At 31.4% G+C, this 53,284-nt stretch overlaps 2 protein-coding genes and 1 pseudogene across 2 annotated transcripts; all 3 read right to left on the reverse strand.

Moving 5' to 3' along the window:
• Nucleotides 1–29,839: 29,839 nt before the first annotated feature.
• On the reverse strand, nt 29,840–31,302 carry LOC145008667 (zinc finger CCCH domain-containing protein 64-like; annotated as a pseudogene).
• A 5,661-nt stretch (nt 31,303–36,963) lies between these two features.
• Nucleotides 36,964–37,401, reverse strand: LOC145008675 (uncharacterized). Its single transcript, XM_078967280.1, has one exon. It carries the CDS (start codon nt 37,399–37,401, stop codon nt 36,964–36,966), a length of 438 nt encoding a protein of 145 aa, XP_078823406.1.
• Nucleotides 37,402–37,425: 24 nt separating this feature from the next.
• LOC145008686 (uncharacterized) lies at nt 37,426–40,867 on the reverse strand. Its single transcript, XM_078967286.1, has 8 exons — nt 40,686–40,867; nt 40,471–40,570; nt 40,164–40,428; nt 39,643–40,050; nt 38,313–39,530; nt 37,983–38,180; nt 37,714–37,871; nt 37,426–37,623 (listed from the first exon to the last, which is right to left on the reverse strand). The coding sequence occupies exons 1-8, from the start codon at nt 40,865–40,867 to the stop codon at nt 37,426–37,428; spliced, it is 2,727 nt and encodes a 908-aa protein (XP_078823412.1).
• Nucleotides 40,868–53,284: the final 12,417 nt, after the last annotated feature.

A 53,284-nucleotide genomic window follows, 5' to 3' on the forward strand; every position in this document is an offset into this window, starting at 1 on the left:
CCTATTTTCATATTTGCAGCCAACATCGTCTTGTTGGAGTGTGTTCTTGTGAGGTTTCCTTTCCTATTCTTCAAGTGTGGTTCAAGAGGATTGTGAAGCATTTTTGAAGACTTTTATTGTGGTGTATTGGTGATTTCTTTCCTTCATCTTGATACTAGTATTAATCACGTGTTCTAGGATGTAAGAGAAATTATTCAACTCATATTTATGTTTAGAATAATTAGAAACATGAATCGTTGAGTTTATGCACAAATGTGGCGATTTTGATAAAATATTGAAATTTTGCACAACATTTCCCCATCTTGCAAGGGTTGTAGTGACGAATATGTGCAGATTTAGATAATGCACCAGAGAGACAATGTTGGAGGAAATTGATTCTAGTTTCCAGGGACTCTAATATCAACTTAATTGGAGTGGTAAATTTCAAGATAGTCTCAATATACTGAAAATTAGTCGAATTGGGAAATGAAAGTTATCTTGTACTAAAGTGATGTATATGGAATGTTGTCTTGCTCTTTGGGTTGTTCATGACTTTTAGGATGCAGGTAATCAATCTATAACCTATTTTTGTTTACTAAGGTCATAAGAATTAGCAGGAACGAGTATTGGTTTATTAAAGCACAAACTGTAATGTTATATATATATATATATATATATATATATATATATATATATATATATATATATATATATATATATATATATATATATATATAGGGTTAGGTTCATGTGAGACAAGACAGTTTTGTGAGATAAAAGGACAAGATCTGAACCATTCATCTATTGTTATCAAATCAAATAACTTGGAGGCAGTGGTGTTTTTGTAAATAGATGGAACTTTGGGATTAATTCTTAGACACGGAGGGTTAATATTGTAACTTTTTAATTAACATTTTTAAATCATGATTCAAACAGAAATGCTTCTCATTCTTCTCCACACCAAAAACCTCTCATTCATGTAAAATCCTATCTCAACTCGTTCCATATTTCTACGCGATTGCATAGATATTTCTTTCATTCTAAACCCTAGAAAACATATTCATCATGCTCAATTTTCATCTATTTCTACTTTGGCATCTTGTTTCCAATTTTCATTTGTTTCAGATTTCATCACGAAAAACCACTAGAATAATCACAAAAATGACTCATTCTACACAATCAAAATCCGATTAAACACCCAGTCAATCTCCACTTCGCATTTTTCTACTTATCAAAAGGTGTAATTAGATGCAATAATCTAGAAAACCCATCAATAAAACCCTAGCTTCTTGTTCAATAGGAAGGCATCAAAAACCCTAAAAATCGCAATAGTCAAAGAGATTTCAAGCTCGAGTACAACAATTTGAAGGTTTTTTTCTTCTAATCGAACATCAATCATGGCTCACTCTACTAAAATCGACTCAAATTCAGGCTCTCATTTGTGTGTGATTTGCTAAAAGTAGTTGATTCTCAATTAAAGGCTTTGAATCGTTTTCAAACATAAAACTTCCCCTGATGGCTTAAAAGATCCATAACCTAAGGAAATTACATCTATTGCAGGTATTTTAGGTTTCAATAATTGATAAATCATTTTTTATTTTGGGTAATGTCTTAATAATATTTGATTTGCTTATTTGGTGAATTATAGATTTAATTTTAAAAGTTGATTTGGTGATTAATGACATGATCTAATAGTAAATTAGCATAATATGGGTTGATATGTTAGTATCGTATGTATGTTTATATGATTTTGATTTATATAAATCTATGGATTATAAGTTTAATTTCTTGATTTGGTATTCAATCAAATCTCTTGTATGTTGAAAGCTTTAGAATGTTACTAATATTTGACATTTGTCGTTAATGTAAGGTAGTTTGTTTCATACTCATCACAATAAAACACTAAAATGGTCACAAAAAAGGCTCATTTACACAATCAAATTATGATTATATACATCATCAATCTCCACTTTGCAAAACATGAACTTGATTAAACCACTAAAGTCTACATATTCTAGAATGTTTTATACGATCTTCTAATTATCCTATGACATATAATGTATGTTTTAGTATAATTTTTGATATATTCTGAATTGCAATGTATGTTTTAGTTGAATACTCTGTATATTTTGGATTGATATTTATTTTATATACCATTTTTTGTTCCCGTGCGATATTTTAAGTATTCTAATTATTATAATGTATCTTCTAGTAGAAATTTCTATATATTCTGAAATGTTATTACATGATATTCTTGTTATTCTATGAATTGAAATATGTGTTTTAATATAAAATTCTATATATTGTGCTTGTTCTTATGTGTTATTGTGAAAAATCAAAACATTAGAAAACAAAATCATCAAGCTCGATTTTCATCTATTTCTGAATCAACATGATTTTCGTGATTATAATTTGTTTAAGATACTATCACAATAAAACACTAAAAGGTCACAGAAATACCTCATTATATAGATTCATATTAGTATTATACACCTGATCATTCTCCACATCACAAAATAGTTATCGATTTTGTCCATATTTCATCTATAACTTGGTAATTAAATTATTCTAATTTATGTAGTTAGAGTTTATGATATAGTTATTGTGATGTATAAATCAACAACAATTCAAGAAGTTTTATAATCCATGCTCTTTAATTATACTTGATTTTGATTCTAGTTATTCAAAGATTATGATTTATGAAACATTTTTTGTGAAATAGTGTAATGTAGCTAGGTGTTGCAATGAATTTATTGTTTGATTAGTGTCTAAGTCCATAACTATTTTGGTATGTACTTGACCCGATGGTGCATGGTCCTTTTGGGTTGCCTTCACCAAAGCAACTTGATAGGATGAATTATGGAGAGAAAAGATTAAATATGATTTATTAATATACTATGAGAATAATATATTAAAGGAGAAATCATATTGTTTAATTAATATTAGTCAATAATTAATTGGTAATTAGTTTTGTAACTAAAAGAGATTAATTAAACTTAAGGGATTGGAATTGTTATTATAAGATAATTGCAATTTGGGCTATGGATTGTCTTAAATTAAGGAGTGGATGAATTCTACGGGGAAGCCCATAAGGAAATCGTCCAAAGCCTTAATTAAAGGATTCTATTGGTTGCTTAGGGCTTAACCATCCAAATTAGGGTTTCCTTGTTAGATAACCCTAATAGCCTCACTATATATAGATCCCTTAAGGACCAAAAACGTGGCTAAGCCTTCTTCTAGGGTTAGAACACGTTTTGGGCAGCCTCCATCCTCTGTCCTCTTCATCCTCTTGCTTCTGGTGTTTGTGAACCCTTAGAGGAGTGACATTTGTGACTTTAAGCTTTCTAAAGTCAATAGAAGGAGGAATTGAGATTGTTATTGCTACATAACAATCAAGGTATGATCTAAACCCTAATTATATGTTATATTGATTATCATATGTTAGATCTAGGGTTTATAGTTTTGGATAACTTGCATGTACAATAGAGAAACCTAGATCCAAGCATTAGGATTTGTATGAGCACATAGGATGTTCTTATGACCAAAACCTATTAGTGGTATTAGACCCTAGATTGGTTTCTATTGTATTGATGCCTTGTGTGTTGAAAAAATTCGTTTTTTGTGGTTCTGCATGATGGACTCGGCGAGTCCCACTGTGGACTCGGCGAGTTGCCCCCTACTCGGCGAGTCCATGGGGGTACTCGGCGAGTTCGAGCGTTAGATGGAGCTATTTTCAGGCTTTCTTGCTGTTTATCTTTGAGGTACTTGCCTTTATCATATTAGATCAATATAAATCCGATTTTATGATATATATGAGTATATTCTTGATCTAATTGAAGATATTTATCAATTAATAAAATATTTGTTTCCTCATGTGATAATTGATTAATTATTTTGATTAAATTGGTAAATTGTTTTGCAAGAAATCGTTAAATAAATCAAATATGGATAATTATGTGATTAAATGTTAATTTTGATTATTTGTTGTTTGATCCTTGTTGTTATGAAAAGTTTCATATTTTCCCCTTTAGGTTTTATAGTTTCAATTTGAACCCAAAAGTTTTGTTGTTTTGAAATTTAAATAGTTGAAACCCTAATGTTTTGAAAAAGGTTTAATAACTAGCCCTCAAGTTTTGAAATTTAAATTTTGATTAATAATTTAATTTTGATTATATTTAAATTCTAAACCCTAATGTTTTGAAATGTTTCAAAACTTGCCCTCAAGTTTTGGAATTTAAAAGTTGTTTAAAAGTTTAATTAGGAATGTTAAATTCTAAAACCCTAGTAATGTTTTGAAAAGTTCAATTCACACCCTTATGGTTTTATTAATTAATTAAGGTGTATAATTAAAAGAGGTTTAATAAATCCATAAAAGTTTTGGTTTGCAATTTAATTGAATTAAAAGTATAATTATAAAATTTGACCACCTAGTATTTTAAAAGTGTAAAATACACCCTATACTATATATAACATTAAAAGTCTAACTATATATATGCATGAGTAAAAGTCAGTCTTACCGTTAGTAGGCCTCATTCACGAAGCTGGTCTATAAGGGGTGTTTAAGGAAATTGCCTATAAAATGGCGATTGAATGGGTATCCACTCTTACCCACCGCACTCTTGACTAGTGGAGGGTCGTTAGCCGAACGGGTAGGATAGGACGATACCTTCCATTAGAAGTATAATGAAATACGAAGTAACTAAATGTTTTTCAAATTCTCAATCTTAGTTACTTAGGCAAAAGTGAATTGATGCAATTCCATGAAATTACACTTTGTGCCCTTGCGAAGACGTTAGTGGAGCGTGTGTGGTTTACCGGCACACTAAATGGTTCTAAGCAAAGGTAGCAAAGGGTGACTCAATGTTTGTCATAGTTCGGTGGAGCGTGTGTGGTTTACCGACACATCGAGTAGGTGACTGTAACATGTGAGGGCACCATGTAAGTTTGCATGGTTATTCACACCCGCTTTGTGATCCTTGGCATCCCAGTCACAAACTAGAGGGGCATATCGAGATTTAAACATGCCATTGAAATGTTCAATGAATCTTAAAGGATCTAGGAGTTTTCATAGATTTAAAACTTAAAATTTCTTTTTCGTTTTTCATGGTGGAAATTAGTGAATCATCATTCACTTACCTTCAAATATTCTGCAACTAGATTACAGCATCCCTTTTCTAGGTTGTAGCATATTGTGTTGGGTCCTAGCCTTAGTATCTCATTTGGGTGATTTACTAAGGACTCAATCAATCAACTAACTTGAATTTGTTTCTCCCGTTTTGTAGATGTCAAAGTTCGAAAACTATGGTCTTCCCAAATCCCGTGGAACAAGCATTCCACATGAAGATGGTATTCCACGATTCGATCGAGGAACAACAAATCATGCTTCACTTCCACCACCTCCTCCGATTGTTCTCCCTAACCCACAAGATCGAAGAATTGAAAGGTTCAATATCACTAAGGCCCTATTGGAAATGAAACATGAAGATGGTAAATCCGTGTGTGCCCACATTCTAGGAATGAAATCACACATTAATAGGTTGATAATGTTGGGTGTGTCATTCCCGGATGAGTTGGCTGTAAATTGGGTTTTGCAGTCACTTTCTGAATCATATAATGAGTTCAAAAGAAAGTATTATATGATGGATCATGACGATAACCTCATTGACCTAACTTACATGCTCATTGCTGCTGAATCAGAAATGATTTGGCGAAGCAATGGAGCGTATTTGTTGGGAAAGTCAACTGACCATGCTTCCGAGGACGTTCTAAGAGAAGCGACCTGCGTTTGCTACCAAGAGAAAGGGCGTTGGATAGAAGTTTTCCCGAAGAGCCTAAAAAATTCCAAAGATGGGAGAGTCAAAGAGTATGACTGCGCTTCAGGTAAAATCCACTATCTAACTTCGTTAAGTTCCTATTCATTGATTCAAAATACATGATGTGATAAGATTGCATTTGAATGTTTTTGTAGGATCGGTGAAAAGAAAGGCAGCTTGGTAAAAGAGCAAGATGAATCTAATCACAAGAAATGGATCTTGATCGCATGGACTTGAAGATTAGATAGTTATGATAGAGTTGTTAGAAGTTTTCTTTTTGAAATACATAGTTTTCAATGGATTTTGCATTGTAAGGACAAATGTTTTCTGCTACTTTTATAAATAAAATAAATTTTCGTTTGACTTATTTATTTATTTTTTTTATTTCCTTGCAATCAAATCGTTATGAAAATTGGTGTGTGAATATTTCTACAACAAATGGATATGATTCTTATTTATGGTGTTTATGGAAAAAGTCGAGAATTTACCAAATAGGGAGAGTTTCTCATCGCCCAAGTTTCAATTGAACAGAAATTTGGAATCACGCAACTTGGTTGCATGATGAATGAGAAATTTCATATTTGGAAATTAGACTAATTCATTGACAAAGTGTCAAGTGAAGGACTAGGAGATCGAGCACACAAAGTTGTGTGTTGATCAAGGTCACCATAAGAGTAACAAAGATATTCGTCATGATTTACTAACGGTTTAGTAAATATGATTATACTTATAAGATTAAGTGTAATTCGGAATTGATTAAAAATGTTTAAATCAATAGCAAAACGAATAAGAAGAATCAAGTAGGCAGAAAGATAAAAAGTTTCTCCATTCTAAGAAGAAGGGAGAGTACCTTTTATGTTTTATGATAGGTCTTAATGATTAGAACCATATCTCAAATGATCCTCTAAGTGAGTCTTAGTACAATTGTATGTTTAAGAAGAGGAATCAAGAATTGAAGAAATGGTTAAATCAAAAAGTCAATCATACTTCGTTCCAATAACAAGTCTTAAAGTTAAGATTGTGACATTGAGTGAAAAAGTATTAAGATGGTTTATAACATTCATCAAATGTGGAAAGTTGTGATGTCTTGGATAAGACAAAGACCAACTAGGACCAATTTATGAAGTGTTTTGATAAAAGCTACACTAACTCTTGAATATTTGTTTGTCAAGAAATGGTTATTGATAAGAGAATCTTATATGTCAAGGAGTCAGTGGGAGTCTTAATGGTCTTGAAAGGTTTCAAGAACAAATCAAATAAGCCTTATCGATCATCACTAGCACACGAGTTGAGGTTTACAACCTATCGTGTTGACACTATTTTGTTTTCTATGCCATTCCAATTGAGTTAATTGTGCATATGAGTCCTATGAGCTCTCATTTGAATGCATAAAAGGCAAGGACCTTGATCAATGGAAATTACTTTGATAAGCAAAGGTGAACTGCTTAACTACTTATAAGACATGGTGGGCAGCTATGCTACCATAAGGCAAGAAATCAAGATTAAGAAAGTTCGGTCCATATGAGTTTGAATTTGTCGTAAACTTTGGTTTTAACAAATTCACTTGGATAGGAACACATACACCATTTAAATCTAAGTGTCATAAGATTTCCTCCTTCATAAAAATGATTGTGAGGAATTGCTTTCACTAAGAAAGATTTTAAAAGGATAGTGATTGTAAAATTGCATTCTCGAATTCGATTATGGTTACGGTATCCCTTTCCATAATTTGAATTGTGAGGTTTGACAATTAGTCTTAATTGTTTACACACACATATGAACTATCTAAGGCAAAGGTGTATAAGTTCAAGAAGCATTGATAAAATATTATCAAAGCACTAAGTATTAGAAACATGAACTTAAGAAATTCAATAAGTATTGTTTTTCTGAAAGTTAAGCTGTTTCTGAATACATGTCAAAGCTAGTGGGAGCATAAGTGTTATGTTTCATAATAATCATTATGATAGTGGTAGCATAAATGTTATGATTGTATGATTATTAAGGCACGTATTGCAAGTTGGCAATATTAATTATAGAAAACAAGAGTTATACCTTGCAAAGTCGTAAGGGTTGTAAAGTTGTTTTGCTATAATTAAGGGAGAGAATATTATGCTTCATTTCAATTCTAAAGGCTTAGGTTGAGAAATGTTAATAAATTTAGTCAAAGGTACATAGTCTGTTCTTAAAATTTCGATTATGATTACGGCATTCCTATTCACAATTCGAATTTTGAGAACATAGCAAATAAAACATTATGCATCGTGTCCCATACGCTTTGGGTATAGTGTCGATTGCAAATGCTTTAATATTTGACCATTCTAAAATTTTCCAAATGTCTAGCGCATTTAGAGGGAAAAGGGACTAGAATCGGTTTCGACTAAACTAATTAAACAACTATCAAAGGACAATCCAAAGTTCGACGAGGATTGGTTGCTTGTGGGTAGTTGGAAGCTTGGTATTGGATGGACCATATCGACATTATTATGAATAGAAAAGATTCTATTAAGAATGAGTTGTCATAGGGAAAATATGGAAATGTTTCCATATTGGATGGACCATATCGACATTATTATGAATAGATAAGATTCTATTAAGAATAAGTTGTCATATGGAAAATATGGAAGCGTGTCCATATTGGGAATCGAATATTGAAAATCTATGTCGAGATTAGAAACGTTTATGCAAAAGGATGTTCAAAGGAATGTACTTTGAATAAGAGACATCATATCTAAGGAATTGTCTTGGAACAATCTCCGATAGAGGACATTGTAATATCATTGGCAATAGTCTTTGTGACTTTGGTGCAGTGACATTACGAAAGGATCATTGCATAAAATGTTAGAATCTAGCATATTCAATAAGTGGCAAGAATTTGATATTCTTTCACTTATGAAAAAGGATTTGGAGTTGTGAAAAGAGAGTGATTGGAAATGTGTTCAATTTGATCTATTTCACAAAGTAAGAACCATAGGTAAACATTGTGTGCATACTAAGAGCATGGGACAAGTGTAGTAATAATTCAAGTAAGAAGTTGATTACCCGAAATGACAAATAATGAGTAATCGATATGGTGATAAATAAAAGGTGTTTTATTTATACTCAAAGGTTTGAGGCCATATGGGATTAGTATTATTCTTGTGTTTCACTTTGCATGTTTTGACTTCCTGAATAATTTAATTGGTTTAAAACAGTCAAATTATTCGAACGGGCCACAGTCGTTCATATGTTGGAAGTAGGTATGAATGAAGACTGTCGTGAATTGGTGTGTGGATTGTCTAAAAGAGTATTAGACATAAGAAAATGTTTGCTGCAACGTTCATGAGTGCTTATGAATATGAATTTGAGCATTGGATTAAACCCGCACTCACTTGGATCACTCCATGAATTGTATCACGAGTGATTGGTGAGACGATAACATCTTATATTCTTGAAACCGAGATGTGTGAGTTGTATCTTGCGAATCGGGTGTACATTGATAATATGTAAATGCACTACTAACTTGGGGTTATAAAACATATTATTGTGTGTGATTCGGTGAGTGAGTGCAAGCAAGCATTGTATCAAAGTTTATCCGTTCCTTTTATCCAAAGTAGGATAAAAGCGATATCTTTGGGCCCCTCGATGATTTAGTGATGACAAACGTAAATGCTCGGCCGGGCTAGGGCTAATTTGACTTGTTCAATTAGTCAGTCGTCATAAATTGGAGATCGAGAAATAGTACAAAGAGAATGATTAGAAATCATGTCTTACGATATCTAGAATGGAGGAATAAATGATCCCTTATCTAAAGGACACGCGTATCTCATAAGATCAGAGTTGATAGCAGCTTTGGAAAGCTACGATTGCAGATCAGGATCTGAAGTCATACGCGGAATAGTTATTAGACTTATCCAAGTGGGAGACTGTTGGATTAGTGTCTACGTCCATAACTATTTTGGTATGTACTTGACCCGATGGTGCATGGTCCTTTTGGGTTGCCTTCACCAAAGCAACTTGATAGGATGAATTATGGAGAGAAAGGATTAAATATGATTTATTAATATATTATGAGAATAATATATTAAAGAAGAAATCATATTGTTTAATTAATATTAGTCAATAATTAATTGGTAATTAGTTTTGTGACTAAAAGAGATTAATTAAACTTAAGGGATTGGAATTGTAATTATAAGATAATTGCAATTTGGGCTATGGATTGTCTTAAATTAAGGAGTGGACGAATTCTATGGGGAAGCCCATAAGGAAATCATCCAAGGCCTTAATTAAAGGAGTCTATGGGTTGCTTAGGGCTTAAGCATCCAGATTAGGGTTTCCTTGTTAGATAACCCTAATAGCCTCACTATATATAGATCCCTTAAGGACCAAAAACGTGGCTAAGACTTCTTCTAGGGTTAGAACACGTTTTGGGCAGCCTCCATCCTTTCTCCTCTTCATCCTCTTGCTTATGGTGTTTGTGAACCATTAGAGGAGTGACATTTGTGACTCTAAGCTTTCTAAAGTCAATACAAGGAGGAATTGTGATTGTTATTGCTACATAACAATCAAGGTATGATCTAAACCCTAATTATATGTTATATTGGTTATCATATGTTAGATCTAGGGTTTATAGTTTTGGATAACTTGCATGTACAATAGAGAAACCTAGATCCAAGCCTTAGGATTTGTATGAGCACATATGATGTTCTTATGACCAAAACCCATCATTTATAATATCATATCAAAAAAAATTTCTAGATTTTTTAAGATGTTACAGGTGTTTAAACTAAAATTAAATCTCATATTTTAATGTTTTTTGGCTTATTAGTGGAATATTCTATAAAATGTTTAATAAATTGACGTTTCAAGAGTTGATATTCTACGTATTTTGATATGATTTCATATGTTAGTTCGCAACTTTATTTTATTATATGATGTAGTGTTTTATAACATTTAAGTCTAATTGTTTATGATTTCTTTAGAGTTTATTATATAGATTTATTGTATGTAGGTTTAGCTATGAATTTTAGAATTTTCTAAGATGTTACATGTATTTGAACTATAATATTATCTTAGATGTTATTGATATTATCTTAGATGTTATATGATGTAGTTTTTTATAACATTTAAGTCTAATTGTTTATGATTTCTTTAGAGTTTATTATATAGATTTATTGTATGTAGGTTTAGCTATGAATTTTAGAATTATCTAAGATGTTACATGTATTTGAACTATAATATTATCTTAGATGTTATTCATATTTTGTTGATTAGTTGGATATTTAAGAAAAGTTTAACAAATTGTTGTTTCATAAGTTGATATTATAGCTATTCTAATATGATGTCATATGTTACTTCATAACTTTAATTCAATAAAAATGATTTGAGGATAAAAGATTTAAAGAAGGTTCTCAAAGTAAAATTATGATTCTAGTGAAGACCGTATATCAGTTATTTCCTATGTTATGTTAATTAGTTGTCTTCTAGTATAAATTTAGTAAAAATGTTTTTTCAATTTTGATATTCTATGTATTCTTATTAGTATAATCTAAATTGAAATGTTATTGCATTATTTAATTGGACGATGCAATACAAATAAAGTTATATAAGTTTTTCTATCTAAATATTCTGATTTTATCTAAACTACTGGATATGAACATTTTGGCAAAGTAATGTGTAATATTCTGAGAGCATTTGATATACTATGAAATTATGTGAAATATTGTAAATTTACATGTCATATTCTAGTTTCAGACATTTTGATTTTGTTAGAAACAACTTGTTTTTAACCTTTTTGTTAAGTAATACATAATATATTATTTTAGACATTGTGATTTTGTTGAAAACAACTTTTTTTGAACATTTTTGTTATGTAAAGTGTAATATATGATTTTAGACATTATAATTTTGTTGGAAACAACATGTTTTGAACATTTTTTAATTTCTTGTTTGTATCCTAGTATTATTGTTTCAACAAAAGCATGGTTTTTTTATGCAGATGAAATGATGAAATTACCAAATCAAGGGAAAATGAGTTTTTTATCCTAAAGGAAAGAATGTACAACAAGGTCTACCATCGAAAATATATCAAGACAAAAAATGTGTAGTTCATGGTACCTCGTCTGATAGTTCGTCAACTGATCGAAGACACACCAACAAAATATGAAACAAGTATATATGACAATATAGTTGTAATTTTAGAATATAACATGTATAATGTTGATATTCAATTTGTTTTATGTATTTTAAAGAATAATATATCTAATGTTATAGTTTGTTTAATGTAATGTTAGTAATATTTTTCATATATCACATGAGTTTAAAACTACAGTTTGTGTGTATAATATTTTGTTAAAGTAATATTATGTGTTTTATGTTATAATAAGTATATGTATAATAGTCTAATACAATAATATTATATGTTGTATGTTTTCATAAGTGCATATTTATAATATTCTAATAGCATAATGTTCAAGGTTTTCAATTGAAAAAGTTGATTTATTATTTGAAAATAAAGAATATTCTACTAGAATAAATGTTATATGTTATTCGTTTCCCAAAAGTTATTTGTAAAATACTTTAAAAGAATAATGTTATAGGATATTTTAAGTTATATGTAGACTATCCTGTCAGAATAATACCTAATTAGATTTAGACTTGTGTAATACTAATTGATATGTTATTATTATGGTTATTCTAATTGCTCAATATTTAATATTGTGTTAAGATTTAATATTCTAAAATTGTGTGTAATATTCTAATATTAAAGTGTAGTATTCTAATATTTTGTAATTTGTAAAATGAAAATATATTATGTAAGATTCTAATATTATAAATTTGTGAAAACTTGATATTATACGTATTCTAATTTGACGAGTCGAATGTTGCTTTTTTAGATGTTCTTTTTTCATAAACTACTTGCTTTAATCCTTTTGTTGATGAAATGTGTGATATTCTAATAGCATTTCACATATATGAAGTAATATGAAATATTTTTAATTTATGTGCCTTATTATCATTTTAGACTTTCTAATTTTGTTGGAAACAAATTGCTTCAAATATTTTTATTAAATAATATGCAGTATACGATTTTATACATTCTTCTTTTGTTCGAAACAACTTGTTTTAAACCTTTTGTTAACTATTGTGATAGTATTTTATTAACAATGAAATGATGTGAAATATTCTAAAATTTTGAGTCATATTCTGATTTTAGAATATGTAATATTGTAAAATTACAAATTAATGTTAGAAGAATGTTGTCGGTTTAATGATTAATGTGTTGTTTATTAAGGTATAATTTTCTCAATATTGTTGAATTATGAATTTCTTTCACATATTATATGAGTTTAAAATTAAGTTTGCATGTAAAATATTCTTTTAGAATAATATTATATGTCTTTTATATAATAAATAGATGTATAATATTTTATTAGAATAATGTTATGGGTTGTGTGTATAATGTTGATAATTCAATAAAATAATTCTTTTGGGATTTTTTTAAATAATTTGATTTATTAGATGAAAATAATGTGTATAGGTAGAATATTCTAACAAAACAACGTTTAATTAAATTTGGACTTTTCTAATACTCAATGATATGTTATTATTTTAGTTATTCTAAACTTGAAATATTAATATTGTGTTGTTAACCTGTAATATTATGAAATTGTGTGTATTATTCTAAAATTATGTTGTAATTTGTAAAATGAACTTATACTATGTATGATTCTAATATTATATGTAATATGATGTAATATTTCGAGTGTATGATTTATAGTGTTACAAGAATATCTAAAATAATATATAAGAAAACAAAACAATTTATAGAAAAAGACTTTTCTTATGTTATTGTGTAATATTACGAAATAGGTATATTATTATTATTATTATTATTATTATTATTATTATTATTATTATATTAATGTATGATATTCTAAAATTGTGTTATAAAGTGTTATTTTCTACCATAAGGTGTAATATTCTAATCCGAATGATTTGAAAACCACATTTCAAGTTTGTAAAATTCAAGTACAAGGTATAATATTCTAAATTTCTAATATAGACCCCGTCCCTTCAACTGTTTAGGAAATTCAAATAACAAACTTTTTCAACCACTGAGAACCACATAAGTTTTTAGAATGAAACAAATATTTTTAGGAAAAGTATCAAAATCGTCTTTAAAAGTAGAAATATATTCTAGAAACCTGATAGTTTGAAAAGTACATTTCAAGTTTTACCATAAAAAGTCTATTAGAAGCTTACAATGTTAGATAAAAAGAGGGATGATGAATTTCAAAAGAGCCATATAAAGTTATAATCATATAACATTGCACCATAATCCATAAAAATCTATTACATGTTTGTAACGTATATGATCTATTAAATATTCATTAATCTCAACACCTGTTGCTGAGAATTCATAGTTTGAAATTTTCAAGTTTCTTTTAAGTTGCGATTCATTAGCTAAAAGTACCTGCAACAAACAATGAAAGAATTGTTAGAATCAAGTATGGATTATACAAATATTTGAAATTCAAGTCAACATGTTATAGTAATATAATTGATGATACAACAAAATAATGTAGTAATATAATCGATCATAAAACAAGCAATAAAAACATTTATAAGCAAAAAATACTCTGAGTCTAATAATATTTTATGAAGTACAACCCTTACTACAAATCAACAAGAGCAGTCCATATTGTTAAATGATATGTCTCTAACTTTTACGTTTGAATAATTTTTAACACAAATGTGGTGGTGATAATATTCTAGAAACTGATATTTTCTTTGGTACGACTCTTATCTTGAAAGTTAACAAGAGTATATTAAAAAAAAAAAAAAAAAAAAAAACTATGCTAAACAGACCACCAACATATGTTTCTGAAGAAAAAAAACATATGTTTAACAAAACTATGGTAAATTTAATAACAATAGTCAACATGACTTTATTTACACTAACTGTGACTCATATTTTAGAAGGATAATTCTATTCTTAAAGATGAATTTAGTGATGGGAAGGAAGGAGTGATACGTATGACTCTTTTTTTCATTCAGGACTTTCATCAAACAGGTAGAGTGCATGTATAGTTTAAGAGAATTAATTGAATAATAATAATTAGTTTATACATACCTTGTCAATTTTACATAACATATACTTGAAAAGTGCTAAAAATCAAACCTTGAAAGTGCTCAAAGTCAAACCTTGGCATATTATAGAAATCAAAAATCTATTAAATAGAATTTAAATCTTGAAAGTGCTCAAATAGATCTCAAACAGCTAAATAAATGTGATGATATGAAGAATTGCTGAAATTGAATATCAGAGAACAAAAACTAACTTTATTTGTTGAAAATTGATGATATATCAAGATGCTAAAATTCGATCATAATTTTGTGATAACTTGTTGATGTTGATATATGTGATTTAATGAAGCATATTTGTTGAAAATCGACATATATCTGATGATCATTTCCAGATGACGAAGAAAATGGTTATAAAATGTAAAGATGAAGTCGCAAAACACTAAAAACGTGTTTTTCATAATTGCAGTTTTGATAACAGATGATAATTGATCGATCAGGGAAAAAATTTGATCTTATAGCAGCGATTTTGATATATGCGATAAGATCCTGGATACTTGGTCGAAAATTTGAAGATTGAGTGCGATGAAGATATGATTTCGTTAACTAAGGGAGTAATTTTGGTACAAGAACCGGTTATGATATCTTTAACCTAACAATGACTAATCTATCCCTAATTAACTAATCAGAAACATTAATTAGCCTTAATTAATCACGTTTTTTTAAGAACCATAGGATCAGTTTTCATCAAAGGCTGAAATGTTGTGCCCTTGTCTCACAAAATAGTATTGGTCTCAAATGAACCTCTACATATATATATATATATATATACACATACATATAGTGTAACTATGCTTCCACCTTGTGCTTCATCGGTTCAGATCATTCGGGATTGATCCTAGAGGCTGAAAGGCACCCTCAAGAGGGTTGGATTGGGATTGTAATGGACTGGATAAAAAAATCTCGATGTGTTGTAATTGTTAGCATGTTCATGGTGCGACGATCTCATACTCACAGCGTGATGTCGGGGTTCATGTTGACTAGAGTCATGGCCTATTTACTTGTCGTGACGTGGCCTTTAATCCTTAGTGTGGCAAAATATGCTAGGTCTTCTCTATTTGTAACATCTGGTTTTAAATCTCTTCCATTCTTGATCCTTTTATTGAGATGTATTGCATTTTTTGTCCCTAAGTTAAGAAAGAGTGGAAAGGGGGGCCCATAGTGGCCTTTTGGTAAAAGTTGAGAATAGGTGTGTATGCCATGTGTATGTATGTGTATGTAAAGCGTACTAAGGTGTGCCTTAGTATGTTGGGCGTACACTTCATACGCGGGGTGTAAGTGGAATGCATGCACACCATAATTATAGGGCTTTGGCTCATATTTAAGCAACCTTATGGACACAACCCCTCCTCTTACCCAGCCCTCTCCTTTGTTTTCGACTTTCAAGCAAACCTAGAGCAAGTGAGAGCAATTTTGAGCCTTAAAGTGAGATTTATTATGGTTTGGAAGAAAGAAGAAAGTGGTTATAATATCTTGAAGTTGAAGTACACCTTGGATCCGACGTTGTTACTTGTTTGGGACATCTTAGAGCTATAAAGATTGCATATTTATTCCTTTACCTTGTAGATCTAGGTTTTTGCTCTATTAAGCTAATTTTTGGTCCAAAAATATTGATTCATAAACAAAGCATGTTCTTGAACCATTAATCTATCCTTTCAAACCCTTAGAAGGGTCTTGAGTCATAGAAATGGATTCCAAGTGGTTAGTTTTGCCCTATGCATCATATAGAAGGTATTAATAGATTAAGAAGTGAAAATAAGCACTTAATAGGCCTATATAGTCATAAACTTCGAAACTTTATGACTCTTGAGAGTATTTTTAGACAAAAATCTGACAAATGGGTGTGAGTGTTTAAGCCCATATGTGACATCCCCATTTTTACGGCCAGAAAAAACCGATTTTTGTTTATGCTTTATAAAAATCAGAGTACTCCTTTTAATAAAAATGTTGCGGAATTTGTTCTCAGAAAAACATGATAAATACGCTATTAAAACATTTTCGAAGAAACGTATTTTATTCATTTCAAAACGTTTGGATGTGATCGTTAATACAGAAACATAAGCATAAACAGAACTTACATTTATTTACACTAGTGATCTACATCTCTTTAAATCTCTCAGTGTAAAGTGACCTCGTATCAACCCCTGTGATATAAATAAACTGAGTGGGTCAGGTTGGGAAACTTGGTGAGTACATAGGGTTTTCAACCCACAATAATATAATTATTATGTTTAAACAATCAAAAAATCAACCCAATTACCCATCCCTATTATCTTCTTTAGTCTTAAGGATCTACCCTAAGAATCAGCTATTCCTCGTTTATTTATTCCTAAGGATCATCCTAAGGAATCGACATGAAGTCGATCATTACCAAGGCTTATAGAATATATCTGGTGAACACGTAGTCCAAAACATCTGGTAAACACTTAGTTCAAAAGTAACTAGTGAACACACCTAGTTCAAAATACTACACACTCAGTTCAAAGATACCTAATGAGCACCTAGTTCAAAAACACCTACAAGTTACGAGCATACTAGCGTTCCACCGGACCGTCTAGTATCGCCCATGGTCATCATCTATACTCCACTAGATGACTGGATCACTAACAACATTGATGTCTCCCATCGTGTTATCACAAAACAACTATTTCATCTACCCATGTTTTACCCAACATATTTTTGTAGATATAAAATACATATACAGTTTAAATCATTTAAAACATGTATAAAAACGTTCATCCAACATAGACAGCAAGTATACAGATAATATGCACACATATCATGTAGTTTATATAAAATACTTCATATCTATGTGTAAGATGAAAGTAATTGTGCACTCACTACACGTAATTTATATAAAATAGTTCATATCTATGTGTAAGCTGAAAGTAACTATGCACTCACTATACGTAATTTATACAAAATACTTCATATCTATGTGTAAGCTGAAAGTACCTATGCACTCATTACACGTAATTTATATAAAATACTTCATATCTACGTGTAAGCTGGAAGTAATATGCACTCACCTGAAAGGTGATGACTCAGCACTCAGACAGCGCTTCGATACTCTCAAAACGATTTTCCTTCGATAAAACCTAGTACCAATACCACTAGGGTTTAGTCTAACGATAACCACGACAAATTAATAGTCTGACTATTATTATTATCATATAAGTGTTAAATAACACTCAATATAATTCATAATAATAGCCTAAATAATTATTTTGAGGACCTAATAAAATTCTTATAATTATATGAAAGCTATATTAAAAGTTGCGTAAGCGTAGCACACTTATAGCGAATTTTATCGAAAACCGGAACTTTAGTTGGAGCAGCGTTACGAAACCGAAAGACCCTTTTTCTCGGGACTCCGGGAGCCTCGGGGCTTCCTTAGGGTGCTAGGGTTTCACCAAGAATTTAGGGAGGGTTCAAAACCCTAGAGATAGAAAATAGTGAGAGAAGAAATGAAGAAAGGTGTGAATTTTTCGGAAGGATTCACACCCCCTTTTATAGGCCAGCATCCTCAGATTTACATTGGGTGTACCGGGGCTACGCTGGGCGTAGTCTCGGATATGGATGCCAGCTCGCAGCCAGCTGTCTCGCACACCGGTCGGATGAGAAGCGAAGGTACACTGGGCGTACCGGATTTCGTACGTGGGGCGTAATGCGAAGCGAGGCGTGGGCAACAAAGGACGGCTGAGATTCGGCCACGTCAGTAACTTCGCAACAGATTCGTGATTTTCTACTCCGACTTCTAAAAATCATAACGTTCGCATACGAGCTCCATTTTAAACGTTCTTTATATCTACGCGAAGGTGGGAACGTACTCTACAATTTTCAGTTAGACTCCGTCGGCTAATTTCTACTCGATTTTAAATTTTATATTATTAACAGGCCGAGATAGGATTGGTCCGTTAAATTCTCATAACTTCTTCATCCGATGTCCGTTTTTGCCCATATTTTTCTCGTTACGCTACTCTTAACGAGATCTTCGATTATCGTTTAGGTCGTGTCGGCTAAAAATCACCCGATCTAACATTCGAATTTCGAGCTGTACACTGCTAATCCGAAACTTCGAAAAATCGTAACTTCTTCATACGAAGTCAGATTTGGGCGTTCTTTTTATCGATGATCTTAGTTTAAAATATTCTACGACTTTCGTTTAGATCGCTAAGGCTAGATCTCGCTCTATCGTAAATTCACTATTTACGCTTTCCGGTATCGTGCGGCATCCGTCGCGAAACTTCAACGGGTCATAACTTCTTCGTTATAACTCAGATTTCGGCGTTCTTTATATGTACGGAAACCTTGAGACATATTCTAAAAATTGGTTAAGATTATTTATTCTAAATAATCCTTCGTCGAAAAGTCATTTTCGACCCCTATTGCCTCTAAATTGACTAGCCCTGATCTGCGGGCGTTACAATTATCTCCCCCTTAGGATGATTACGTCCCGGAATCATCAACGAAACATGGCAGTATAATGACTCCATACATTATCTCTTCATCTTAGGTAATAATTATAACTTCTATATATTCCTTCAAGTCTATCTCTTAGACCTATTGACTGTAAGCAGTACTTAATCGTGCACCTGCTCTCTACCTCAAGTTAGACTCCAAATTATGATCTATCATCATGTGTTGAACATTTTGACTCAGTTCTCTTAGAGTTAAATTCTAAAATAGACTATGCCTTCCTTCATGTTCTAATGTGATATAATCACACTTTAACATGTAGCATTTCTAGCTACCAACTTCTTTAGCGTCGAACGCGATACTTCTATTGGTCGCTTTGATTTCAGTTGTTTGGTTAAAGTCGGACGCTGCATCAAACTTGGTTCTCTGAACCACGTAACCTACTCATTGTAGTCTAACTCAATGTGACATGACCACTTGGGTCGGAATAACAACAATCTTCTTAGTCATTACCGAAACAATGGTAACGACATACTTGAATAAAACGAAATTAATTACTAGCTTCTTGGTAACCTTGTGACTTTCCCTGATCCAAGTGTGAGTCCTGTGTTTCATGTAGTATAGGCCTCTACTACCTTCCACACCTACTCATACTCGTCCCAAGTATTGTCTCGCAGTTTTCCAAGTTATTATCACAAAAACAATTTTTTTTAACACATAAAAATGTGTCCAAACAATCACAAAATTTTCCCTAGACTCTACTAGGACTTCTTCTATGCGTATCTTCAATCATCAATTCTGCTTCAGCTCGGTGGAAATGCCATACGATGGGTCAATTTCATTAATTACGCCAATCATTCCATCACCATGCCAATCGAAGGTGTACTTCGGACGTACTGTACTCCTCTAAACGTACTGCATGACATGTTCTAAAGGCAAGATACCACTCTTATGATATCTTCTGATAGGTGTCATTCACTATCATAATCCTTTTCATTTTCTCTATTTACTCAATTCTCTATGAGTCCTTATCATGACATTCTATTCTCCAAAGCAGGCGTTTGGTGTATCGAGATGAGAATATAGATAGAGGAAGAATTAGACGCGTATTCCTCCTTATTACTACAAAAAGTTACATGCCAATTCTAATATCATAATTAAACGTTTAGAAACCTGAGCACATAAAATTTCCAGATCCGTTGGCAACAGACCATAGATCCGATCATATAATACAAAGCATAAATCATTTAGCACATAAAAGCATGTTAGGAATTTTCCCTAAATAAGCTAGTGCTTCTGTCTATTCAGGTGTATTACCTAAATTTTATTAGGCACACTCCTCACAATCATTGCTTAGCATTCTAAGTTTAAGTCTAGAAATCCTACAAATTCCTAGTTCGCTTAAACTAATGCCCTGGTACCAACTGTGACATCCCCATTTTTACGGCAAGAAAAGACCGATTTTTGTTTATGCTTTATAAAAATCAGAATACTCCTTTTAATAAAAATGTTGCGGAATTTGTTCCCAGAAAAACATGATAAATACTTTATTAAAACATTTTCGAAAAAACGCATTTTATTCATTTCAAAACGTTTGGGATGTCATCGTTAATATAGAAACATAAACATAAACAGAACATACATTTATTTACACTAGTGATCTACATCTCTTTAAATCTATCAGTGTAAAGAGACCTCGTATCAACACCTGTGATATAAATAAACTGAGTGGGTCAGGCTGGGATACCTGGTGAGTACATAGGGTTTTCAACCCACAATAATATAATTATTATGTTTAAACAATCAAACAATCAACCCAATTACCCATCCCCATTATCTTCTTTAGTCTTAAGGATCTACCCTAAGAATCAGCTATTCCTCGTTTATTTATTCCTAAGGATCATCCTAAGGAATCGACATGAAGTCGATCATTACCAAGGCTTATAGAATATATCTGGTGAACACGTAGTCCAAAACATCTGGTAAACACTTAGTTCAAAAGTAACTAGTGAACACACCTAGTTCAAAATACTACACACTCAGTTCAAAGATACGTAGTGAACACACTCAGTTCAAAATACCTAATGAGCACCTAGTTCAAAAACACCTACAAGTTACGAGCATACTAGCGTTCCACCGGACCGTCTAGTATCGCCCATGGTCATCATCTATACTCCACTAGATGACTGGATCACTAACAACATTGATGTCTCCCATCATGTTATCACAAAACAACTATTTCATCTACCCATGTTTTACCCAACATATTTTTGTAGATATAAAATACATATACAGTTTAAATCATTTAAAACATGTATAAAAACGTTCATCCAACATAGACAGCAAGTATACAGATAATATGGACACATAGCACGTAGTTTCTATAAAATACTTCATATCTATGTGTAAGATGAAAGTAATTATGCACTCATTACACGTAATTTATATAAAATAGTTCATATCTATGTGTGAGCTGAAAGTAACTATGCACTCACTACACGTAATTTATATAAAATACTTCATATCTATGTCTAAGCTGAAAGTAACTATGCACTCACTACACGTAATTTATATAAAATACTTCATATCTATGTGTAAGCTGAAAGTAACTATGCACTCACCTGAAAGGTGGTGACTCAGCACATGGACAACGCTTCGATACTCTCAAAACAATTTTCCTTCGATAAAACCTAGTACCAATACCACTAGGGTTTAGTCTAACGATAACCACGACAAATTAATAGTCTGACTATTATTATTAGCATATAAGTGTTAAATAACACTCAATGTAATTCATAATAATAGCCCAAATAATTATTTTAAGGACCTAATAACATTCCTATAATTATTTGAAAGCTATATTAAAAGTTGCGTAAGCGTAGCACACTTACAACGAATTTTATCGAAAACCGGAACTTTATTTGGAGCAGCGTTTCGAAACCGAAAGACCCTTTTTCTCGGGACTCCGGGAGCCTCGGGGCTTCCTTAGGGTGTTAGGGGTTCACCTAGACTTTAAGGAGGGTTCAAAACCCTAGAGAGAGAAAGTAGTGAGAGAAGAAATGAAGAAAGGTGTGAATTTTTCGGAAGGGTTCGCACCCCCTTTTATAGGCCAACATCTTCGGATTTACGCTCGGCGTACCGGGGCTACGCTGGGCGTAGTCTCGGATATGGATGCCAGCTCGCAGCCAGCTGTCTCGCACACCGGTCGGATGGGAAGCGAAGGTACGCTGGGCGTACCGGATTTCGTATGCGAGGTGTAATGCGAAGCGAGGCGTGGGCAACAAAGGACGGCTGAGATTCGGCCACGTCAACAACTTCGCAACAGATTTGTGATTTTCTACTCCGACTTCTAAAAATCACAACTTTCGCATACGAGCTCCTTTTTTTATGTTCTATATATCAACGTGAAGGGGGGAACGTACTCTACAACTTTCGTTTAGACTCCGTCGGCTAATTTTGGCTCGATTTTAAATTTAGTATAATTAACAGGCCGGGATAGGATTGGTCCGTTACATTCTCATAACTTCTTCATCCGATGTCCGTTTTCGCCCATCTTTTTCTCGTTACGCTACTCTTAACGAGATCTTTGATTCTCGTTTAGGTCGTGTCGGCTAAAAATCACCCGATCTAACATTCGAATTTCGGGCTGTACACTACTAATCTGAAACTTCGAAAAATCATAACTTCTTCATACGAAGTCAGATTTGGGCGTTCTTTTTATCGATTTTCTTAGTTTAACATATTCTACGACTTTTGTTTAGATCACTAAGGCTAAATATCACTCTATCGTAAATTCACTATTTACGCTTTCCGGTATCGTGCGACATCCGTCGCGAAACTTCAACGGGTCATAACTTCTTCGTTATAACTCGGATTTCGGCGTTCTTTATATGTACGGAAACCTTGAGACATATTCTAAAAATTGGTTAAGATTATTTATTCTAATAATACTTCGTCGAAAAGTCGTTTTCGACCCCTATTGCCTCTAAATTGACTAGCCCGGATCTGCGGGCGTTACATCATAAGCACTTAATCGATTTTTTTGGACTTGTGGGAGTATGCCCCGCATACTCGGAGTATGCTCTATGTAAAATTTCAACCACCCCGATGGTGGTTAACATGTGAATGCGCTAGTATGCCCAACATACCTTCGAAGTATGCCCCACGTACTCACTCTGAGTCGATTCGGCTGAGTTGAATCGGTTGGGTTGACTCAGTTGACATAGTTGGTTTGACCAAGTTTGACCTTAAGGGTATTTTGGGATTTTGATTAAGATTGGTCTTTTGATTGGAAAGGTGGCAGTTAGAGCTGAGATTTTGAGTCAAGACCTCATCAGCTATCTTTTAGTCTGCGAGTTGAGTTTTTCCTCACTCTACTTATGGGTCGAAGGCACCAAGGCTGACCCATTGGTTTGATATCCTTCTATTCACTGATATGTTGAGTATGGAATAGATATGCATGATTATTCTAGTTACTGATATGCTAGTCTAGTAGATCTGTAGGACTACTTGTGATTTTGTCTGCATGATTACTTGTATATGTTTGTTATATGTTATATATTGACATATTGGGTTGGGTTGAGGTTGTACTACTTTATGTTGTAGCTAACAAACCCTGGGGCATTCCAGATATGAGCTGAAGGTCGGGTAGGGCATGTCAGACTTATACTGAGGGCTCAGTAGCATTCCAGATATGAACTGAGAGCCGGGTAAGGCATGCTAGACTCATACTGAGGGCTCGGTAGCATTCCAGATATGAGTTGAGGGCCGGGTAGGGCATGCCAGACTCATACTAGGGCTCAGTAGCATTCCGGATACGATCTGATGACCGGTTGGTATGCCAAACTCGTATTGAGGGCTGAACATTAGTATTCCAGTCTGATGACTAATTGGGTCAAGGAGCAAGCCATACATAAGTTGTAGGCCCAAGGGCAAGCCATACTTATGTTGTGGGCTCAATGGCAAGCCAAATATGAGTTATGGGACAAATAGGCAAGCCAGACTCATACTGTGGGCACAAGGGAATCTAGTCTTTTAGCTGTTGACCCAGTACATATTGTTATTGATATATATGATTTGTTTGTGCACTGGTATTTGGGGGAACTCACTAAGCTTCATGTTTATGGTTTTTGTTTATGGTTTTAGGTACTTCAGTGGACTATGGCAAGGCAAAGGCGTGTCCGTACACATCGTTTGTTTTACAATTGACTAGATCTTAGGGGACTCTGATTTTAAATAATGTTTTGGAAATAATAGTTTGCAAACACTATAAATAATAAATTTGTAGCTTTTTAAAGGTTTAAATTTGTTGAAATTTTTGGGATGTTACACTATTTTTTTGTTTTGAGGCTATTTTCTGATTGAGTGCTTGTGTACTCTTTGAGTGCGTTTAATTGCTTTCTGGTGAGTAATTTTCACCGCTTCCTACAACTTGGACTATAAATGAGTCAATCTTTTATGCAAATCTAGTACATAGTTGGGAAACCGCATGTCTTAGAACGATTCTGTTGATCTATACTTGATTTTCTATGTTATATGTTCAGGTTTCTGTGTGATATATGTGCTGGAAATGTGATGATTTACTATGGAAGAACTTATTTAGGATGTTATACATGCTAGATAAATCCTTATGATTAATTGGTGTGAATTATGGTGTTAGGTGCATGCTAGAGTGAGGAATATTTTCGAATGTGTTATGTGATGTTTCATGCATGCTATGGTATTGAAAAATGTGTTTGTCTATGATGTAGGAAAATTTCATGCTAGAGATGTAAAATGCATTAATTTGATGTGTCATGGGTGCATGTTTATATGGTGAAGAATCTTGAAGTGATATGCCTTATAATATTATATAATAACTAAGCATGATTAATTAGTGATGAATAGTAAAGAAAGTTGTATGAGCTTTGTGTTTGAATTAATAATAAATTAATTAAAATGCGGAATACACTTAGAGGGGGCAAAGGAAGTAACCTAAAATTAGGTGCATACACAATGATCACTTAATAGGTTGAAAGAGTACCTATATAGAAAGAGCTTAAGCTAAGGCGAAGTCGAGTGGTTTTCTAGACAACCATTTTGATGCATGGTTCTTCGATATGAGGACTAGGTGCGGCTATTTGATGATGTATAATCAAACATCACATTTGAGTGGGGGTATGGCAATGGAATATATACCACCTAACCTACTCTTGAACGAAAATGCATTATAGTTGTACATGCAAGTTGAAGTAGCAAATGCAGCCAACCGTGAGAGTCATGACTTATTTGGTGCATTGGGCTGATCGAACTGTAGGGTAATTAATAGTCATACTTTTATCTATAGGTTTGAGGGAAAACCTAATCGGACTGTATGTCCTAAGCTATAGTCGTAGTTCCTAAGGAAATAGTAATTCGCTATAGCAACTTGCTCTGATACAATTCTGTCACAACCTGCTAGCCGTTGGTGGAAATGCTGAGTGGTGACGATATTTACATAGATTACCCAAATCACAGAGCAGAGAACATAACCACCTATTAAACAAAACATGTCTATCTTCAAGCTGATAGTCCTTCTTTGCCTTGATCCTTACTCCATGCTAGGAACAAATGTGATTTTTAGAGATGCCAAGTTGATGTTGGTGAGTTCATAGATTTTGAGATAAACATAGGATAAACTTTCTTTGAAAACTCTCTAGAATTTTTTTACAATGATAAAAAAAATCATTTTTCTTAAATTCACGGTCTCTTATCTTATTATCTTTTTAGGACGTTCTGCTAATCCAATCATTTTATCTTTACACGATGCTTTACCAATCCTAACTTACTATCTTTGTAGGATATTTACCGATCCTATCTTATTATCTTTTAAGATATTATATTAATCCTAAAGTACTATCTTTTTAGGATATTTACCGATCCTATATTCTTATCTTTTACGATATTTTATTGATCCTAACTTACTATCTATGTATGATATTTACCGACCATATCTTATCTTTTAGGATATTTTATTAATCCTAACATATTTTAACTATAACTCTAAGGTGTCCCTCTTGGTAGTTGGATGTCTAAGCTGGTTGTAATGTATTACCTTGAGCCCCGATAATCAACAATGTTTGAATAGTGATTCCCCTCACGACACTTCATTGGACGTCAAATAGTGAAAGATAAGAAAGTTATCATGTCAGGATTGTAGCTAGCAATCGTAGGTGGGGGTGTCAAACCCTGTATATATCTACACATATATTTCTGCTCTCCCAAGATTAACGACTATAGGTTCGAGGTTGCCAAATTTAATTAAGGATGATAATGAATAATAACATCTCACTAATGCATTAACCTTAAGTATTTTATCTTTTATCTTTTCTTTCTTAACAATTTCCTATAACTATCACAATATAAATCTTTAAATTTAATATTTGATAATTATATCTTTTAGATCTCATAATTATCTATTATATATATGCCATACATATATAACCTAATTATGGTTAATTTGAAAAATGAATATTAGCGAAGACTAATGATAAGGTATAGCACATATCCCTATATTTGACCATCATTATTTCTAGGTACTATATTATCCTAGGAAATTGGCCATTATAACATCTAGGTAATATTTCTTCCTAGACTATCAGCCCTCATAACTCTTAGGCATAATATCATAGCTTACAACCAAGTATAGTATCTATAGCTAGATTATCCTAAGGTTTCATGTTTTACATAACGATTGATATTTATAGATATAAATATATTTTGATAAACCAATTTGATAAGAATGTATTCCCCCTCCCCTAGTAAAACTTATAAAATAATACAATGGGGGCGTTAACTCACTCTAGTAGCGTAATCTGAGGCCTCTATGCTACTGCACCCGAAACTTCGCACCATTAGGAGGACTTCCGAAATAGCTTGAGAGATAGAGAGAGGGAGTTTTGGGTGTGAAGAAATCAGAAAGTGAGCACCTCTATTTATAGTGCTTGTGCGTGCGGTGTGCACTCGACTCGTGGCTCCATCTAGAGTTTGCCACGTGTCACACTTTGGATGGTCCATGTCTCTCTAATCTGGATGAATATGGGTGTTAGATGTGCATGTCAAGCATGGCGCGCATTTGGCGTTAAACTCTAAAGCTTTTATAAAAATTCATATCTCCCTTATACAAATCATGTTTCTTATCCTTTTTATATATTTGTGTAGCTCTCTACTAGTACTACAACATTCCTTAAGGTTGTGTTGCTAAATTTTAATTTTATTTTTTAACCAGTATTTTATAATTTTCTAAAACTTGTATCTTTTTCATACGAACTCCGTTTTTGACCATTGTCTTTCACAAAGTATATATCCTTGAGACCACTTTGTCATGTACTTTCCAAATATACTGACCATTATTAAAAGTGGTGTAACTTTTTGGTCAATTCTTTTTGACCCTATCATAGAACTAATCATATTTTTCCTAAAATATGAAATAATATCATCATTTGTCTATGCTAATCTCTAATGACAGTCAATGACGGGGATTTCCAAATTGTCACATACAGGAGCTAAAGTAAAGGACGTGTAACATCAATATCATGTAGTGGGGAACTCAACTCAAACTGCAACATAGATTTCAAATGACACCCCATGAATCCAACAAGGATTAACACACGTCACAACCATTCAGGCGTTACACTAGTTTGTAATCATACAATTAAAATAGTTATTATGAAAATTTTAAAATATTTCTTTTTAACCATGGTTTTTAGTTACTATGTATATATAATCCTAATTTACTAAATAAAAATTATATTACACATATGTAAACCTAATTTGGAAAACAGTAAAAGAAAATTTAGGTTTTTCTTAGTATGTAATATAATTGTTTTTTATAATATTTATTTTTTCTTGAAATATTTTAAAAAACTTTGTTTTATCAAATAAAGTGAAAACATTATCTCGGTGGTTTGCTATTTACTTGTCGTCTATTTGGTTTTAAAATTATCGTTTTGGTATTTTATTCCAAAGTTTTAATTTTCATTCATTACACTACAAAAAAATGCCAATTAGTGACCAAAACGAAATAGTCATTAACAATAGAACAAGTCGTCACTAAATGATTTAGTGACCTAAATTCCGGTCGTCACTTTTCGTCACTATAGGTCCGTCACAAACCGATTTAGTGACCAAAATAAAATATGGTCACTAAATAGTGACTAAAATATATGCGTCACTAAATCTGTGACGAGCAGTTTCGTCACTAAAAGTTGTCACTAGTCTATGAAAGTCGTCACTATTATATCTACCCAGTGACCAATAAAAGTCGTCAATATCTTATCCGATTAATGACCATAGAAAGTCGTCACTGGTGTATCCGATTAGTGACTATAACAGGTCGTTACTGATTTATCCAATTAGACAAAAAAAGAGGTTAATAATAAGGAATTATTGAAATATTAAATGTTGATTTTAATATGAAATACAATTAGAGAAAAGAAAAGGAAAATTCTATAAATCTTTGCAATACAACAATAACCAAATAAATCTTCACATTTATAATATGAAATATTAAATGTCATTTTAAAAAAACAAAATCCATATATATAAAGATCAATGCAGATTAAAAGTAAATTTGATTGAATTTTCTTCCAGATGACGAGGAACGAGTTTTCCAAGTGTACCCCATAAAGTTCCAACCTACCTGCATAGGAGCATAAGAATGTATTAATCACAACTGATAGTCACTAATTGTTTTTATCTTTCTGAGTTGATCGGGACACAAAAATACTCTGCCATGAATGAATGACAAAACTCTCCTTGCAAGCACGAATAAGCTTGAGGGCACAAACTGAATTTTCCTACAATCTCTGCGTTGTATCACTTTTTTTTGGATACACAATTTAGAGCAGAGATGAATCTTGCTGAATTTTCCGTCCCTATTTTACTACTTAACATTTTTCGCCTCGTAAAAGTTACAAGTCATTTCGTTAAATCCAGAATAAAATTACCATTTTACCCTTATCTTCTTCATAAAAACTGAAATTTTTATGAAATCAAACCTAATTACGAATCCATAATCTAAAGATATCAGAATTAATAGTTAATGAATTATTAGCCACCAACCTACTACATGCGAGCACCAGAATATTCAGAAATTGGATGGGACTGGCAGAATAATTTTTTACTAAAATATAAATATGAGGTCAAAATGGTCATTTTCATAAAATTAACGAAATGGCTGTTTACATAGACAATTCATGGCCAAAAAAACGTTAAGAAACAGTAAACAGGAATGAAAAATGCAAGGAATCTTTTTTTGAACCATATTACTTGTGGTTTCACTTGTAGTCGGTTGTTGACTCACTTTTCCATACTTTTCTTGTCACCTAAAATAACAATAAAAAAAAACTAGATCAAGATTCAACCTAATGACCATTTTACCCTTACATTAAGTCAGGTTTTTTTGGCTTAACCCATTAAGTCATTCCGTCTGGATAAAAAAAAGTACTTAAAACATTAAGCTCATTAAGTAAAAAAGAAACAGTCACTTACTTTTTTAGCACCATAAACTTGAATCCCAACTTTTCAGCTGCTAAATTGAAGATATCCTAAACAACAGATGTTCTTGATAAAGGAACTGGAATCGCTTGTAGATTAGCATGAGTTGCTCTTACATAAACCCACTCAAAGAAAACAACTTCTTTTCCATGGCTCTTGAAATAATCTTTAAGAATCTTCTGGAATTAACCAACTTTATCTCACATTCTGGAGGTGAAGTGAGAGTATTTGGTAGATGTTCAATTGGTAATATAAGTACATGATGTTGAACCAATGGTCCTTTAGCAAGAGCACAACAGCAATTCTTACCAACACTGGTAATCAAATGTGATTCGACATTTGGACTCGATAAACAAAACCAACATTCCTTTGATCTTGAATTCCCTTCGACTTTCTCCTGTAAACTATGTTTATAGCTGCAATCATCACCTATTTCACATTTTCTTTTATTCAAAAACTCAAAACATACACCTCTCATGGATTGTTCCCTTGCTTCCATATCATGGCGAAAGTTACACATGTCGCCACGTGGACAAGAACCAGAAAAATGAATTTGAAACACAACTTATCACTCTCACCACTTCCAAGTTTTTATCTTTTTGAGACATCATATCGCAAATACTTGTGAATCAGAAAGACTTTCAGTAGATTTTTTTCTGGTTCTGCTTGTGTATATGGAGATAAGGTGGTGTTTGGTGGTTAGGTAGATATCTCAGTAGAAAACATGGTAGATGCTGGAGTTGGAGAAATTGAATGAATAAATTTCTAAGAGAAATTTACTCATAGCAAAAACAAACAAACAAACAAACAAACAAACAAACAAAAATAAGGATTAACAGATAACAAATAATGTGAAATAGTTAAATAGTTGACTAAAAATGTAAAACCAACCTGCTTAGATGCATCTCATACTGGGGCTAATCCAATAAAAACGGGTTGCATGTGCAGCTTCATCATTCATATATGGTTCTCTGGCATAATATACACCCTTAGATCCTGCAACATGGTACCTACCATGGATACATAGACCATAAGAGCAACTTTAATTAAGATCAACCATAAATAAACTTATAACATTTGAATTTTAAACTTACCAGGGCTTGATTTCTGCAACTAACTGTGATATTGCAGCATCACTACCTGTGGAATCTTATATTACCAGAGGAATATTGGATGTTAAAGCTCTATTCAAGATTCCATAGGGCCATTCATTAGTGAATAGCAGTTAAGGAAATGAAACCTTATGATATAAAATCATCACCCATGTAACTATAAGAAATAGAATGGAGTGAAAGAGGTAAGAAGGATATGTGAGGAATATGTCTATGATTCCAGGTTCTTCAGCTAATGCCCTTATAGCATCGATATCATATTGAGTGTAAGTTCCATAAATTAGACCACTTGGTGATCGCCTACCAGACAAGTATGCCACAGATAAACCGACAGTAATCAACAATCACAGTTAGGTAACTACTGAAATGAAAAGAAGTTGGAAGATAACAAGTACATTTCTACTGCATTATTGATTTATTATGCATTTCAACAATCAAAAACCTAAAATGAAGTCTGGAGGGTTTTTATAAGAAACATACCATGGAGTGTGAATAACAACAAGATTAGAATACTTGTGGTGTCACTTAGATTTCCATTGTGACTGATGAAAGAGAAGTATGGAGATAACCTCAGAGCATTATACGAATTCAACAGTTTGGTAGAATGGCATAATAAACAAAAAAGCAGCTGATTGTAAACTATGTGCTAATTTAATCAAGCTTTTCTGTTTGTTGAGAAAGTCATGTTTCTAGTTGCTATGATTTTAGCTACTATTTCGTAGAAGGAATCATGATCCGATCGATTAGCAATTGAAAAATTGATTAACAGGATAGTTATGTATGCCACATGAGAGCAGAAGATGTAGCTACATCCACGGTTGGAGTAGAGAAAAGAGTACCTGTTTGAATTCTAGCGGAGAACCGAGGTGCGTCCATGGGAGGGTGTGGACCGGCGATGATTGACCAGAGTCGACGGACCGGGGACGATGGGTCAGATCGATTGACCGACGACGCCTGTGCCAAATCGCCGATTGTTGGTATGTCGATTTAGGGTAAATAGGATAGATGTGTTGACGAGAGAGGCCCAAGAATCATTTTATGACATCTCGAACTTTTTGACCAAGTCAGTAAAAGATAAAAGGGCCCAAGAAAGGCCGTCTATATTGAGAAGGGTAGTATAGTAAATATGTTTTACTATGTTTGAGAAGAAGGTTTTGGTTAGTCGTGGATGAGTGTACATGGACGTAGATAAGGACTTATCAAATAAAATGAGTCTTTAGAAAATTAAGTTCTTAAAGAAAATAAAGCTCTGGCCATTTTCAAAAAAAATAAATAATAATATTAATTTATAACAACAATGGATAGTCATTAATTGTTTTTCAATTTGTAAATCAATTACCACTAAGTCGTCACAGTTTAGCTGCTTTCGTTTAGAATAATAAAGAGTAGTTAGTGGTCATTATTTTTGGTCACTCAACCTTCAATACAGTGACCACTATTTTTGGTCACTAAGCCTCTAACACAATGACTATTTTTTTAGTCACTAATAGTTGTTTTGATATGAAACAAAAATATTTAATTTTATTGATGGTTTAAGGACCAATTTAATGACTACCATATATAATTTGTCATTAAATTTGTAGGATTACTAAAATTCAGTGACAACTAAATTTTTGGTAACTAAATGATGTTGTTAGTGACTAAATTTTAGGTTGTCACTAAAAATTGGTCACTAATAAGAACTTTTCTTGTAGTGTTATTTGTATTAATGGTGATTGTCATCATATAAAAAGAAACGAAGTCTTTAATATAAAAAATAAATACAACCTAATTTTATTCTTTTGCTTCTAAATATACTACTTTATCAATATCTACTTATTTCTCTTGTTATATACCAAAAAATATTAAACTGATTATTAATTAGAAATTATTCATTAGTATTTAGATTTGTTAGTTAATTAACAACTACAATTTGTAAATAAGACTAACAATTTTTGATATATAAAATTAATAACAGCATATGCAATCGCATGAAAGAATTATAGAATAAAAATGGTTATAAATAAAATATGGACTACAATTTCACAAAAGAATACCATATGAACAATAAGAAAAAATATCAACAAATATATTAACTTATATAAATTAATATCTTTGAGTACCATGATTATCTCTTTCTTATTTTATACAAAAACATGCATACCAAAATGAAGGTTTGTATATTCTTAGTCATATTTCTCTCCATCTTATTCTACCTCCATCTTATTTTACAAATTCTAGAAATATGATCTAAATATGAACTATATAAATTAAGGACAATTAAGTACAATAAATAAGAAAACTTTTGATTTGTAGTAACTAATTAGTTGAAAGTTAATATATAGTATAAGTTAAAAAAAAAAAAAAAAAAAAAAAAAATGGTCTACATGTAAAAAATAATCAAACTTTGTCATTATCATTTCAAAGTTCATTATCATTTTAAGCAAAATGGTCTACATGTAAAAAATAATCAAACTTTGTTCTTTTTCATTCATAAACCAAACAAATGGTTATGTGGCCAAAATATAATTATTTTTATGTAGTTTATTAGTATAAATTGAATTATTTATTTATTCATCATTTTGTTTGTATATATCTTGAAATTTCACTTTAAAAATTATTTAATTTTTACAAATTGATATTTAATGTTTTCTTTAAAAAAATACTTAATATTCATATTTTTATATATAGTTATTTTTTTAACCAACCCGTGTAGTACACGGGTCTCACATCTAGTATATATATATATATATATATATATATATATATATATATATATATATATATATATATATATATATATATATATATATATATATATACTTGTTTATAACCCGTGGGAACCACTGTTATAAAATTAATTGAACTTTTATAGTGAGAACTCAAAATTATTAATCAATTATTTTGAATAAATTATTAATTAAAAGATATTTTTTTAGTTATATAAAATTATAATCGTTAATTTAAATAAATACATGAAATTATTTAACTTATAATTTGTATTAATTTATTTTAATTATTATTATAATGTTGTTAGTTTAATATAATTAGAGTGAGAAATTTAAATTTTAAAATTTGGAATAAAGAATTAATAGGTTGACAAGTGACATTCATTAATTAGGAGGCCTAATAGGATGATACATGACAAAAAAAAATATATATATATATATATTAATTAGTAAGATGACACATGTTAAAAGGAGATTAAAAACTATTTTTTTCATGGACGGATTTACGTTGTAGCATGGTGTAGCACGAGCTACCCCTCCAATTTTCGCGTCAAATATAAATTTAGTGAAAATTCGTCACAAATCCGTTGGAAATCAATCACAAATCCGTTAGTAATCTATCACAAAGTTTGATAATTGTGAATTTTGTGTAAATTCATCACTCTATTGGTGATTATGTGACAGAAACTACCTTCAGAAAGGATGTTTTTTTTTTTTTTTCTAATAGTGCAACCCTTAAAAAAAAAATTATAACCCCTGATTTTTCTTTCTGGATCCGCCACTGATTCTTTTATTAGAATATATATATATATATATATATATATATATATATATATATATATATATATATATATATATATATATATATATATATATATTAGGTATTTGGTTTATTTTCCTAGAATATGCCCCAAAACACCAAAACAGAACTGTGTTCGAGACTACCTTAGCCTCCTCAAAACCATCAATTATGTATCATTATTCCTTACAACGAAAGTTCAACATTATAAATTTTGAGGGACATATTAGTATATTGCACTTCCTCCTACGATTTTCACTATTTATTACGAATTTTTTAAAACAGCATTTCATTTTGGCAAATTTGACACAAATGGTCCCTAAGTTTCAAGTAGTCTAACAATTAAAGTTTCAAACATGCTCCTTTCAACCCCTTCTCTCCATTTCTATTTCAGTTTAGGTTATTATGTTGTTTTCTTTGTTTTTAAAATTAAAATAATTAAATTAAATAATAAATAGAGTAAATTACTAAAATAGTCCTTATGGTTTGGTCAAAATTGTAAGTTTGGTCCCTAATTTTTTTTTGCACTCGGGTCATTCCTGTAGTTTGATTTTGTTACGTTTTTCGTCCCTTACATACATAAAGTTAGGAAGTAAACGTGAAATTTGGACCAAACATAGGGACAAAAACCGCAACAAAATAAAACCACATGGTCGATCCGAGCGCAAAAAAAAGGTCAGGGACCAAACGTGTAATTTTGACCAAACCATAAAGATGATTTTAGTAATTTACTGTCATAAATACATAAATATTAACATACAAGAAAAAAAGGAGATGTTACACATCTTTCTTTTCATCCCTGAAAAGTCACAAAGATTCTATCAAGTACAGAATCCTTCACCTTCAATACTCACCACAATACCCACATCGATTTGAAAATATTTGACTTTTCCAATTGAAACCGAGATTCGTAGCTTGATAAACCATAAATTTTGCAACAAGAAAAACCAAATTTCATACCAAAAGTAAATCCCCCACTAAAGAGAGATCAAAATCAAACTAAAATTAAGACCAACATCTTGAGGGTCAGAATCAAACTTAACGGTGAGAAAATAGAGGATCAAGAATAAGAAATTTCTTACCTCCGTCGATCCTTCTTTTGTCACCGGAAAAATCTGTTGAATCTCCCACATACCTTCGTAATTTGCGTCTTTAGCTTCATTCTAATTTCCCTTAAAAAAATACTGGAATTAGAATGGAGATTCGGAAGAGTGGATAAGACGAAGAAAGCTCACTAAGTCGTCGATGAGGTGGTGTCTCTCTCTTGAAAAGGGTTAGTGTTCTATTGTCGGAAAAAGGTTTTAGGGAAATTTGTGAAAATGTAAAAGGAGAGGGTGGGTGGGGATAAAATGGGGAGGGTGGGGGGAGTTTTAAACTTTTTCTATTTTTCTAATTTAGAAATGATAAACTAAATAATACAAATTTTACTTTTATGTTTGATAGGACCAAAGATGCAATAAATTACTCTAAACCATAGGAACTATTTGTGTATTTTACTCTAAAAGATTAACAAATTAAAAAAAAAAAAAACACACACACGCACACACAAATTCATCATTCAATTAAAAGAAACAACCAAAAATTAATTTTGACGTTTTAAGGACAATTGCTGCCATAAAATAATACCACAAGAATGAACGATGTAAAACGAAAAAAAGAACTAATGATGTAAATTACTAAACCAGGTGTAAAACCCGTGGGACCCACGGTTGATTGATTTAAATAGAATCATAATTTTGATTACATAATATACGAAGATACCATAGTTAAGAAAAAAAAAAGATAAATACATAATAATAGTATATTTATTTTATTAATATTGGCATTTGTAAGTATTTAAAATTTATAAATTTTAAGCAATAATGAATTTTTAATTATAAAAATTTATTTAAAGTAATGTAATTAACATGAATAAAGGAAAAACAATGAAATATTATAAGTTACTTAACATGAATAAATCAAATAGAATATATTAATATAATTTTAGGAAGTTATATAATTTAATTAATTAATACTAAAAATAAATAAAAGATGATACAAAATAATTGATTATAAATTACCAAAACTTCCTTATAAACAACATTGGAAGTTTTATTGGTTAGGTTACCATCCTTATCTAAAATTAACAATTTTAATCCCTCTCTGCTTTGAACTCTAGATAAGGCGACATATAATTACCCATGTGAAAAAATAGGATCTTTGAGGTACAAGCCAACCTTGGATAACGACTGTCCTTGACTCTTATTAATAGTCATAGCAAAACATACAACCAATGGAAACTGTCTTCTTTTGAATTTGAATGGAATTTTTTTTTCTGATGGCGTTAAAGACATTCTTGGAATAAAAGTCAGATTTCCAATATTAGTTTCAGATAAGATACGTGCCTCGATAACACGTTTGCCCAATGATATCACTTGGAGTCTTGTTCCATTACACAAGCCATTTTTTTGATCAATATTTCTTAGTAACATAACCGAAACACCGATTTTTAAAACTTACTTATGATTTGGTAGACCCGAAACTTTGAGACCATTTAAAACATCAAGTGAGTATAAATCTGCATCAAACTGATCATGGACAAATTCAGATTGGCATATACTATCTGAACTTAAATATTCAACCTCATCTCCTGGAAACTTCAATAGCAAACGGTCATTAATTTCCTGAACCACTTCATTCTTTGGAGCTAGTATTGCTCTTTCTTGAAAATAACTTGTATTGTTGTAATTATCCAAAATCGAAGGATATACAAACTCAATTAATGAACCTATAGGATCCTTTGGATCACTAATGAGAATATCATCTGGAATATCAATAACCGTTTCGCCGTCATTCTGACCACCAAGTTTTCCTTTTCCTATATCCAATAGCCATTCTGCAAAATCTTTTATTTTTTCTACAGCAGACTGATCCCTTCCAACCGTTAGCCTCATGTTTTTTGTTAACTAATGGATTTTTCAATGTTGCCATAAATATGAAGAATTTAAAGAAGCGTTAACAATGTTTTGTCTGCTGCCACCCGGAATAACAGGCAAAATTTGTCTGAAATCTCCTCCAAAAACAATAACTTTCCCTCCAAATGGAATATTCGACTCGGTAGAATTTTCAGACCTCAATACATCTTTTAAACTTCTATCTAAAGCTTCAAATGCATGCTTATGGACCATAGGTGCTTCATCCCAAATTATCAAAAATGTTTTTCTCAATAAGCTAGCGAGCTCACTACTTCGATTTATTTTACATACAGAATCCTCAGTAAGTTCAAATGGAATTATAAATCGAGAGTGGGTTGTTCTACCTCCGGGCAATAATAACAAAGCAATTCCACTTGAAGCAACATTTAAAACGATATGACCATCACATCTAATTGATGCAGATATTGTCTTCCATAAAAAAGTTTTACCTGTTCCACCATAACCATAAACAAAGAAGACACCTCCTTTATTTTTTTTAACTGCACCCATGATATCAAGGAAAATGTCACGTTGTTCATTTGTTAATGCAAGAAACATACGGTCAAACTCAGTCTTTATAATGGAAATGTCATAATCTAGCTCCTCGGTGATAAGTCGATTGTTTAAAGAAGAAACAGAATCAACGTCCGAGTAAGGCATGTTTTTATAATTTTTGACAGTGTTGTTGTTACGAAGTATAATCTGTTCTATCTCGTACAGAGTTAAGTTCATAAGCCGATCTTCACTAAGAGTTAAGCCTGGAGAACAAAATATCAAATTAATTACATATATTATTACCCATATTTACTTATAATTAAAATTTATCAAATGTATGTTAGAAAATAAATAATTTAATTTTTAAATAAATAATAATAAAAAAAATTTAATACCTGATAACTTTAATCTCTGTCGTTGATTATAAAGAATTCCATCCGCCAAATATTCCCATGTATTTTCCCAAACAACTTCTGGTTTAGATATACTGTTACACATCAACAATGTGGCAAATGAGAATCGTAGATAAAAACCAGATCCAGAATGACTTGCTTCTTTAATTGCATCGATGTATTCTTTGTCATCATCCAAAAGCCCAAGAGCATAACAAGCATCTCTAAAAGACAAATATTCTTCACCATTTATTGTGCGAATCTCTTCAAATGATCTCGGACATTTCACCTTATTTAAAAGAATCCTTAAGAAATAAGCTTCCTCTAGATTAGGTGAAACTGAATGAATTCTACCAATGCACTTTCCTACTTCCCTAGGCTTCCAAAACCTATCCTTACGATTCCAAACAAACTTTGTAGGAAACTCAACATACGTAAGTTTTCGTGCATCATTTGAAATTACATTACACTCCATCCAAGCTGTGAACATTGAAGCAGCAACAACAGGTTTGTTCAAAACATCATCAATATCATCGTCTTCCCCATATACAATTTGCTGTTGACCAGGAAGATGAAAAGGTAGTCTAACCACAGAAGGATATCTGTAATGAACATCATATGTAAAAATTCTCCATGATGCTTCACATGTAGATAAATATCTATAATCGTAATATTCATTTATTTCATCGACAACATCATGATTATCACAATCATTGTTGCTTCGTACAATGGCAATTGTAGCTCTATCTGGTCCTTTGTTTATGTATTTGAATAAATACTTTATAGATGATCCCTGATTGCACCATTCAACATTAATTTGTGCCTGATATCTTTTCAATAGATATTTGTTGTAGGGGACAACAATTCTATTATCCAACTTGACACCTGATTTTTCAACAAAATGACCATTGTTTCTTCTCCTATATAAGGGAAAACCATCCTGATCAACAGATGTATGATTGCAGAATTGCTTTAGAAAGTTTTTAGAGCACTTTTTGTCACCCATGCATGGGCAATTGATATTTTCAGCTCCACATGGACCATGAATCATGAACTCATTCACAAGTGAATACAATTCAGGATCTTCATCTTTGTTTGGTATTTCGGCGGATATTATGGGATCGATTAATTCAACAGTGGCTAGCTTGTAGTTAGAATGCATGAATAGACATATATGACTATGTAGCAAACCTCTTTTTTGAAATTCAATTGTATAAACAACTGCAAAATATTTTGCAAAAAAAAATATGGTTAAACCATAAGCAAAATGTTAAAAATATGAAATAAAAAGCATTTAATCTCATGAATTATGAAATAAGTTAATTTTAAATACCAACTTGAACTATGCCGAAGATATGATTCTTCCTTAAGTCTTTAATAAATGCATCAAGCTTGATCTTGAACAACCTACATAGTATATCAGGTCTGTCTTCTGGTTGAAGTGAAGTATCCTTAAGAAACCTTTTCACCTCTAGCCATTTGGGATTACACGTAAAGGTTATGAAGAAATCAGGATATCCATACCATTTACATAACGACATGGCATCCAAATAGTTTTGAAGCATATAGCGTGCACCACCAGTAAATGATGAAGGTAATATCACACGTTGTCCGACGTTGGAGATACTTGTAGCTCCTTGAGCTTTTTGCCTACGTAAATTCTCATAAGACTCGCATCTAAGAACATGTTGTTGTCTGCGTATGTAATGCAATCTCTCACTTTCAATCATAGTATACGCATCTACCAGAAATTGTTGAAACAACCTTTTTGAATTAAGAATCAGTGAGAACGAATGATCATGTCTTGAATTCTAAAAGCGAAAAATTCTCTCATTGTACATGTCGCCCGCTTACTGTTGGTTGTATCTGTAATTCCTCTATGAAGAATGTCAACACTATAACCATCATCCCCACATGGAAATAGTAGTGGATATTGGAGAGGAAGGTAAGAAGGATGCAATTCACTGATACGTTGTAGAAAACCCGATTTTGTTTGAACAACGATATCTCTATTTTCAATCGAATCTGAAATGTCACCTACAATTAAAGCTGCAACCTCAGAAGCAGTTGGTAGGTTATATGTTCTTCCATCACGATTCCTTTTCCCAATAATTCTTAACTTCATAGCAACGTGAAGATTTTTCTAAAAAGCATATCTTACCATTCTATAAGAGCTAACCAAGACATTATTTGAATCTAGCATGACCTTCAATTCTTCAATAATTTCATTATCAAATGATGTAGATTGTTGGTTTTCCCCACTATATGAATGGAAAATATAAATAACATCAGCAATATATATATATATATATATATATATATATATATATATATATATATTAAAATAGAGTATGAATAAGAAAATTGAAAATTTACCGAAAACATCTCTGCCTATTTGAATTTTCATTATCAGTATCATAAATGTATAACTGAGAGAATTTTGGCTGCGATCCTTTTGCTGGTAAAAGACTTCCAATACTATGATAATTTTGGCCACCAAGTCTGAAAATGTATGGAGCATTTCCTTTATTGATTGAAGAATCAATCTTACCACCCATCGATGTAAAAGAAAACATTGAATTGTAACGTCGTATATTTTTCCTGAAGTTTTTGCTTTTACAATCGTTTGATTGAAACATTCTTTCATAAGTTGGTGGTGCCTTTTTTAAATCTAGTAGTTGAACCTTGCCATAATCACAACATAATGAAAAATTTGTGCTCTTTTTTTTTTTGCCTCTAATGGATTCATTTGTCCATAACTTTGCACGACATGTTTGGCATACAACAATCTAATCACCATGATCCAAATATTCTGTAAAAAAATTAAGTGTTATTAATATAATACTAACTTTATAAATATATACCATATAGGAATTGATTTGAAAAAAAATAATAAAAATGGATATATTTTTGTTTACCTTTGGAAATACCAACGATTAAGTTTTCAGATACGACCTCATGTATATTTTCTACATCTGCTATCAGGTCAATTAATGGAATAGGAGATAAATGTTTCAATTTCCTTTTTAATTTATGACATCCTGGATTTAACATGATCGATGATGAAGATTGACATATTGTAGATGCAGTTCTGGATGTCATATCTTTTGAAAGCACATAGTAGTTACTTTTATTTGCTAATGTTGAAGTGGGGTAGTTATTGAAACCAATGTTAGCTGAAACAAATAATAGTATATTAAAAAAAGATTATAAATTTATTAGAGAATGCATTATAGTAAATTTAAAAAGAAAATTATTAACATTTGTAATGTTAGATAATGGAGTTCTAACATTTATGTATGAAGGAGAAAATTGTAAGGTCGTATTTTCATTTCCTCGAGATCTATATGAATGAACATTTTCATTTTGAAGACCAACGCTCTTAAATTGATCTGCAAAAAGATATATTATAAAAATTGAAGACATGACGTAAAAAACAAAATAAGAAGGTAAAATTGTATAAGATTATAGGGTAATAACATAGAAAGATGAGAATTTATGTATTGTATTTTTCAGTTAAAAGAAGTGTAAAACGTGGTTGATTTTAATAAGAAAATTACGGCTATCCATGTTTTTTAAGACATGTGGAGTTGATGGATTTAGAATGCTGGATCTTATATTTGTTGTCTTCAATCGCTTATTATCCAAATATAATTTTCTCCGTCTTCTATTCTCTTTTGCTTGCAAGTAGTAGATATGGTTGTTTTCTTCTGCATAAGAAATATAAGCATATGATATAAAGTTAACAATAGGTTGATAATTGTATTGATATAGAATATTAATAATAGTGAAGAAATAAATGTACCTTTGTAACCTTTGTTAAAAAATATTCCAGATGATGAAGATTCAACGTACAACGAAGCAGATAATATCTTTGCTTTTTCTTGTCATGTTAATACGGGTTGGTGTTAGAATGGTACATAGTTTTATGTTATTAAAGAATATACAAAGAACTTAAAAAATATGTAAAAATAAAATTAAAAAATGGTAAATGATAAACATACCATTGTTAATTGAAGAAAGAACATTAGTAGCAGTTGAAGATTGTTGGATTGATGTAGCAGACAAATTAACGTGTTGTCTATTTTCTAAGTAAAAAGTATTTAATTTTCTAGTTTTTTTTAGAATTAACTGACTTCATGATCTGCGTGCGTTCTGAACAATTAACACAATTCAGTTAAAAAAAATAAATGCTATGCACATAATTAATAAAACAACACAACCGGATTTATTATTTAAAATTAGACGAAAGCCATCGAAAAAAATAAATAAAGTAAATATAATATAAGTGGGACCATAGTTGTAATGTAGTTACAACCTAATATTTTTATGTTAATAAAACCTAAATATAAAATAATGACAATACCACTAAATCATTTGTCTTAAAAATGATTTGTACATCAATATTATATACATCAATACCACTAATTTTTTTTTAAATTATAATTGTAATATAGAATTGCAGTTTAGTATTGTCATTATAGTCATAGATTTATTATAGGTTAATAATTTTTTTACTTTATACACTTTGAAATGTATAATTTATCATTAATATCCCCTATTTTCAAAAATTGGCAGCCACGTATGAAACATCCCTAACCTCCCAAACCTAACGTACGAATCTACATTTCTCCATTTCTAGGTATTCGAAAAAGAAAGAAATGATGAATGGATGGGTACAATTAAACGTAGCCCTAAACCTATCTATCCAAGTGACTACAAATCTCGTTTGTGGCGTACAAAAAATGAAATGGAGGTATCATTCAGAATGTGTATGTAGGTCAGAACCTTGACGATTAAACAACATAGAACGATTTGTGTCGATATTCTCGAAAATCAGGAAATGAGAAGGATGCGATTAGTTACATATTATCGGGTGTTTTCAAATGGAATGTGGAACGATTCGGAAGAGGATATCGTCACCAGAGACTTACATCAATTAATAGTCGATGAAGGAAGTGACGAAGGTAAGAGACGTGGAAGAGAAACTTACAACCAAAGTCGATGTCGAACTCAGAGACTTACATCAATAAATAGTCGATGTCGAACTCAAAGATTGAAGAAACGAAAAATTGGGGGTTGAAGACAGCAAGATTGAAGGTAAGAGATGGTCAATTGTTTGTGAATCTTAGGATTTATTAACAGAACATACATTATTGGGAAGAAATTTACCTGGTTTTATTTTTGCAGAACTCTTGTTTATAAAGATATTAGCGAAAACTGAAGAACTTCAAAAGAATACCTCGAAATCGATTAAGAATGGAAACACAATCAGGTATTTTTCAATTTGCTAAAAGTTTTGAATTTCGTATTGTGTGAGTATTATTTTAAAATTTTGAAATTTGAATTTGCTAAACATTAGGCTTAATTTTGTGCAAAATTATTCACTGATTTATATTAATACGAGTAAATAAAAAAATACCTTGAAGTTTCATTTTTTGTGATATTTGTTAATATTATTTAATTTAGATTGTATTTTAAAATTTTATTTGTACAAAAATAATTTAATATTAAAAAAAATTAAAAAAAAAAAAAAACCACCGTGTGTTGAAAACAATATATATATATATATATATATATATATATATATATATATATATATATATATATATATATATATATATATATATATAGTATTATGCATAATTCTTGTATTTGGAAACTAAAACTTATTAATTTGTTTATTGTACCTTACATTTTTCTTATTTAGTCAAAACAAAAGAAACTAAAAAACTATTTATTATGTTATCATATTTGATTAAAAAGTAGATACAGATATCTGAAAAGTAATTATATGCTCAATAAATTAATTGTTTTAATCCTGAATAGGAAAATTATGATCAGATACCACAAAGGGAGATCCAGACAATTGTCAACCATCTTTTGTTTAACCTATTAAACCCTATTGATGTGTTGATTGATAAAGATTACAAACCATTGACCTGATGTTTCTCTTAGATGGACTGTTTTGCCCTTTTGGTTTTGCTATAAGTTGGAATGTTTTTCCCTTTTCTGTTGGGTGGCTTCATTTATGTTGTTTACTATTTCAATTTGTTGTCTTTTTCTTGCTAGACCCTGGTATACTTGGTTTGGGATGTCTGTTGATTCTTGCTTCCTTCATATGAGGTTTATTGCTTCCTTCATATGAGGTTTATTGGCATTTTTGCCCTTGTTGATGCTCCTGGTATGTTTTATGTCGCTTTATAGTTGATTGCCTTTTTTTGGTTCATTCCTATTAGTCCGTTGCCCTTTATGTGGCTTTATATGAGAAGTAGGCCGCTATATTATGAAATAAGTTATTTGGTAAAACAATCCATATATAAGGGCAGAATTGTTGTTTTCTATTAAAAATAAATAATGATAGTTTTTTAGTATACGACATAAACAGAAAAACAAACAATGATAGGAACACGGCAAGATTAATAGGAAAGGGCATAATTATACTTTTCTATTAAATACAAAGAATAACAGATTATTATTTTTATTTTTATAATTTATTCGAATTTGAAGTTTTTGCCATTTGGCTAAAAAACTGCAATAATGAAAAGTAAATAGCTATGGAATAGGAAAATTGTTTTAATCATGAATTTTACCAAATTATGATCAAATACCAGAAAGGGAGATCCAAAACTCTTAGCAAATTCCTTCTTTCTGGACATGGTCACCTGATGCAAATTGCAATAAATAACAATGTTCTTACAAAAATATAATTACCATTTTAAGTCATTTTCTCATATTTAAAATATTTATTTACCTCAAAAAATATTTGTATTCATATAATAGTTTTGTTAGTTTGTCATATAATATTTTTTTTTAAAAAAAACACTTGATAAAAGAAAAAAAAATGTTAAGCGCTTATTTTAGAAAAAATGACAAGTTTTTGTTTGTTTGATATATCTTCAAGCTGCATACCCAATAAATGGATGGACTGGAGTTGCTGCATTATCTCATGTACAGTGTGAGGTACTAATACACCTTCCAAAGCTGCTTAACTTGAAGAACCTTGCGAAAACTGTGTTATAGCTACCAATATAAACCCCACCCTTCATGAAGTAAGAAAAAATTGAATGTGAGTATAATTAAGTTTATCTTCTTAACATATGCTAATTTTATTTTGTCTAACTATAGGCTTATTATAAGTGGGATGTGACCATATGTTATACAACAAAACTATATGTTGGCACAAAGGAAGTTGAGGAAATATAGAAATTAGCAACATATAATGCTTTTTTCTTCAAAAAAGTTTCACACATTTTGGTTTTGCTTGTGTAAAATACTATCTTATTGTTACGTCTATTTTCTTTTTTATTTTTTCTTAATTAAGCATTATACTACTATTGCTATCGGTAGTCTATCCAAATTTTTAGAAGTCTTTGATTAGTGATTACAATATTTAATTATCAATATTTTATTCTTACCCGTGGTTTCCATAAAGAATAACATATTTTTATTTTTATTTTTATATTGTATACGAATTTGAAGTTTTTGCCATTTGGCTAAAAAAACTGCAATAATGATGTTTCTGTTAGATGCACTGTTTTGCCCTTTTGGTTTTGCTATAAGTTGGAATGTTTCTCCCTTTTGTGTTGGGTGGCTTCATTTATGTTGTTTACTACTTGATTTTGTTGTCTTTTTCTTGCTAGACCCTGGTATACTTGGTTTCGGATGATTCTTGCTTCCTTCATATGAGGTTTATTGGCCTTTTTGCCCTTGTTGATGCTCCTGGTATGTTTTATGTCCCTTTATAGTTGATTGCCTTTTTTGGTTCATTCCTATTAGTCCATTTCCCTTTATTTGCTTTTTATGAATAGTAGGGCGCTATATTATGAAATAAGTTATTTGGTAAAACGGTCCATATATAAGGGCAGAATTGTCCTTTCCTATTAAAAAGAAATAACGATAGTTTTTTTAGTATGCGACATAAACAGAAAAACAAACAATTGCAATGTAAAAACTATTCGTTATGCCCTTGTACACAAGTACATTGCTTGTTGTGAATTTAAATTTAACTGTTTTTAAACATATTATTTTCCAAGATTAATTTTAGTGTAATTGTGATACAAACAAATTTTAAAGCGAAAGTGTCAAATAAGTAAAAATGTACTATTAAACCACTTCAAATAAACAAAACAAACGTATAAAAACAAACGAAAGTCCCCAAAATACTTGAACGAAACAACGAAATAGTCTTTAAAACAAAACCAAACTTAATAATTGTTTTTAAAAACCATAATCAACTCAGTTCTCCACTTTTGGCACCCAAACTGGAGTATCTTTACTAAAAGATTCCATATTTGATTTTATAGAATTTGCATCACCATCATCTTCTAGATCATAAACGTCATCACCATAACAACTCACTTTTCCACTTTTGGAACTAAAAGTGGGTTTACCTCTCCCATTGATTTTCTTTTAGATTTAATTGAACTCAAATCACCTCCACCATCAACATCATAAATGTCATGGAGGTTGCGCTTCAAATCACCTGATATTTTCAATGGACTTGTTGCGGATGATTTATCAATTGTTGAGGGAGTAAAATTCTCATCCGTTTGTGATATGACATCCTAAATTAAAAAAACATAAGTTGACAAGCGATCTAATTAAATATAAATAAAAGTTAATATGAGAATATAACATACCTTTTGAACATTTTGAACGACCTCATCTGATTCCATGGGTACTTCATTTAAGCACACTGATTGAACACTCTAGAAAATAATATGGAAATATGTAAAACGTTATGTATGTAAATAAAAAATAAACATAAATATTGAACATTAAAACATTATTTACCATAAGTTCTAGTTTACTTTCCAATTCTAAAACAACAGACTCATCTTCTGTAAGTTTGACAACGGTGTAGATATTGTTATAGTTGGTAACATTGTAGGATGTAACATCTACAAGAAATGCAAATTTGCGGTTTTTCAAGACGTTCATATGATTTGGATATAGTTCCAAACTGTCACTAGCATGTAAGAAGATTGTTTAATATATTAAAACAAATAAAATGTTATTTGATAAAAAAATATGAATAAAAAACTATACCTCTTCATGTATTTTTTTCAACTCGAATGCACTTATATCCAACAATCTTTTTTCTTCCCTATCAAAAAGAGTGAATCCGATGGTGTCAGTATGATCTTGTACGTTGATTGGAATTATATACCTAAAAAATATTGGATTAGTTTATTATTTTTGTTGAATGATTGAAATGATTAATATAAATGGAGGTATGTGTATACTTTATAACAGTATGAAAATTCGAATCGTTGCAAGCTGCATTTTTACACTTAATTACAACACTATCTTCCATCTTGCCGGCGGCGGTATAGGAAAGATTGGTTTTGGGCACATTGTTTATCATTCTTCCACATTTGTAGCACGCATCGTAATACCAATGTAGATTCTGTCTTATATTGACGAAGGAACCAACTAATAGAAATTTCATTTCCTATATCAAATAAAATGTAAAATTAAAAAAAAAATACAATGTTCAAATAAAATTAAAGGATATAAAGTAAAGAACATATACCTTAAGTGGTTCTGTGATCTCACAAACAGTTTTTAAAGGGAAATCGCCTTTAAAATCATCTATATAAGAGGTAGAGTAGCTTGGGAGTGTAGTAATGCTTTTTTCAGACATACCTCCTTTGTTATTAGCCTTCAATCTGCAATGTTTAAAATTAATTTATTAAATATAAGAAATTGTATTCATCTAAATAAATATAATAACATAAATAAGTTTAAATAAAATTTAAAAAACTAACTCTTTCTTAAACTCATTAAATTCAACAATGTCTGAATTAATGAACATTTTGGTTATATCAAAATGACTTTGGGCTTGACCAATTCCTGTAAAAATAGAACAGTCAATAAAAGTAGATTGGAAAACAAATTAAGTAATAAAATACAAACCATTCCAAATGTTAAGTTTCACGAACTGCATCACTATAACAACACAAGTAATCGTGGTGTTACTTTTCAGGTAATGTGACATATCATGTGCCTGACTTCCAAATATAGTGACATTGAGGTGTACAGACCTAAATAAAAAATTAATTTAATTAGTATGAAAAAATATGACTAAAAATAATAAATAAATGAAATAAATATCATCTCACTCTAAGTTGCTAATAGTCATCTTCATGTAATGTTTAGATGGATTAGGATTGGTTGTCTCAAGTGGCCTAAATGAGACAATTAGCCCAATAACATCTACACAATTTTAAAATAAAAAAAATATAAGAATCAGTTAAATACTAACATTTATAATTTATTTCTTTTAGTTATAAAAGTGAATGGAATACCAAAAAATGAAAACAGAATACCAAAAAGTCCTTGACGGCTTGACGCCAATCTCTGTAACCTAACTTATAGTAATAGAATAAAATGTATACCTTTAATATTTAGAGTGAGATAACACATAGTCACATTCAAACTAAAAAACATTCAATAAAAATATAACACATTAAAAAAATTGACATTAATAATTTCATATATTGATAATTGATATTAATATTAAAATAAAATCAAACAATCATACACGTTCAATACGATTAAATCAAAAACTATCAAATAAAATACTCAAACATTCATATTACGTGTTATCTAGATAAGAAAAAGCCAATCACTCATACATTCAATTTGATTAAGTTAAAAACAATAAATAAATATAGCCAAAAAAAATACAATATTAATATCACAGAGTCAAGAAGAACCAATGTTTTAAGAACCGGTTTGAACCGACTGGTCGAACCGGTTGGACCGGGAACCGGGAGAGGGAGCGGTTCAACTATCACCGGTTTTACATTGATTTTTGGATCGGATTGAACCGGCCAGTTTTTAGAAAAAACTGGTTGAACCGGTCGAAATAAACCGGTTGAACTGGTTAAACCGAATAAAAACACATGAAAAAGAACCATTTACATAATAAACTTTGGTGATTTTTTTCAAATCTATTTATTTTTCTCTAAATAAAAACATATGGTAAATGTTATAAATTCTTTTGATGTGTTTGTATTCATCAAAAACTATATTTTGTTTCGGTATTATACTTTATTTTCTTTTTGACATATATGGATTGATGTAGAACACTGAAACTTATGGTTAGGTGTTATTTTAATGTACTTGGATTCATCTACAACTTATTTTTATATGGATTTTTAATGTTTGAACTTGTAAACATCAAAAATACATGAAAAATATAGAAAATGGTTCACCCGGCGGTCGAACCGGGAACCGGTCACCATACCGGTTTTTAAAACATTGAGAAGAATCAAAAACTTAACTTACATAGAAGTCTTTATTATTAAGCCAAAAAAATCCTTCGAATAGTACAATAAAGTCAAAACAATCTTTAATTAATTATGGTTAACGGTGTGAGAAGTCTTTGATTAGGATTATGAGTGTGAAGATTAAACTAATTGTGAATAATGTTTACAAATTTTGAGAATTAGCCGATTAGGAATTACAACATTAATCAACAATCTAACTCAATGCATGATTGGAATATTGTTTGTGTCTGCACGATCAGCCTTTGATGGTCTGATTGTTCGTTCGTCTCCTGATAAATGAAGATTAATGGATTATATTTTGAAATTTAATGGGTCTTAAATAATTTTTACTATATTATTTTATATATAATCTATAATTTATATATATTAAAATATAAAGTTAGCGGTTCGGTTAATAATGGTTCTGTCACACCCCGAAACCCAAGGCGGAAACGTTTCCGGGGTGGACTCCACGTTGAGTATCAAATCCAATGCACATAGTAAGAAAAGTAAACAACCATTACATTACATATGAAAATTTACATTTGTTCAAAAGTAAAGTTGTATAAGTGTGATACATATGTATATATATGAACAAAAGTAAGACGTGTCTTCTACGTACTCCGTCTTCACTAAAAGGATCATTGGGTACCTGTCTAATGCGGACTTGAGAATACAAGCATTTTAAAAATCAGCATAAAGTTGGTGAGTTCATAAGCGGTTTTGTTTTCTGAAAATGTACGAGTTTCCTTTCGTTTTCTGAAAATGTTACAACCCAAGAAAATCCCATATTTTCTTTTATGTAAAGTTTAGTTATCTGTTATGTTACACGGTTCTGGTTACGTTCACTTGTTATACTAGGAAAATCCCATATTTTCCTAAGAGTTGACTATCGATCTGAAATGTAATATAAAAGATGTATACTGAAAACTTGGTTATCCTTGTGAAGTGTATGTTAGTTTTAACACATATATAAAACTAATAACTATAAAGTAAACTAGTTACTAAACCTATTATTACTAAAAAGTAAATCTCTGTTATCCAAATTGCGAGTTCCATAACCATACGATAGACTAAATATGGCAATAAGTAGTCCATCTCACTTTATGACTTTTGTCACCATTGAACCTTTCGGTTCGGCTGTAGCTAGCAGCCAGGTGCAGGGTAGTCAACCCCGTATAGATCTATACACTCAAGTCACGCTCCCTATTTAAGAGATTCTGGTTACAGGGCGGTCCTCCACTCGCGTATCTATGTGGAGTGTTCTCCAAGGACGTGTCTCCAATTTATAGGAATAACAAATTTACTAGTAATAATACAGAAAGATCAAATGACGATCCTCCACTCGCGTATCTTTGTGGAGTGTTATCGAGGACAAAACAATATTTTAAGTTTCATGTTCAAAGCTCAATGTTATGCTTTTAACTGTTATGATGTGAGAAAACCATTTGTGAAAATATAAAATACAACAATTATAATGTTTTTCACAAATAATATGATAGTGTGTTCTGCAAGTTCAACGGTTGTCTTTTATGATTGTCAGTGTTAAAAGCATATATAATATGAAACATAACACATATAAAACAAGTTTGAGTACAAGTATTCCTTGTACTTTTCTTGTATTCCCCCTGAAAACAGTGAAAAACATTGAAAAAGGGTAGGGGTATGAACTCGCCAGACAAGAAAACGTGTCGGTTTGGATGCTATGTGTCGGTTTGGGGCTTTATAACGCGCGAGGTTCCTATGTAATATGAAATGGTATACAAATGTATCTAATTAGACTTTAATCACTTATTAGATATGATTATACACTCCAATATGAGAAAACACTTCAAATCAAGTGTTTGGAGTGACCCGGGTGACATCTACGGATGTGTAGGACTTTGGAAAATCTGTTTACTCTTCAAGAGTAAACTCCCTATGGAGTTTTCGGCTGTAAGAGCAACTCCGCATGAGTTCACGGCCATGAACTCATGGATGTGGGGTTTTATGGTGCTAAATGGTCAAATAACACTTGTGAAGGGTTGCTATGATTTAATCTAAGGCATAGGAATGAGTTTAACCACCAAAGGAACCATCAAATGGAGTTTACGGCCCTAAACTTGGAGTTTACGGCCGTAAGCTCCTATACCTTTCTTATATTAATGATTTGGTTGCCTTAGATCAATTACATGTGATTCAAACCAATTTTACAAGCTTTAGAATGAATTTAAGGCATCATTTGACTAGTGTATATGAGTTTACGGCCCAGGAACCCATTCTAGGGGGGTTTACGGCCATGAACTCCTAAAGGGAGGGTTTTCATCATGTTTAAGGCCCCTAAATCGATTGTGGTTGGTTCTAGAATTTAATCCAAGGCTATTGGTGTGTTTAAGTGGCATTTAAACACTCAAATTTGAGTTTACTCCCCATGAAGATGAGTTTACAGCCCAAGCATGTTCTTGGCAAGTAAACTCATGTTTAATCCTCAAAATTTAAGTTTAAGGTGTTCTAAGTCCATCCCCTTAAGTCATTTAGCCATATCTAAGCTCCAAAAGTGGATTGGAAGGGTTTTAAGGCTCAAAAACACCTTATATGTGTGTTTACGGCCCAAGCGTGTTCCAGGGCCGTAAACACATGAAAATGGTCCTAAATGATAGATTGAACATGGATATGGAAGCTAGAAAGGTTGTACAACAAGTTAGGAAGGTTACCTTGATGAAATGGAGCTTAAATTTAATGATTTTGGACCTAAAGTTGGCTTGGATGAGAGAGGTTAGAGAGAGAGTAGTGAGAGAGTGCAAAATCTTCAAATGGAAGCTTAAACCACTTTAAATATGTTCCAAGTTCGGGACACGGTGGAATTCTACCCGATACCGACGTTAGACGTGGCTTTTGGTCGCACCCGATTAAGTTGTCGTAACCCGATATGGTCGATTCTAAAATTTTTCCGATTACTAATATGGAGTGTTAATATGAATTCTAAACATGTTTAGACACCCATTAAGCCATAATAGAAATCTCAAATTTATGACTTAAATTAAATAACGTAAACGGAAACGAATTCAAAAACGACAACTTTATTAACGAAAAGGGTTACAAATGATGGAACGAACTTTCGGGTTGTCACACTATCCCCCCATTAGAGGTAATTTCGTCTCGAAATTCAGAATTAAGATACAAATCATGGATCTGGGAAGAGATGTGGATACTTCTGTTTCATCGAGTCTTCACGCTCCCAAGTGAATTCCGGTCCCCGCTTGGCATTCCAGCGAACCTTATTATCGGGATGCGACTTTGTTTCGTGCGTTTGATCTCTCGATCCATGATTTCGATTGGTTCCTCCACGAAGTTTAAGTTTTCGTTGATCTCGATCTCGTCCAGAGGGATCACGAGGGTTTCATCGGATAAGAACTTTTTAAGATTCACGACGTGAAAGACGGAGTGGATGTTGCTAAGCTTGTGAGGTAATCGAAGTTTTTCTTTATTTACAGTTGGCCCCTAGACTATAGTAATGTTGGCCAATTTGAGTAGACTTTTAATTTTACTATCACACTTAACAACACTTTGAAAATTAATATAGAAGATTTTTATCAATACTTTGAAAATCAATATAGAAAATTAGTTTTCAATACTATCTTTGTGTGATTTTTAATGCCATTGACTTCAACTTCTAAGTATAAATCAGTATTACTTAGTTCCTGATGGAGACTACAC

Source organism: Lactuca saligna, chromosome 1 (assembly GCF_052625555.1).
Source record: "Lactuca saligna cultivar CGN05327 chromosome 1, ASM5262555v1, whole genome shotgun sequence".
NCBI classification, from domain to species: Eukaryota; Viridiplantae; Streptophyta; class Magnoliopsida; order Asterales; family Asteraceae; genus Lactuca; species Lactuca saligna.

Coding starts and splice junctions, on each gene's coding strand:
- LOC145008686 (XM_078967286.1), bottom strand. CDS start 40,867: ATGGGTGGTAAGATTGATTCTTCAATCAATAAAGGAAATGCTCCATAC. Junction 40,571..40,685: donor AATAGGCAGAGATGTTTTCG/GTAAATTTTCAA, acceptor CCATTCATATAG/TGGGGAAAACCAACAATCTA. Junction 40,051..40,163: donor AATTACAGATACAACCAACA/GTAAGCGGGCGA, acceptor AATTTCTGGTAG/ATGCGTATACTATGATTGAA.
- LOC145008675 (XM_078967280.1), bottom strand. CDS start 37,401: ATGAGGCTAACGGTTGGAAGGGATCAGTCTGCTGTAGAAAAAATAAAA.